The sequence below is a fragment of the Aquarana catesbeiana genome, linkage group LG09, assembly GCF_042186555.1.
Source record: "Aquarana catesbeiana isolate 2022-GZ linkage group LG09, ASM4218655v1, whole genome shotgun sequence".
NCBI classification, from domain to species: domain Eukaryota; kingdom Metazoa; phylum Chordata; class Amphibia; order Anura; family Ranidae; genus Aquarana; species Aquarana catesbeiana.
In genome coordinates, this window is record NC_133332.1 from 91,328,704 (window position 1) to 91,400,792 (window position 72,089).

General features: G+C 43.9%; 1 protein-coding gene across 1 annotated transcript; it reads left to right on the forward strand.

Annotated features, from left to right (window-relative positions):
* Positions 1 to 25,360: 25,360 nt before the first annotated feature.
* Positions 25,361 to 54,565, forward strand: LOC141107915 (uncharacterized). Its single transcript, XM_073598973.1, has 5 exons — positions 25,361 to 25,537; positions 32,645 to 32,746; positions 41,836 to 41,994; positions 47,301 to 47,408; positions 52,253 to 54,565. The coding sequence occupies exons 1-5, from the start codon at positions 25,480 to 25,482 to the stop codon at positions 52,450 to 52,452; spliced, it is 627 nt and encodes a 208-aa protein (XP_073455074.1). The 5' UTR covers positions 25,361 to 25,479; the 3' UTR covers positions 52,453 to 54,565.
* Positions 54,566 to 72,089: the final 17,524 nt, after the last annotated feature.

Here is a 72,089-nt window from a genome sequence, read left to right on the forward strand (position 1 = left end):
CCTAAGTGAAAATGTCCATTTGGGCCCAATTAGCCCCCCCCCCCTGTGTCATGTGACTCATTAGTGTTACAAGGTCTCAGGTGTGAATATGGAGCAGTTGTGTTAAATTTGGTGTTATCGCTCTCACTCTCTCATACTGGTCACTGGAAGTTCAACATGGCACCTCATGGCAAAGAACTCTCTGAGGATCTGAAAAAAAAAATGTTGCTCTACACAAAGATGGCGTATGAAACTGAGCTGCAGCATGGTGGCCAAGACCATACAACGGTTTAACAGGACAGGTTACACTCAGAACAGGCCTTGCCATGGTCGACCAAAGAAGTTGAGTGCATGTGCTTAGCCTCATATTCAGAGGTTGTTTTTGGGAAATAGACGTATGAGTGCTGCCAGCATTGCTGCATAGGTTGAAGGGGTGGGGGGTCAGCCTGTCAGTGGTTAGACCATATACCGCACACTGCATCAAATTGGTTTGCATGGCTGTTGTCCCAGAAGGAAGCCTCTTCTAAAGATCATGCATAAGAAAGCCTGCAGTTTGCTGAAGACAAGCAGACTAAGGACATGGATTACTGGAACCATGTCCTGTGGTCTGATGAGACCAAAATAAACTTATTTGGTTCAGATGGTGTCAAACATGTGTGGCCGCAACTAGGTGAGGAGTACAAAGACAAGTGTGTCTTGCCTACAGTCAAGCATGGTGGCAGGAGTGTCATAGTCTGGGGCTGCATGAGTGCTGCCAGCACTGGGGAGCTACAGTTCATTGAGGGAACAATGAATGCCAACATGGACTGTGACATACTGAAGCAGAGCATGATCCCCTCCCTTCAGAGACTGGGCCGCAGGGCAGTATTCCAACATGATAACGACCCCAAACACACCTCCAAGATGACCACTGCCTTGCTAAAGAAGCTAAGGGTAAAGGTGACGGACTGGCCAAGCATGTCTCCAGATCTAAACCATATTGAGCATCTGTGGGGCATCCTCAAATGGAAGGTGGAGGAGTGCAAGGTCTCTAACATCCACCAGCTCCATGATGTCATGGAGGAGTGGAAGAGGACTCCAGTGCCAACCTGTGAAGCTCTGGTGAATTCTATGCCCAAGAAGGTTAAAGCAGTACTGGAAAATAATGGTGGCCACACAAAATATTGACACTTTTGGCCCAATTTGGACATTTTCACTTAGGGGTGTACTCACTTTTGTTGCCAGCAGTTTAGACATTAATGTCTGTGTGCTGAGTTATTTTGAGGGGACAGCAAATTTACACTGTTATACAAGCTGTACACTCACTACTTTACATTGTAGCAAAGTGTCATTTCTTCAGTGTTGTCACATGAAAAGATATAATAAAATATTTACAAAAATGTGAGGGGTGAGGGACTGTCTGTATACACTGCCTGAAGTAGATTAGAAATAGTAGACCACAGAATGCACTGTAGAATGTAAATCTCTAGGCTACACTGACTGGATGCAGAGTATATGTGTATATATATATATATATATATATATATATATATATATATATATATACACACTAGACTGACTGTATATATACAGTGGGGACGGAAGGAAAGTATTCAAACCCCCTTAAATTTTTCACTCTTTGTTATATTGCAGCCATTTGCTAAAATCATTTAAGTTAATTTTTTCCCTCATAAATGTACACACAGCACCTCATATTGACAGAAAAACACAGGATTCTTGACATTTTTGCAGATTTATTAAGAATGAAAAACTGAAATATCACATGGTCCTAAGTATTCAGACCCTTTGCTGTGACACTCATATATGGTGCTGTCCATTTCTTCTGATCATCCTTGAGATGGTTCTACACCTTCATTTGAGCCCAGCTGTGTTTGATTATGCTGATTGGACTTGATTAGGAAAGCCACACACCTGTCTATATAAGTCCTTACAGCTCACAGTGCATGTCAGAGCAAATGAGAAGCATAAGGTCAAAGAAACTGCCTAAAAAGCTCAGAGACAGAGTTGTGGCAAGGCACAGGTCTGACCAAGGTTACAAAAAAATTTCTGCTGCACTTAGATTCCTAAGAGCACAGTGGCCTCCATAATCCTTAAATGGAAGACATTTGGGACGACCAGAACCATTCCTAGAGCTGGCCGTCCGGCCAAACCGAGCTGTCAGGGGAGAAGAGCCTTGGTGAGAGAGGTAAAGAAGAACCCAAAGATCACTGTGGCTGAGCTCCAGAGATGCAGTCGAGAGATGGGAGAAACTTGTAGAAAGTTAACCATCACTGCAACCCTCCACCAGTTGGGGCTTTATGGCAGAGTGGCCCGACGGAAGCCTCTCCTCAGTGCAAGACACATGAAAGCCCGCATGGAGTTTGCTAAAAAACACCTGAAGGACTCCAGTATGGTGAGAAATAAGATTTCTGATTGGTCTGATGAGACCAAGATAGAACTTTTTGGCCTTAATTCTAAGCGGTATGTGTGGAGAAAATCAGGCATCACCTGTCCAATATGGTCCCAACATGGTCTTAAGTATTCAGACCCTTTGTTGTGACACTCATATATGGTGCTGTCCATTTCTTCTGATCATCCTTGAGATGGTTCTACACCTTCATTTGAGCCCAGCTGTGTTTGATTATACTGATTGGACTTGATTAGGAAAGCCACACACTGTCTATATAAGACCTTACAGCTCACAGTGCATGTCAGAGCAAATGAGAATCATAAGGTCAAAGAAACTGCCTAAAAAGCTCAGAGACAGAGTTGTGGCAAGGCACAGGTCTGGCCAAGGTTACAAAAAAATTTCTGCTGCACTTAAGGTTCCTAAGAGCACAGTGGCCTCCATAATCCTTAAATGGAAGATGTTTGGGACGACCAGAACCATTCCTAGAGCTGGCCGTCCGGCCAAACCGAGCTGTCAGGGGAGAAGAGCCTTGGTGAGAGAGGTAAAGAAGAACCCAAAGATCACTGTGGCTGAGCTCCAGAGATGCAGTCGAGAGATGGGAGAAACTTGTAGAAAGTTAACCATCACTGCAACCCTCCACCAGTTGGGGCTTTATGGCAGAGTGGCCCGACGGAAGCCTCTCCTCAGTGCAAGACACATGAAAGCCCGCATGGAGATTGCTAAAAAACACCTGAAGGACTCCAGTATGGTGAGAAATAAGATTTCTGATTGGTCTGATGAGACCAAGATAGAACTTTTTGGCCTTAATTCTAAGCGGTATGTGTGGAGAAAATCAGGCATCACCTGTCCAATATGGTCCCAACAGTGAAGCATGGTGGTGGCAGCATCATGCTGTGGGGGTGTTTTTCAGTTTTCAGGGACAGGATGACTGGTTACAATCGAGGGAAAGATGAATGCGGCCAAATACAGGGATATCCTGGACAAAACCTTCTCCAGAGTGCTCAGGACCTCAGACTGGGCCGAAGGTTTACCTTCCAACAAGACAATGACCCTAAGCACACAGCTAAAATAACGAAGGAGTGGCTTCACAACAACTCCGTGACTGTTCTTGAATGGCCCAGCCAGAGCTGTGACTTAAACCCAATTGAGCATCTATAGAGAGACCTAAAAATGGCTGTCCACCAACGTTTACCATCCAACTTGACAGAACTGGAGAGGATCTGCAAGGAGGAATGGCAGAGGATCCCCAAATCCAGGTGTGAAAAACTTGTGCATCTTTCCCAAAAAGACTCATGGCTGTATTGGATCAAAAGGTTGCTTCTACTAAATAATGAGCAAAGGGTCTGAATACTTAGGACCATGTGATATTTCAGTTTTTCTTTATTAATAAATCTGCAAAAATGTCAACAATTCTGTGTTTTCTGTCAATATGGGGTGCTGTGTGTACATTAATGAGGAAAAAAAATGAATTTAAATGATTTTAGCAAATGGCTGCAATATAACAAAGAGTGAAAAATTTAAGGGGGTCTGAATACTTTCCGTCCCCGCTATATTAAATATTAAATATACTGTCTGAAGTAGATCTCTAGGCTACACTGACTGGATGCAGAGTATATATATATATATATATATATATATATATATATATATATATATATATATATAATAGGCTGACTGTATATATGTAGGAAGGCCAGTATGGTGGCCTGAATTTATGGGAGGAGCCCGGGGGGTACTTAAGCAGCCCGCTCACCTGTGGTGCTTGTCGGTTTCCTGTGCGCGATATACGTCACTAGGCCGACTATTCGATATACCAGCGTCCGCAAGTTCTTGCCTCGCAAGTTCCCGTATTCGATATTCCGTACTCAAAACCTTCGAAGTCCGCGTTTTTCGTTCGTATTTCGTACCACGCATCTGGCTTGGCTGTCGCAGGTAAGGTCCCGTCGGACTTTTCGTTTTCATATCATGTCACTAAACCGTGATTTCAAATGTTCGTTTCACTCGCATTTCACAAACTGCAATGTATATCGCTCGTACATTCGATATGTTACCATTTCGACAGCACCGCGACGCAGACGTCGCTTCATTTCCAGCATGTCGGTATTCAAAAAACGAAAAAAAAAAATATATATATGCGTCGGTAGACAGCCATAGCGAGTCGCAATTTGCAATTTATCAAGTCAGTTCGATACCAACCATTTCTCATTTCTGAAACATTTCTAAACTCATTTCTGACATTTCAAATCATTTCTCATTTCAGTCACTTACCGCGCTCCGATTCGAATCCAGTCGCACCAAAAGGTGCGCCGATTCGTTCCGGTGTGCCCCAGTTATTACGGCCTCATTTCTATACATGCTCCAGAGTTACGTTATCTTCAGTTATTTGTACCTCTGTCATGGTTATCATTTCATTTCCACGTATTCACGTTCTGACATGAATCCAGTCGCATGGAAATGCACCGATTCGTCTCGGCGTGTCCCAGGATTGGCCTCATTTCTATACATGCTCCAGAGTTACGTTATTGTCAGTCATTTGTACCTCTGTCATGGTTATCATTTCATTTCCACGTATCACGTTCCGACATGAATCCAGTCGCATGGAAATGCACCGATTCGTCTCGGCGTGCCCCAGGATTGGCCTCATTTCTATACATGCTCCAGAGTTACGTTTTATCAGTCATACGTACCTCTGTCATGGTTATCATTTCATTTCCACGTATCACGTTCCGACATGAATTCAGTCGCATGGAAATGCACCGATTCGTCTCGGCGTGCCCCAGGATTGGCCTCATTTCTATACATGCTCCAGAGTCCGGTTCATAGCTAATAGCAGACATCGGGGGATTGATCCATATCTCTGTCATGCAATTTCTACCATTTCACTCCCACAACGCATCACCGTTCCGAAACCAGTCGCATCTGACATGCACCGATTCGGCACGGAATGTCTCGCTGGTTCCGATCGCATTTCATACCTATACCAGAGCTCGGTTGGTTGCCAGTCGCATACACGGCACAACCAATTCGAGCCTCGGTCAAAATAATCATTTCTCTCATTTCATTTCATATTGCGCTCCGATTCGAATCCAGATGCATCAAACAGGCACCGATTCGTCCCGGGTGCACCAATGTTTTCAGTTGCCTCATTTCAATACATGCTCCAGAGCCCGGTTCACGGTCGAATAAATCATGACGACCAGGCCGGACCTCTGTCATGGAGTTCATTCATTTCATAATCAAGGCAAACATTTCGAATCATTTCATTGTCACAAGATTGCAAGCACCATACAAATCGTTGCTTCAAATTAGTTAGCAATCCCTTCACGAATTGTCACCTTTTCATTTTCCTCAGGTCAGTCAAAGTTCAGTAGGTCCACCCTGCACCAGGTTGGACGATATCCCCCCAGGTAAAAAAAAAAAAAAAAAAAAAAGGAATGGGAGAATAAGTCGGGTAAGTATGACTCAGCGGATCAAAAGAAAAATCTTGAAATTCATGTCACCCCAATAGGTTACAGTCAACCAGGAAATAAAGCTCGAGAGATCCTCACCAGAGCAACCATGTCCCAGGCCGGCAGCGAAGACTTCACGGCCCCTCTGTCACCCTCTCCGGTCTCAGAAAGCGGCAGCGTGCAATCCCTCAGGGGATGGACTATCCACAAACTGACGGCAGAGCTCAGACGCAGAGGTGTGCCCTTTCCCGCCACAGCGAGGAAAGGCGAGCTCTTCAAACTCCTCTTTCCCCCACCAGCAGCAGGACCCAGTACCCAACAGGCATCCCTCCAGTCCATATCATTGGCCATCTCGCAATTACACACGATGGTGTCATCTCTATCCACCTCTGTTGCAGACGTCCAAACCAGGGTTGCACTTCTGGAGGCCCGACCGGCCACGGCTGTCCCCGACCCAACTGCAACTCAAACCTTGACACCTCTTCCTGCAGGTACCTTAGGCTCGAGCGCCATTGTCTACCCCTCCCATCTGGTCCCAACCAGTATCAGGAAGGACATTTTGGACGGCAAGGACGTCAACCTGGCCTCTCTCCTTATTTCAGTGCATGATTTGGCAGAAAATAAGGCCTACTCCTGGGGCGACATATCGGTGGTCCTTAAAGCCAAAGACCCCAGGTTGAACCGCAAGCTATCAGTCCCAGAGTTTACCTTGGCCTTTGGCATGCTCAGAGATGTCCTGTGCTCAGCCACCCCTAGCAGGCGGGAAGAGCTGGACTTGTATCTCCATACTGTGGTAGACTTGGGCCACAAGTATGGAGGTTTTGCCTTTTATGATTATCATCGTTCCTTTTCAGCCAAGGCCGCCGCCAGATTCATACAATTCCAGACTACGACAGATTGGAGTCTCATGGACACAGAGCTCTTCTGCCGCCACTTTGCCGGCTTACGCTCACCTCTGTGTGCGATTTGCCAGTCTTCCACCCACACTGCCACCTGGTGCGCCAATACGGCGATCAGACAGCCCTTCGAGTTCCCCTCTACCTCAGGTACAGTACAGGGTCAGTCGATCCCTGAACCAACGCCTCAGGTGGACAAACTCGGACGCCCAGTCCGAACCGTGGGAGGGGCAGCCATCTGTGACAACTTCAACTATGGGTCCTGCAACTTCAGCCAGTGCCGTCTACTTCACATCTGCACCTTATGCCAAAGAGCACACCCTAGGAATTTGTGTGAAGTCAAGCAACACAAGAGGGCATGACTAAGCCGGATCAACCTCTTATGGTTACGACTGTATCTCACTTCACATCCCACCCCTTCCCTGGCCACCTACCTTATCCAAGGCTTCACAGCAGGCTTTCACACCGGCCTCATTTCACTACCCCACAGTACTCACGAATGTGCCAATCTTCATTCGGCAGCCATTGACGAACAAGTCATAGATCAGCTCTTACAGGCAGAGGTAGATCGAGACTACGTGATAGGCCCTTTCACTTGCCCCCCTTTCAGCACATGGAGAGTCAGCCCTATTGGGCTTGTCAAGGGCAAGTTCTCAAATAAATTGCGTTTGGTGTACGACCTGTCTGCGCCTCATTCTTCCCACATACCCAGTCTCAATTCCCTTATCCCCTCCGAAGAGTTTTCCCTGAAATATTCCTCCGTGGACATGGCAATACAAGCGATCATCAAAGCAGGCACAGGTGCCTGGCTCTCCAAAGCCGACATCTCGGATGCTTTCAAGCTCCTGCCCATCCACCCATCCCTTTGGTGCTGGCATGGCATCAAATGGAAGAAGCATATTATTTTGCTACAAAACTCACCTTCGGTTCGAAGAGTAGCCCGTGGCTCTTCGACACGTTCGCCCACTCCCTCGTTTGGATACTATTACATAAGGGTCAATGCCATGAAGTCATCCATTATCTGGATGACTTCCTACTGATAGAACCGCCCAGCAAGCCCCCAGGAGATCTCGACAAACTTAGAGTAATTTTTGGAAACCTCAATGTTCCTATCGCCGAGCACAAAGTCGATGGCCCAGCAAACATCATCACTTGGATACCTGCGCAATGCAAGCCAGTCTCCCCCCCGACAAATTAACACGCATTAGGGCAGTCCTTCACGAGTTTACACACACCAAGGGCTGTACCAAAAAACAGTTGCAGTCTCTCCTCGGTATGCTCAACTTCGCCATGCGAATTATCCCACAAGGCCGCACATTTGTATCACGCCTGCTCAGATTTCTGTCAGAAACTCAAGACCCTGATCAGATTTTGAATTTAGACTCCGCAGCTTTAGCGGACCTATCTATGTGGGAGGAATTCTTGTCCGCCTGGAATGGCATATCTCTATTTATACCTATGGTTTCGGTCCATTCACCCCAGGTGGTGACGGACGCTGCAGCCTCCACAGGTTTCGCGGCAATTTTTGGCCATCATTGGTTTTCAGGACCCTGGCCTCAACAGATACTATTGATACCCGGCTTTTCCCAAACATCTGCCCTCTTTGAGCTTTATCCCATAGTGGCAGCCGCACAACTCTGGGGCCACCACTGGACAGGACAAACCGTAGTCTTCACCACCGACAACCAGGCCACGGCAGACATCATCAACAGAGGCAGGTCCAAGTCCCTAGCAGTCATGTCCTTCCTGCGCAGGTTGGTACAACTGTCCTTACAGCAGCAGTTCAATATACACTGTGCATTTATTCCCGGCAGATACAACTCAGCAGCTGACGCACTGTCACGTTTCAATTATCCCTCCTTTTTCAAACAGGTTCCCGATGCCGATCCAATGTCAGCCCCTATCCCTGCCTGGTCACAACTGACCCTGGACTAGTTCAACATCTACACGGAGCTACGCAACTCATAAATCATTCCCTCTCCTACAACACACTTAAAGCCTACCAGACAGCTTGGAAGGCCTTCAATAAATTCCTCACGTCCTGCCGTAAAGGACCTACAGATATCAAACAGGTACTGGCCTTCACTGCACACTGCCACACGCAGCTGGCCTTATCCTACAATACCATCCGGCTATACCTAGCCGGCATTCAACATTTCATGGCGCTTGAAGACCCCACGAAATCTTCACTGTTCTCATCTCACGCTATACGAGCCGTTCTAAGGGGAATTCAGAAACAACAACCAGTCATCAGCACTAAGCGCTTGCCCATTACGGGGCCCATCTTTAGGGACATGTCAACTATTCTGGCTACTTCGCCATTCGGTCTGCTCCGCAGCACGGTCTTACAAGCAGCCATATATTTAGCTTACTATGGGTTCTTGCGGCCTGGCGAATTCACCTCTAACAAACCCACAGACCAAGTACTATGCAGACGACACTTGCTTCGATACCAAGACCACTTCATCCTGCACCTCGAGGTCTCTAAAACCCAGCAAACGGGCCCAGGAGTGAACATTCACCTCTACAAAACCAACAACAGCTGGTGTCCAGTCGCCGTACTCAACCGACTCCTGTCACTCCTGCCTGAGCAACCAGACAACAGTCCCCTTCTACCATTCCCAGTTAAACCCTTAAACGCCTCTCAGTTTGTGGAACACATAAGGATACTTCTCCGCAATCTTCACCTTAACCCTAGTCAGTATTCCGGACACTCTTTCCGCATCGGAGCCGCCTCCGCGGCGTCCCGCCACGGGGTTCCAGACCACGTCATCAAAAGACTAGGCAGGTGGAAGTCAGCCTGCTTCGCCCGGTATATCCCCAATCCACAAACAGAGATGGCACAGGCATTCTCCAAATTGGCTCAATAAATAACTGAAAACCAATAAAATTATAACCCTACCTGAATGTTTTGCCCCCTTATTTTGGCATACCGGCCATTAGACCAAGGCACACTTTCAGGTCCATTTCATATGGTAAGTCCACACTTTCAGGTCTATCTCCGATTGGTAAGTCTTATCTTTACTATAAGTGTTATCCATGTACATATCGGACATAGGGCTCCAACCATAAGTAGGAAGGCCAGTATGGTGGCCTGAATTTATGGGAGGAGCCCGGGGGGTACTTAAGCAGCCCGCTCACCTGTGGTGCTTGTCGGTTTCCTGTGCGCGATACCCACCCTCCCATCCCCATTTCACAGCATTTCTCAAACTATTCATTTCATTCATTTCTCTTACAGAATAATCATTTCTTAAACCAGGGTATGCCCCCTTATTTTGGCATACCGGCCATTAGACCAAGGCACACTTTCAGGTCCATTTCATATGGTAAGTCCACACTTTCAGGTCTATCTCCGATTGGTAAGTCTTATCTTTACTATAAGTGTTATCCATGTACATATCGGACATAGGGCTCCAACCATAAATATATATATATATATATATATATATATATATATATATATATTAAATACACTGCCTGAAGTAGATTAGAAATAGTACACCAAGGAATGCACTGTAGAATGTAGATCTAGGCTACACTGACTGGATGCAGAGTGTATATATATATATATATATATATATATATATATATATATATATATATATATATATATATATATATATATATATATTAGACTGATTGTATATACAGTATATATTAAATACACTGCCACTAACTGAATAACCTGCCTGCTTAATCTAAATGACGTTATGTCTCAACAACACTACACAGGGCCGCCGTGCAGGCAGCCTTATATAGTGTGGGGCGTGGACTTAGTCCCCCAGGGCCATGATTGGCCAAAGGCACCTTGCCTTTTGCCAGATATGGCTCTCTTAGCAGAGGGCCCTGGGATTGGCCAAAGCATGCTGGTCAGGTGCATGCTTTGGCCAATCATCTTACAGCAATGCACTGCGATCTCGCAGTGCATTATGGTGCATTCCACGGGCACTCGAATTTCCTGAGAACGCCTCATAATGCTCGATATTCGGCAAACACCCGATGTTCGAGTCAAACTCATGTTCGACCCGAACATCAAGCTTATCCTTAATCCCTTGGATATTTTTTTATATCCCTCTCCTGTTTTTTACAGTTCAATGACCTTTTCCTGCAGATCCATTGACAATTCTTTTGCTTTCCCCATGACTCAGAATCCAGAAACTTTAGTACAGCACTGGATGAAAGATGCAAGGGTCTGTCAGGAGTCCTGAAACTCAATGATCTTTTATACACATACACTAATTACAAGCAAACAGATCACAGGTGAGGATGGTTACCTTTAGACCCCTTTCACACTGGGGCGGTGGGTGTGTCGGCGGTAAAGCGCCGTTATTTTTAGCGCCGCTTTACCATCAATTTTGCGGCGCTATTCAGCCGCTAGCGGGGCGTTTTTACCCCCCGCTAGCAGCCGAAAAGGGTTAAAACCACTGCAAAGCGCTGCTGTAGCATCGATATGCTGGTGGTATAGCCGTGCTGCCCCATTGATTTCAATGGGCAGGAGCGGTGAAGGAGCGGTGTATACACCACTCCTTCACCGATCCAAAGATGCTGCTAGCATGACTTTTTTTTAGCGTCCTGCCAGCGCACCGCTCCAGTGTGAAAGCCCTTGGGGCTTTCACATTGGAGAGACAGAAGCGGCTCTTTCAGGGCGCTTTGCAGGCGCTATTTTTAGCGCTGTAGTGCTTGCAAAGCGCCCCAGTGTGAAATGGGTCTAAATAGCCATTCAAACACCTTTGTGTCAACTTGTGTGCATATTATCGGGCCAAAATCACCAGGGTGTGTAAACTTTTGATCAGGGTCATTTGGGTAGATTCTGTTGCCATTATGATTTAAAAATAGTAAACACAGTTGATCGATAATAAATGGCTTCAGCCAAACACTAACCATGAGTGAAAGAAATATTTTTGTGTTATCATTCATATTCTCTGAAAAATGGCCAAGAAATCATAAATTCTGCCAGGGTATGTAAACTTATGAGCACAACTGTATTTGCAGTCTCCTAATTTTGATTGAGATCTGATAGAAATTAGCCAGCAGCTGGACAGTTTTGCATCAGCGAGGACAGGGACAGCCACAGGGAACTACTGACCTGCTGCTCAAGCGCATCTATTACTGCTTGATGAAAAAACACGTGTAACACCTTAAGCTACCTGAAAAAGTTTTTTTTTTTCAAACTTAAATTAATCAGATTTAGATGCTGATGTTGTAGGTAAGCCAAGGTAATTGTAAAAACAAAAAAAAGATTCTCCAGCTAGTACATGTTGTTGCAGAGAGTCTGTTCAAAATAGTATTTTTAATGTTGCCCTGTTGCCCTTGAACATGGAAAATATAGATTTTTTAAAGCTTTTTTGTGTATTAGTAGTCCCCCATGCCAGTTTCCACCTTCCCATGGCTTTTTTGACAGTAGTTTGTCTAGTGGCCCTAAACATGGCCAGAATTTAGCATTAATGCCGCGTACACACAACCGGACTTTCCGGCAGAAAAGGTCCGACCATTCCGATCGTGTGTGGGCATCATCGGACCTTTTCTTTTGAAAATTTTGATGGGCCTAGAAATAGAACATGTTTCAAATCCTTCCGACAGACTCAGTTCCTATCGGGAAAACCGCTCGTCTGTATGCTAGTCCAAGAACGATGCAAGGGCAGCTATTGGCTACTGGCTATTGAACTTCCTTTTTCTTGTCAATTTCCTCTTTATTAAATTTTTAAAAAAATGTCAACAATTATACATTATGCATCATACATTAATACATACATTAATTTCTTCACTCAAACATCAATAAAGGATCTTGATTATTACCCACTTATTTCCTTATTTTATTCCTTCCTATCTTAATATTTCTACGATAATATCCTATTACCCTTACATACTTCTAATACATTCACCAACCTTTCACCTCACTATACACTCAAAACAAAAAAAAAACAAAAAAAAGAATAGTCTCTCTCATTCCTTCTGCCTCCCTACCTCCCCCCCTCCCTGTCCCCCAAACCCCCTTAAGGGCCACCTGTTTCCTTCCACTTATAGATACTCTATCATTCTTGTTGAGGACCGAAATTCATCCCATTTTTGCCATATTTCTGGCATTTGGTTTTTTATATACCCTTCTTCTCTTATCTGTTTTTCCATATATTGAATTTCGTTCATTTCACATATCCATTCCGACACTGTTGGACTATTTGTTTCTTTCCATTTTCATGCTATTAGTGTTCTAGCTGCAGTTGTCATGTGGTGAATAATATCTGTTTTAATTGCTTTTGTTGAGTCTGATGTAAGAGAAAATATTGAGATATTTATACTTGGGCTTGTTTCTACTCCCGACACCTTCTGATAGATCTCAAATATCTTATTCCAAAAGCTCCTGACCACATGACATCCATACCATATATGATCCATAGTCCCTCTTCCTACCTTACATCTCCAACAAATCTCTGTATTTCCTTTGTTAATTATGTTCAGGGCTACTGGATAATATCATCTCATTGCGATTTTATAATTTCTCTCTTGATATTTGATCACTGTAGATGTTTTACGTATTATTTCAAAAAAATTTTCCCATTCTTCATCTGATATGGGATTTCCTATTCCCTCTTCCCATTTTTTCATTCCTGTTAATTCTCTAAGAGAACTGGAAGGGAGTAATAGATCATATATCTTAGATCATTTTTTAGTCGGTTTTTGTTCCTCCGCTAATATTTTTTCAAATTTGGTTTTTGGTCTATTTATCAAAGGTATTTTTGTCTCAATTAATGCCTTTAATTAATGGTATTGTAACCATTTATTTTTATATTCGGGTCCCAAATCTTGCAGTTTTGGTAATTTACCATCCACTAGGATCTGTACCGCCCTTGCGTTCTCCAATATATTCCATTCTAAGTAATTTGTGGTTTCTAAAGCTGGCGGAAATTCTGGATTGGAGAACAAAGGTGTCATAGGTCCGATCATGGTGGAGAGTTTCCCCTTTTTTATTACAGTATCCCATATTTTTAGTGTAGCACTTACGAAAATTGTTAGATCTTTTTTTTTCTTAAATGGAGTTTTATCCAGGGCCAGAATCTAAGTTGTGGTCCTATTATTTCTTCTTCTAGATTAACTCATTGTTTAGTTTCCTTGTTACGATGCCAATCAATAATACTAGTTAATGCTGCTGCTTGTAAGTATTTTGAAAAATCTGGTAGTGCTAGACCTCCATTTTTTTAGTTCTAATTAATATTTCTCTTTTTATTCGAGGTGTTTTTTGAGCCTAAATAAAACTTACTACTGTTTTTCTTAATTCCAACATCAATTTTCTAGGAGGGACTAGGGGTACTGTTTGAAAAATGTATAATAATTTTGGCAACATATCCATTTTTATTATATTAATTCTTCCCATCCGTGAATATGTTATTATATCATATTGTTTTAATAATTTAATTACTTTTCAGATTGTCGCATTGTAATTCAAGTCCTGCAATTGATTCAAATTATTCGGGATAAAAATTCCCAGGTACTTAATTGCTTCTTGTTTCCATTTAAACGGAAAATCTTTTTGCAGAAGTGTATATGTTTTTTCTGTTAACGATACGCTCAACATCTCTGATTTCTCATAATTAACTTTAAAGTTACTTATTTCCTCAAATTGTTTAAATTCTTTTATTAATTTCGGAATTGTTATAATAGGATTAGTTATATATATTAATAAGTCGTCTGCATATACAGCTGTCTTATATATATTCTTTATCTTTAACTTTTATCCCTTTAATATCTTTATTTTTTCTTATAGCTGTGATGAGATTTTCCATTACCAATATATATAACAAAGGAGACAGGGGGCATCCCTGTCGGGTTCCATTTGATATTTTTATATATTCTGATAATATTCCATGTGTTCTTACCTTAGCTCTTGAGTTGGAGTACAATGCAACAATCCTACCAAGCATTTTAGGCCCCATTCCTATCTGGATTAATGTTTCCTCTAAGAACCGCCATCACACCCTGTCAAATGCTTTCTCCGCATCAACAGCTAGAAGACATGTCGGGATGGCGGCTCTCTGAGCATATTCCACCAGTGTGCAGGTTTTTATAATATTATCCCTAGTTTATTTTCCTTTCATGAAACCCGTCTGATCTAACTTTATATGTCTAGGTAAGATCTATCTATTAGAAATAATTTTTGAATATAATCTTATATCTATGTTAGTCAAAGAAATTGGTCGATAGTTATTACATAGTGTGTGATCTTTCTCTGGTTTTGGAATTAGTATAATATGAGCTTCTGTACTTTGTGGTACAAAGGTTTGTGTACTGGATATGGAGTTATATGTTTTTTTTTTAGAATAGGTATAATTATATCCTGGAATGTCTTGTAGAATCTGGAAATGTATCCGTCCAGCCCTGAGCTTTTTCTCAGGACCAGTTCAGAAATAGCTTGTTGAATCTCTTCTGATGAGATTTCTTTTTCCAGATCTTCAATTCTTCAGTTTCTCTAGGGAATGTAGGTAAAGCTGTTTCTTTTATATATTTACGAATCTCTTCCTCCTTCCTTTCCTTTTCTTTATTCCCTTGTTGTATGTTTATACTATACAATTTAGAATAATATGTGTGAAAAGTTTTAGATATTTCTATTGGATCGTAAGTCAAATCCCCATTTGTTTTTAAAATTTTTGCTATGGAGGTCGTGGGCTGTTGATTTTTTAGTGTTTTAGCCAATATTTTCCCAGTTTTATTTCCGTATTGCTACCATTGTGTTTTATTTGTATCCCTTAATCGAAGGGACTCCTCATCAAGCACGGCTTGTAACTCCATTTGTTTATTTTTTAGAATTATTTTATCAAATTAATTAAGGCTCTGCTTATGTTTTTTTTCAAAATTCTCAATTTATATCATCAGTTGAGATTTCTTTTGTTCTTTTCCTTTTTTTAATCTTGAACCATGCTTGATGAATAGCGAATAGCCCCCGCAGCACACATTTTAATGTTTCCCATTGCATGGGGATTGAAGTTTCATCTTTATCATGAGTTAATGAAAATTTTTTAATTGCTTGTCGAATATCACTTTCACATTCTTTGTCTTTAACTTCCTTTTTCTAGTCCCGTCGTACATCATCGCGTTCTAAACGAACGGACTTTGGTGTGATCGTGTGTAGGCATGTCCGTTTCAGCAGAACTCCGTCGGAAAGACCGTCAGAGTTCAGTCCAACGAGAAGTCCGCTCGTGTGTACGCGGCATAAGAGTCGACTTGAAGTCCCATGGATTTCAGTGTAATCCACCTCTAAGTTTGAGCTCAACAAAAAAAATCACCGAAACCTTGGGAAATAAAAAAAAATAAATAAAAATTTAAACACAAAAGTACACATTTTCCCACCACATTTTTGTCTGCAGTGTATAAAACATATGACCATACTTGTCCTTACTGACTTTCTGTTCTCTAATCTACCACATCTTACTGTCCAGTGCAATTTTTAACACACGTTAAAATCAGTATTTTTTGTTTGAAAATTACTTTGAACCACCAAACATTATATATTTTTTTGCAAGCAGAGGCCTTGGAGTATACAATGGTGGCTGTTGCAATTATTTTTTTGTTAAACAGTATCTGTACAGCTGTTTTTCAAATGCAAATTTTCAGGAAAAAATACACTAAAATTAATTTTAGTGCACACAAACACAATATAATACCCAATTTTTTTGTAAGATATAAACGATGAGGTTGCGTCGACTAAACAGATGCCAAACGTGTCAAAACTTATATGACCTGAGAAATGGTGATAAGCTACGGTACCTGCTTTAAAAGCCTTTACATGTTATCAGTAGAGCTGGGCCAAATACCCCCTGGTTTGGTTCACACCAGAACTCTTGAACATGCAAAAAGTTTGGATGCAAAAACCCTATTAAAGTGGAGTTCCGCCAATTTTTTTTTTTTTTAAAGTCAGCAGCTACAAATACTGCAGCTACTGACTTTTAAAATATGGACACTTACCTGTCCAGGGCACCCGCGATGTCGGTACCCGAAGCCGATCTGTCCCTTGGCTCTCGGGTGGAGGCGCCGCCATCTTCGGTAAGGGAATCAGGAAGTGAAGCCTTGCCGCTTCACAGCCTGGTTCCCTACTGCGCATGCGTGAGTCGCGCTGCACAATCCCACTGGTCCCTGCTGTCTTCTGGGATCCCAAAGAACTTTGTCCCCATGTTGATGGGGACAAGGGCCCCATTCCCGACAACCCTGGTCTGTGGACAGGGGGCTTATCAGAATTTGGAAGCCCCCTTTAACAAGAGGGCCCCCAGATCCCAGCCCCTTCCTCATTCACCAAAAAAGTGTCTAAAAGAAATAAAAACACACACACACAGTTTTTGACAATTCCTTTATTAAAAATAAAAAAAACAATGTCCCCCTATGTAGATCCATCATTGGTGGACAGCTGCCACTGCCGGACCAAAAAAAAGAAAAAGACTGGTGCATGCTAAGTTAGAGATGTCACATGGGGGCAGTGCCACCAGGTGACATCGCCAGGTGGCCCCACACCTTACCTATATAAGAACTGTCAAATGGCGGAGCCTGCAGTCAGAGGTTAACTTTCATCGTGGGCGAAGGCTTTTTTTTTTTCTTTTTCAGGTCTGCCAGTGGCGGCAGGGGTCATGATTGAGGATGGATCTACATCGGGGGACATTTTTAAAACATTTTAATAAAGGAATCATAGAAAACTGTCTCTGTGTTTTTGTTTTTTTTTTTTTAAACTTTTTAAAAACTTTTTTGGTGAATGGGTAGGGGTACAATTTACCCCATACTTATTCAAATAGAGGGGGGTCGGGATCTGGGGGCCCCCTTGTTAAAGGGAGCTTCCAGATTCTGATAAACCCCCTGCTCGCTGACCCCACAATCACAGCCCATGGTTGTTTGGAAGAACATCAACATGGGGACAAAGTGCTCTGGGGCAGGGGGAGGCCCTAGGTCTGGTATGGATTTTGAGGGGGACCCCACACGGTTATTTTTTAAAATTGTGGCATGGGGTCCCCCCAAAGAGCCTGGCATGGGTTGGGGGGGGCACGTGTTTTTTTTTATCATTTTTCTATTGCTGGCAATGTTTTTTCTTTATCCAGCTATCAGCGGGGAAGCCCGTTGACAGCCGATGACTCATCCGTGTTAAGGATTCCGTGTTACGGCTTCCTGGCCCGCTCCTTAACAACCAGCTATTCACTGTGCCCTGATTGTTCAGCGCACAGCGCATTGTGGGGTGCTCAGCGGGCAAACATCCCACCGAGCGCCCTGCAAATTCAGGTGTTCACCGAATGGGCGAACAGGCAATGTTCGGACCGAATTTTTGCTCAGCTTGAACTGTTCACTCAACTCTAGTAATCAGTGAAGAGTTAATAGTAAAAGATAGCCCTAGAATTAATGCTCTGACTGTGGCATTTGTGAAAATACCTCACATGTGTCCTTTAATTACTGTTTACATACGAATGAGGTATTTACTCCAGGGGGCAGGGGTGCTTTTAACTTTTCTTTTTTTTTGCTATTTGAGAAGAGCTCGCTACTGCATTGCGAGTGCCATATGCTTTCAATAAAAAAGTTAATTGTGCTGCAGTGACTCAGATTTATAAAGTTATATTATTTTACTGCAACAGAGTACTAAACATATCCTCAGAACTATTTGCTCATCTCATCTACAGCTAGTGTGATAGACTGTATTGTATAGACCAGGGGTAGGCAACCTTTTGAGCACAGTGTGCCAAAAAATGTTTTCAAAGAAATTGAGAATGCCGATTTTATAACAAAAAAATATTAACTTCACACTCAATCACGAAAAATGATTTTTTTATAAAGTAAATGCTAGCGTAAACTACTTGAGTAATAGTGACTAATTAACATCCTGCACTCTCATGCCTTAGATCAGCCCCAATTTCTGTACCTCCACACCGCAGATCAGCCCCAATCTCTGCACCTTCACACCTCAGATCACAGTACCTCCTGCAAATCTGTCCCCCCACTGTACCCCACTGCTCATCTGTTCCCTCACTGTACTACCCTGCACATCTGCCCCACCACTGTACCACCCTGCTCTTCTGTCCCACCACTATAACCCCCCTGCTCATCTGCCCCAACAATGTATCTCCCTGAAAATCTGCTTCACCGCTGTACCCCCATGCTCTTCTGTCTCACCGCTGAACCACTTTCTCACCCATCCTAACACTGTACCCATCTGCTCTTCTGTCCCACCTCTGTTCCCCCTGCTCTTCTGCCCCACCACTGTAACCCCCTGCTCATCTGTCCCACAAATGCACCTCCTTTCTCCTCTTCCCAGCCACTGTACCCCCCTGCACATCTGCCCCACCTCTGTACCCCCTGCACATCTGCCCCACCTCTGTACCCCCTGCTCTTCTGCCCCACCTCTGTACCCCCTGCTCTTCTGCCCCACCACTGTACCCCCTGCTCATCTGTCCCACTAATGCACCTCCCTTTCACATCTGCCCAAATACTGAACCCCCCTGCTTATCTTTTCCACCACTGTAACCTCCTTCTCATCTGGCACAACACTGAACCCACCCCCGCTCATCTGTCCCACCACTGTAACCCCCTGCTCATCTTCACTATTACTGTACTGTACTGTGCTCTTCTGTCTCACCACTGAACCCCTTCTCATCTCTCCCACCACTGTACCTCCTGCTCTCCAGCCAAACCACTGCACCCCCCTGAACATCTGCCCCACCGCTGCACCCAGTTCTTCTGTCCCACCACTGAACCCCCTTGTCATCGCTCCCACCACTGTAACCCCTTTCTCATGTGCTCCACCACTGTACCTCCTGCACATCTGTCTGACCTCTGTACCCCCCTGCTCTTCTGCCCCACCACTGTAACCCCCTGCTCATCTGTACCACCACTATAACCCCCTTCTCATCTGGCCCATCACTGAACTCCCCCGCTTCTCTATCCTACCACTGTAACCCCCTTCTCATCTGGCACAACACTTAACCCCCCCTGCTCATCTGCCCCATCACTGTAACCCACTTGCTCTTCTGTCCCACCGCTGAACCCTGTTCTCATCTCTTCCACCTCTGTACCACCTGCACATCTGCCCCATCATTGTACCCTCCTGTTCTTTAGTCCCACCACTAAACCCCCCCTGCTCATCTGCCCCACTGCTGTAACTCTCCTACTCATCTGCTCCACCGCTGTACCCTCTTCTCATCTATGGTATATGTGCGTAGTGTATACAGCGACTAGGCACAGATTCTGTGTATTGTCCCCCTTTAAGCCCCTCCCGTAATTAGGCGAAAGCTATCATCTGCGTAACTTTCTACTGATCCCTGAAGTCTGCCTCACCTACTACTGACGTTTGAACTCTGCCTCACCACTTAATACTGACCCCTGTCCTCTGCCCTACTGACCCCTGTACATTGCCCTTCAAACTAATGGCCTCTATACACTGTCCTACAAACTGCTGACCCTGTTCTCTGCCTGCTGACCAACTGTATACTGCAAAAAAAGGAAGGTTTTGCCTGGATCAACCACCAGTAAATAATACTTAAATTATAGATAGGATCAGATATTCATCCACACGAAGTTATTGGATGCAGTTTGGGTTGCCTTATAGAGCATACAAAACAACTAGGAGAAGAAAGTTCCCCCAAAGAAGGCAAATCACCCAAACACAATCTGCAAGAATAATACATTTATTGAACTACAAAACACCACACAAAAAATACAAATATTTGGGCAAAAATAGGGAATATATCATAGACCAAGTTAAAATAGATAACGTTATCATTAAAAACAACGGAGCCGCGGCCAAACATACCCCATACACACACCAATCACCACAGCAGATTCCTACTATATTGGGCAATATCGTGTGGAATAAGTCCTTAGCCAATCCAGATACTGGTAGTAAGGCGGTATGAGGGTAGGGGTGGATGATTGAATGGTTATAACTTAGGAGCTGATTAAACACATCATGAAAATAATGGCAGTCCAGGAACCAGACCCATATCACAGGTGTAGCAGCAACAGTGACCGGCAGTAATTGCTGAAGGTAGTTATGGACACAGGACATACAAGTAAAGCAGCTAAATTGGAGAAAGCAGCAGGGGGAGCAATAGCAGCACAGGCTATACAATGGGTGTAAACTGAAGTAATACTTCTCTCACCAAGTCGATGGCTCAGCAACTCCTGAGATCGTAGGCTCTACCCCCAGATGATAGCTGTAGGTGTCAGTCCAACAAACACTTGCCGTCAGGTAAAGGATGTCCCGCTGTGTCAGCGCCTTCAGTTAAATGTTGTAGACCGGCCGTCAGCTGTTGGTTCCTGGTCAAGTATTCAAACACCCAAAGCGCGCGGCTCCGAAGTGACGTGCTGGCGTCACGTGCTGACGCGTTTCACCAGCCAATCACCGCTGGTTTCCTCAGAGCCCTAACTGTATACTGCCCTAAAAACTGCTGACCCCATCTTCTGCCCTGCTGCCCCCCTGTATACTGCCCTGCTAAACTCCCATCCTCTGCCTCCCTAAAAATGTTTACTGCACCCCCACATCAGACAGGCTGGATCCTGCCCTGATTTGTGCTTGGGGGGTTGTGCTAGAAGGGAGGAGGATTTGTGCTAGAAGGGAGGGGGTGGGGCTAGTGGGGGGCATTTGAGATAAAAGAGGGGGTAATATTTGTACTGGGAGGAATAATGGGGGGAGAATTTCTGCAAGAAAGGGAAGAGGATTAGCACTGGGGGGTGGGGATTTTGCTGGAAGGAGGGTTTTGGGGAGGATTTGTGATGGGAGGGGGTGATGAAGGGGAAGATTTGTACTAGGTGGTGAATTTGGGGGGATAAAATTCCTGCTGGGAATAGGGATTTTAGTGAGGGGGGGATTTGTGTTAGAAGGGGGAGAGGATTCCTGTTGGGAGGGGAGATTGAGGTGAACCTGTAGAATAGTGCTCAGGGGCGGCGCATCCATTAAGGGCACACGGGCGCCACCCCCCCTATTCATCACAGCCTCTCTTATGAAAGGGGCCGGACGCATGGATTCCAATGTTTTTTTGAAGCACTGATTAGAGCCAAGGGCTCAAATAGGCTTCAATATAAGGTGGGTTTGGGTCACAGAGAGTGTGCTCCGATCCCACCCAGGTGTGTTACAACAGCGAATGAATATTCGCTGTTGTAACACTGATCCTCCTCCCAGCAATTGCGAAGCAGGTTTTGACACTGGTCATCCAATTGGCTGAACCTCCTAGGCGATCCTATTGGACGCCTAGGAGGAGGAGGGGAGGAGCTGAAAGCTGCCATGGAGGAGAGGACCGGAGCTCGCTGCACCACGCTGCCTGCCACCCGCCACCCGCCACCCGCTGCCACCAATGGGGTAAGTGCCAGACCGACCGGCAAACAGCAGGGGGGGTGGTTGGATTGCCGCTCAGAGGGGTTTGTTTGCAGCCCCCCCCCAAGAAAAAACAGCCGCCACTGGTAGTGCTGGCTTTTTTTTTTGGAGGGAGGAGTGGTGATTTTTGCTGAAAGGGTGAAGTGGGGGAGAGCATTGCTTGCAGAAGAAATTTGCAGACCCCTACACTGTGTATTACCCACCCCTGACTCTTACACTCTTTTCGTTTTGTACCCCTGATCCCTACTATGCAATACACCTCCTGTGTGGAAATTTGTGCTAGGAGGGGGGGATAATATTTGTTTTGGAAGAATGATTGGGGGGCAAAGAGGATTTGTGCAGAAAAGGGAAGTGGATTTGCGCTTGGGGGCAGGGGTGTACAGGGAGAAGGGGCTGAAGAGGAGGAGAATTTGGGTGGGATAGGATTTGTGCTGGGAAGGAGGACTAGGGGAGATTTATGCTGGGAGGGGGATTTGTTCTAGAAGGGAGAGAGGATTTCTATTGGGAGGGGGGGTTGAGGGGAGCCTGCAGATTAGTGCTGGATTTTTGTTTAGGGAGGAGTAGTGATTTTTGCTGTAAAGTGGGTGAGATTATTGCTTGTGGGGGAATTTTGCACACTCCAGACCCCTACACTGTGTGTCACACACCCCTTACTCCTACACTCTTTGTGTGTTGAACTCCTGACCCCTGCATTCTGTGCATTATGTATTCCTGACCCCTACTCAATGTATGTTTTGTACTCCTAAATCCAGAACTGACTGCAGCATTAGTGCATTACATACAACTAAACCTTTGAACCTCACACATTGCACACCCCAGTTCCCTACACTCTGCATTATGCAATCCTAAATCTGGCACCGACTCAGCACTATATACTCCTGACCCCTGATATTTGCCTTACAGATTCATGCACTATGTACACGATATTGTACATGACATAAATCTGACTAAAGTGTCTTTCTCAAGCGTCCCTCAAGTTCTAAAATTCAGAGGTTTGCAAAAGCTCTTTGACGCAGGTCTTTTTTTTACTGACCGAAGCGTTCACACTCTCTGCACCCCTCCCTCTCCGCTTCATCTCTTACACATTTCTGTTCATTTATTTTTGATAAGAGTTGAACTGTGGGCAGCCTTTAAAAAAAAAAAACCTTTTGTGTGCCCATGCTTTAAATGCTTACTTAGTCTGGAGGGTTGGGGGGTTTAAAGCGGAAGGGCACTTAAAGCCAAACTCCAGCTCCTGAGGTACCAATCAAATTGCTCAGTGGGTGGCCCTACTGATCCCCTCCAGCCCAACATCCTTTCATTGAAAAATCAAAGGAGCTGGGTGGAAAATTGTCAGCTGAACAGCAGCTGCAGCCAATCAGATGCAGCCACTGTTTGGGGATTTTGACAGCCAAAGGAGCCAGCTGTTAAAATACATTAGCTGTGGCTATATATTCTTCTTTTTGCACTATATAGTATAGATGGAAGAATTAGCTAGTTTTCATTTGTTCAGCCTGCAAGGTGAGTGATAAACCCAGTCTATGGCCACAGGACTTCACCCCCATTATAACAGGTAGTAAACCTATTTATAAGCTATTATCTGATACCAAAAGCTCAACTTACAAAGCATTAACAAAAGGTTAAGTTTAATTTTTTTTTTTAGCCATGTGACTGTAACTTTTAAATAACATTAAACTCAACTGAAACTCACTTTTTAAAAATCAATGTACAAATAAGTGTACTTACCTTTGCTATGTTAGCTTTGTAAACTGATTGTAAGATACTCAACAGAAAAAATCAAGGACCAACTGAGATGTAATATCTCTGTCGTTTACAAGAAGTCTGTACCTGGCTATAGACAGTTCAGTAAAGACCAGCCGCGATTAAATCCATCTATGTGCAGGCTGAATGTACCCAAGTCGATTCATCAAACGACTTGGGTACAACCAGCATGCCGGATTTTTACATGCGATTATTGTCAACAGCTAGAGCCACTAGCAATAATCACTGTGTTCTCCCAGGAGGGAGGGCTTCCTGCGCTGACTGTGTTGATGGGGGAGTCAAGCAATATGCATCATATATGGCCGGCTTTAGACAGGATTTCTGAGAATGTTGATGCCTTTTCTCACTAGTTGTCTCAGTTCTTATTCCAGAAGTCTGCACAGAGCCTGGCATCTCCTTCAAAGGGAGTTTAAGGGAGAAATCCAGCCTAAGCTTGTTTGGCTGGGCTTCTCCTATGGGTCACAGGAGTGCAAATTATTTTGCACTCCTGTGACCCATTTTCAGTAGAGAGCGCACTGAACTCAGCTCTCTGCTGACATCACAGGAATCAGTCCAGGCACTGCGTCATCCCGACAATGGGAGTCTGGATCTGTCAGGTGTCTGGACTGATGCCCGTCTCAGGCTCTCAGCAGCTCGCCCCTCCACAGCTCAGCGCTCCAGTGAGCATGGAGGAGCAGAGCGGAGAGTGATGCTGATTGACAGTCAGCAGCTCTCTGCTCGGAGAGCTGAGAGAACCAAGCCATTGGCGACGTTCGATTGCTCGGTTTTCAGTGTAGAGGCACCGGGACCAGATGCAGCATCCACCTAGGTAAGTATGATGGTAGCGAAAAACCCCAAACCCATACTTCTCTTTTAATGTTTGCAGATTCTTGTATGTCTAAGGTAGCAAGGACTGCAGGTTTTCTTATTAGAACTTTTGGGTTGATTTACTAAAACTGGAGAGTGCAAAATCTGGTGCAGGTGTGCATGGTAACCAATTAGCTTCTAACTTCAGCTTGTTCAATTGAGCTTTGACAAAAAAACTGGAAGCTGATTGGTTTCTATGCAGAGCTGCATCAGTTTTTGCACTCTCTAGTTTTTTTAAATCAACCCCTGTGTGTTGATGGGCTTTTGCTTGCTTCAAGCAAGTTCTGCATTCCCATATAAGTCTATAGTGGTGCAAAACTAGCTTGAAGCAGGTCAAATGCAGGTCAGGAGGTCAACTCAAGTTGCATCTGTTGAATTCTGAATGATTTCTGAAGCGTCTTAAACTCATGTCAAGTTGATGCATCAGCCTGAAACTCTTCAAAAGGCCCTAAGTTTGATTATGTAATTATAGTCCAGACAGACCCTTCCACTTAGCGGTTACTTTCATAAAGTGCTTTTAAGGTCAACATCACCAGACTTAGTAAAGAAAGCGAGGCTCTGCAGTTAAAATCACTATGCATACATTTCTATCTTCAGACTGTTTGCCATTGTGGGAATTCCAATTTACACATCTCACACATTGCAAGAGCATCCAAAATTAAAATCTATGCAGGCACACCCATTCATCACCCTCAGTGTATTTAAGGTGAGGTTGGGTAGCACCTCCCATCTATCTGTTGCAATATAGCTGGGAAAATATATTGGAAAGTGGGAAGCAAAAGAGAGACAACATTTGGACCGAGGAAGAACACAAGGCACAAGCTGATCTCCGAAATGAGGAAAGAAAACCTAATCCTGTTTTTCCTTGTCGCCTTACTACAATGCTATATTGGTAAGGATATCTGTAGGGTAAGAGGATGACTGGTACTGCTGCTATCTGTGGTGTGTCTCTGTTCTATAAAATGTAACATAGGGCTGAATTGAACACATGTCTAGGACAGAAAATCTTGGGGGATCATTATGTTGGTTTACTGTGGCTGTAATAAATGTTTTTTTTTCTGTTTATTGGCATTACTATAGCAAAGCGGAGAGTGTTCTGTACAATCTGAACCCACAATTCTTTCCAATGCATTGCCACCTTTGATGGCTATATAAGACTATGTGGTAAAAACAGGTCATCCATACTCCCACCAGTGACTACTGGAGAAAATTTGGATTGCAATACGACATATACCTTTTCAGCAGACACTCATCTTCAAAATAAATCTCTAATGAATTGTCAGTAGACTGGTTACCTGTGGTTTAAAGTGAAATCAGAACTCCTGATCTGCATACCTGTGTCAGGTCAGTGAATCAGAAACCATTGAAGCCAATGGATCAGCATGATAGTAACAGCTCAACAGTGGCAATCTTTGCAGTTTTCTCAGTACAGGTTTCCTTAAATCAGACCTTGCACCCAAATTAAAGGCCTGCTTATTCAATATTGCTCCTTTCCCCAATGTAATATTACAGCATTAGAAAAAAAATGGCGGAGAAAAGTAAAAATAAAAAAATTGTACTTTACACTTACTTCTGCAGAGGAGAGCGCAACATCACAATCCTGGTAATGCTAAGTATCCTAAATCTCATGAGAAGATACTTCTAAGCTGTGCAAAATTTGGGATATTCAGCATTCCTAATACCCAATTGTATTGTAATAATTGTATGTTGTTCAAGTGTTTATCCAGCCGAAAACTCTTTTCTTAGTTTTGGATAGGGTGCAGAATTATTAGAACACGTCAGGTTTTTACTGCTTTCTGCTCAAGTCCCGTCCTGCTGAGAATGTTTTTCTAGATAGGAAGTGAGAGGAACTCTCCAACAGCAACACAGAAAGAATAAAAAACGTTTATTTTTTTTTAGTTTATTAGTAGAGTTGGAGAAAGTTAGAACTCCTGTCAGATTTGTAATTCTTTCAGTGTCCTGGTTGCAGAGTTCCCCTTAATTCTTGTCCAGTGAACTCATTGTCAGCAGAATAGGAGGTGAGGGCAAAACTCACTAATGGAGCCCCAAATATCAATTCAAACCCAAATGGGGTTCTGATCCTTCCCTGCTCTATCCAAATCCGAAGAAAGGTTTAGACTTGATACACACTTTAATTAGTGCATGTGATGATAGTATTCCATATATGAAGATTCCAATCGTGTGAACATCTGTTGTGTTATGCACTAGCATGATGTTAGTTTGAGATTGTTGACTACTGAACTGAGCTGTTGAAATACTAATTTGAACTTGCATTTCACGTGGACCTCAACCACTTGTCACATAAACTGTTAATGTTTTCTTATGTTACATCGTATTTATAGAGACCCTGTCAGGTCTCCAAACAAATGTTTCCGGTAAGATAAATAGTAATACATTCACCTCTCCATTTCTTCTACCTCCACTCCATTCTAGGGCTGCAGCCCCTGTCATTCTTTACCTTTTTACCCCAGGGGAACCATTAAAATAATTTTCAGGTATCGGGGGAACCCCTGATAAAACCCATTCATTGGGGGTCACTGGGAACAATGCCCCTTACTTTGGTGGTCAGTGAGAAGAATGCCCTTTTTTACAGTGGTGGTAAGAATGGCCCCCTTACAGAGAGCTATAAAGATTATTGGTGTCATACCACTGGCTCCTCCAAGTGACATTGGCTCAGAACTATGTAGGCACCATCAAACAGGAGGTAAATCAATCACAGCTCCACAGCTCAGGGAATCCCTAGCCACCTCTGGAGGAACCCTGGTTGAGAATGGCTGCTCTAGGCATTCAACACATCTGGTAGTATCAGAGGCCTGTGTCTCTACTACATACTGAGGGAACCACAGCAAGTGGTGGGGGAAACGGGCATCCGACACTCCCAAAAGTGTAAAATGCCATTGAGGCTTGGGGCTTGTTCAAACATGCAAAAAAAACTTGAATGTTGATTAATACACCCATTGGTTTAATATACGTTTTTGTTGCGTTTATAATGCATTAAAAAAAAAAAAAAAGTTTTTTCAGACACCTCCTCTTAATTGGTTTTCTGTTTTATGGATTTTTGTCATCTTACCGTGTTTCCCCCGAAAATAAGATTAGGTCTTATGTTAATCTTGGCTACATAAAATGCTTTAGGGCTTATTTTCAGGGGATGTCATATTTTGTCCCCTGTCTTCTCTCCCCCCTCTCCCTCCCTGTCAGCTCAGAAGTTAGCATCTCTGTAATCCCCAAAATAAACCCTAGTTAAAGTCCTTGTACAATATATAATCCATTTACAGAGCGGATTAAATGAATGTCTAGTGTGTGTCTTTATGTAACATTATTGTAGAAAATACCTTATTTACAGTCCCGCTGGGCACTCACATGACCCACCGGAGCTCTTCTTCCCACTGCAGAGGGAGGGGCCGCTGACGTCAGCTGGGAGGAGAGCTCCGGTGGGTCACATGAGCACCCAGCGGCACTGTAAATAAGGTATTTTCTACAATAATGTTACATAAAGACATACACTGGACATTATATAATCCTTTTACAGCATGGATTACATGATTTTACAAGGACTTTAACTAGGGCTTATTCTCGGGGTAGGGTTTATATTGCAGCCATCCGAGAAAAATCGAGATGGGTCTTATTTTCGGTTAGGTCTTATTTTCGGGGAAACAGGGTAACTAGCAATGCTTTCTAAATTCATCTCAAACATGCTATAAACACCATAGAAGCATTTATGGCATGTTTGCAGAGCATTCATATTGACATCACTGGAAGTGTTTGGAGAATGGTAAAGCCTACCAAACAGCACATCGGGGCAATTTCTGCAATTTTGGCATGCCACAATGCAAACTCATTTGTGTGCACAGCACTGGCCTCCGTATGCAGAATTTTGACAGGTGTTTGTGGGGCTTTAAAAGCGCTCATAAAAATGTCTGCTTTTGAAGCTAGTATAAACTTATCCTTATAGAGATTGCAAAACTGGAATAGGGGGGAGAACCGGGCTGAGAAGTGAGTATAATAACTTCCTCTAACATTTTCATTTGTTTAGACACCTGACTGGGTCTTTTCAAATGTAACAAACTGTCATGATAATATTCCATTGCCAAAGGCAAATAGCCAGAGAAAGCAATTGGAACCTCTATTTACCTCTGTGGGAGTGCCTCTCAGTGTTGCCAACCGTCAGTATTTTTACTGGCAGCCAGTAAAAAACTGGCAAGTTCCTCCTGCCAGTAAATGTCAGTAAAAGTAAAAGGTTGCCAGTAAAAAATATGGCTGTGATGCTCGGCTTGGTCTGGAGCCGGCTGTGACCATCCGAGTGCTTGCTACAGTGTGATCAAGTGGCTCTGGCAGAGGTGGTGCCTGAGCATGTCGTGTGACGTCATAGTGCAATGGACCAAAGCAGACTGGCCAGAGCCTCGTGTGCGGGTCTGCGGTATTGGAGCAAGGCAGGCTGGGACCAGGACCATCAGTGCTGTTCAGACTGGAGTGGACTGGAGGGACCGCTTGGCTTGGACAGAGACTGTCACTGTGACTCAGGAGGGGACGTGTTGTGTCAGTGAGGTCTCATCATCATCTGTGCTACTGCACACTGCTGTCAGTGTCACTGTGAGAGTCAGTTTTATGTGTGTGTGTGTACGCCCATTCTAATTTCTTGCCCTCCTGAGTCCTGTCCCTGAGCTACTAACTTACTATATCAAAAATAAAATAAGAAATATGTTTTTTGCCTTATTATCTACCTTAAATCATATTGCTAATTGCATATTGTATTTGTTTGTAGCCTAAATACTCTAATTTGCACTTAAAAGTGTTGTTTTGTAACTTTTGTAAATGCCAGTGAAAACTTGGCTGTGCCGGTAAATTTTGGGTGTTGTGTCAGTAAATTTCAATCTGGTAGGTTGGCAACACTGGCGTCTCTGTGTACGGTTCATATAGGGTACACTATGTGGAGTTTGTGTCCATCAACGTACTTTATGTGGCTGTCACAATAACTGTTAGCATAAATTATGGTTGTCCCAATAAGTGTTAATATGGGCTGTGGTTGGCTGTCACAATAAAGGCCCATACACACGATAGGACTTTTTGACAATAAACATGCAAATGAGCTGTTTTAAGGCAACATCCTACCATGTGTATGCTCCATCGGACAAACTTTTTCGATTTTCATCAGACAAATGTTGGCTGTGCAAACAGACAAACTTTCCAGCAACAAAAGTCTTTTGGTTCAAAATCCTTTCGTGTGTACACAAGTCCATAGGGCTTTAGTCCAAAGTACAAACACGCATGCTCAGAACCAATGCAAAAGATCAGACAACAATACAGAAGTTGACCAAAGGGTGGCGGTAAAGAGCTGAAAAACCACGTGATTTGGTGAAAGCTGGCTGAAAAAGTCCTGTCGTGTGTATGCTGAATTAGTTTACGGCCGACGCCCTTTGTACAAAAATCCACGGGAAAGTTTGTACAAAGTCCTATCGTGTGTATGGGCCCTAACTGTTAGCATGGTTGTTGCAATAACTGTTAATATGGGCTGTGCTTGGGCTAAATTTGAAGTGGAGCATAGTATAAGGCCCCTTTCACATGGATGGACCGTTCAGGTCCGCTTGTCAGTTTTTTAGGCGGACCTTAACGGACACTCCATAGAGGTCTATAGAGGGACGGATGTCAGTGGTGACATATCCGATGACATCCGACCCGCTCCGATCTGAAAAAGTGTGACGGAGGAAAAACCTACTTTTCCATCCGTCTGCGGATCGGATCGGGTGACGACAGACTTTACGGTCCGTCTTCATCCGATTCCCCATAGGGGAAAGCAGCACTCTGACAGGTTGGTCCCTGCACAGTGTGCAGAGAACGACCTGTCATCTGCCTGCTAGGCGGGGATCGACAGAGCGATCCCCCACTGAGCAGAGTGGGCTCCATACTTGGACACGTCCGTGTGAAGGAGCCCTAATTGATTTAAAAAAAAGACATGTCCATCAAGTTCAACTAAATGAGCATAACCGTGCAGAATCATACCCAGGGATTCTGCTTTTTGGGAATGGGCCTCAGCTGTGACCGATAACAGCTACCCTCATAGGTTCCATCTAAGCTGAATTCGCTGTACGCGGTGCGCGCTAACCCCGCCAATTAAAGGGGACATACAGGTACGCCCATTTGCCACCGCTGCCATAGTGTCCTGACGTATATCGGCGTGCAGTGGTAAGCAAGTGGTTAAAGTGATCACTCACTAAAGTGATCACTCATGACTATCAGCAATGTTTTAAGACTGGATATAATAATTGCACCTAATTTGAAAAGGCATAATGGAGGAATGTATACCATTTACAAGGTGGATGATTATCATTACAGGTATATACAACACTCTCAATTTATGCAGAACTTTACATATATATTATACATTCAGGTCCATAAATATTGGGACATCGACAATTCTAATCTTTTTGGCTCTATGCACCACCACAATGGATTTGAAATGAAAAAAACAAGATGTGATTTAACTGCAGACATTCAGCTTTAATTTGAGGGTATTTACATCCAAATCAGGTGAAGGGTGTAAGAATTACAACAGTTTGTATATGTGCCTCCCACTTTTTAAGGGTCCAAAAGTAATGGGACAGATTAACAATCATCCATCAAACTTTCACTTTTTAATACTTGGTTGCAAATTCTTTGCAGTCAATTACAGCCTGAAGTCTGGAATGCATAGACATCACCAGACGCTGGGTTTCATCCCTGGTGATGCTCTGCCAGGCCTCTACTGCAACTGTCTTCAGTTCCTGCTTGTTTTTGGGGCATTTTCCCTTCAGTTTTGTCTTCAGCAAGTGAAATGCATGCTCAATCGGATTCAGGTCAGGGGATTGACTTGGCTTTTTTAGATGTTGTTTGGCAAACTCTAATCTGGCCTTCCTGTTTTTGAGGCTCACCAATGGTTTACATCTTGTGGTGAACCCTCTGTATTAACTCTGTTGAAGTCTTCTCTTGATTGTTGACTTTGACACACATACACCTACCTCCTGGAGAGTGTTCTTGATCTGGCCAACTGTTGTGAAGGGTGTTTTCTTCACCAGGGAAAGAATTCTTCGGTCATCCACCACAGTTGTTTTCCGTGGTCTTCCAGGTCTTTTGGTGTTGCTGAGCTCACCAGTGCATTCTTTCTTTTTAAGGATGTTCCAAACAGTTGATTTGGCCACACCTAATGTTTTTGCTATCTCTCTGATGGGTTTGTTTTGTTTTTTCAGCCTAATGATGGCTTGCTTCACTGATAGTGACAGCTCTTTGGATCTCATATTGAGAGTTGACAGCAACAGATTCCAAATGCAAATAGCACACTTGAAATGAACTCTGGACCTTTGATCTGCTCCTTGTAAATGGGATAATGAGGGAATAACACACACCTGGCCACGGAACAGCTGAGCAGCCAATTGTCCCATTACTTTTGGTCCCTTAAAAAGTGGGAGGCACATATACAAACTGTTGTAATTCCTACACCGTTCACCTGATTTGGATGTAAATACCCTCAAATTAAAGCTGAAAGTCTGCAGTTAAAGCACATCTTGTTTGTTTCATTTCAAATCCATTGTGGTGGTGTATAGAGACAAAAAGATTAGAATTGTGTCAATGTCCCAATATTTATGGACCTGACTGTACATTCACGTCAGTCCCTGCCCCTCAAGGAGCTTACAATCTGTGGTCACTAACTGACATATAAACACATAGTAGGGCCAATTCAGACAGGCACCATTTAAACTACCAGCATGTTTTTGGAGTGTGGGAGGAAACCAGAGTACCTAGAGGAAACCCACGCAGGCACAGAGAGAACATGCAAACTGCAGGCAGGTAGTGCCATGGTTGAGATTCAAATCTGTGACCTAAGTGCTGCTATGCAGAAGTGCTAACTACTTAGCCACTGTGCTGCAAGGTTTGCAGTAAATCTACATATCAGACAGTACTGTATAATTTCTCCATTTCAGCTATAAAAAGGACCTGTTGTAAATGCTACTGTTGTTTTATTTTGCAGGTAATGCGATCAAGTGTTATTCCTGCAGTGGAAGTTGCATAGAACCTTCCACAATTGAATGTGGTGCTGATCAGCAGTGCATGACAGTGGAACAGCGCGTTGGTAAGTTTTCCTGATTTTAAAGTTCTTTGGGCCATTCAGACCATCTTCACCTGGGTCAGACAGGCACTGTAAATCCAGGCAAAATACAATACTAAATAGGTTAAGTGAAAACATGGGCAACAGCTTTTTTACCAGGGCAATTTGTACAAATTTTCACACACATGTTATAATCTGCATTTTTGCTAGAAATTACTGTAAACCCCTCAACAATGATATATTTTCTGAAGGCAGAGAGGCCCTGGAGAATAAAATGGTGGCAGTTGGAATTTTTCTATGCTGTACAATGTTTGTGCACCTATTTTCAGGAAAACAACACTAAAATGAATTTTGGTGCCAACAAAAAACAATAGGTGAGGTTGCATCGGGTAAATAGTTACTAAACATGTGAAGCCTTAAAATTATGCTTCTCTGTTAAAAATGCAAAAAATGATGGTACCCAAAATTCTCCATAGGTGAAGCTTTAAAAAGCATTTACAGGCCTCAGGGTATATAGCTCAGCATTACAGATCAGGGTATATAGCTCAACATTGCAGATCAGGGTATATATCTCAGCCTCACAGATCAGGGTATATAGCTCAGCATTACAGATCAGGGTATATATCTCAGCCTCACAAATCTGGGTATATAGCTCAGCTCCACAGATCATGGTATATAGCTCAGCTCCACAGATCATGGTATATAGCTCAGCTCCACAGATCATGGTATATAGCTCAGCTCCACAGATCATGGTATATAACTCAGCCTCACAGATCATGGTATACAGCTCAGCCTATAGAACTTTCAAACACAAAGTCAAGAGTCTGAACTAAATAAAGGTAGTCACAAATGTCTAAATAAGCAGTCATGTTCCAGCAGTGGCTGCTATAAAATGAATACTTTTCCAATTGCAGTCCTACTGGAAAGAGAAGCAAGTGATAGTGGGAAAAAGAAGAGTTAAGAACAAGGCAGAGCAGGGTGAAAAGACACACTGATATACAATATACATATATCAAGCAGAGAAAATGTCAGGGGAGATGTGGACAGCATAGCACAATAGGCAGAGAAACACCAAATGAACCAGAGAAAGCAAAATCAGATCCATGCCTAGCCCCCTGTCTAACAGTGGCAGCTGACAATCCCCCCACCCCGCGGCCGATGACTGACAACCCCCCCTCCTGCGGCGGGTGACTGACAACCCCCCCACCCAGCCCGCTGTGCAGGACAGAGAAAGCCCCCCCCCCCCCGTGCCCATTGGGCAGCCAGAAGTAAGGCACCTACCCAATCTAGGGCTGGGGCTGTGGTCTCCTATCATCTTTGGGTGCGGGCATCGGCTCCGGTTTCTGCTCCTCCCGCGTCTCCTCTCTGTACTCCATAGCACTAGGCATCCAATAGGATCGCCTGACGTTTTGACCAATCTGGAAACAGGTCTCACAGACCTGCCCCCTGATTGGCGGGGAGGAACGTTAGTGTGAAAATAGCGAAAATTAATTCGCTATCGTCACACAACAGGGTGGGATCGGGACGCAGTGCTCTGTGCCCCGAGTCCACCCTATTTTGAAGCCCATTAGAGCCTCGGGCTCTAATTATGTGCTTCAAAATACATGCCTATCCCCGCCATAATAATTCATGCGCCCGGCGTCCTGAAAGTGGCCAGGCGCATGGATAGGGAGGGCGGGCGCCCGTACGCCCACAATGCAAGGGCCGCCACTGTTTGATGTATTTTTTTTTGCACTCAGAATACCTGAAGTAAAATACAGATCATTTCCCAAGCCGAGAGTAACTCTGGCTAAAGATGGGTCGAAATTTGTTGGGTTCAGTGGGGACCGGCTGAATTGTGATCCATGTGTGGCTGTACACAAACAGACAAACACCCCAATGCTTAGAGGACTCTCACCAAAGCAAATAGCTATGTGGATTCTATACTCTTCTAATGGAATGCTTCAACAATGCAGGGGAATCCAAGACAGAACTCTAAAAAGCACACAGGTTTGCACAAACGCCTATTGCATTATCCAAGATTTTATGATACAAAAAGCCAAATGAATACTCACAAAGGAAAGACGCTACAAGCATTATAACACATCTTAGCATTAACCAGTATGGCATCAAGTGACCCAACTGGTACGCCGCAGTGTCGGCGAGCTGACACATTTCGGGGGGTGCACCCAATTCGTCAGAGTTGTAGCGGACAAGTGTTTCCCTCCTTATATGCACAAAGGCACCTTACAGCTCCACCCCCCACTCAGGAGGGGTGTTGCAGCATCAGACAGGGTCAAACGTCATCATTCCACCATATGTGCCTGTTCAACAGAAGTCAATCATTACATTGACTTCTGTTAAATGGGCTTGTTGGAAAAATGTTCTCAGGTATCAGTTTATTGTGACAGCAGAAGAGTCTTGCTTTTTAGAATACAATTTCCCAGCGGGAAGGATTCCTCTTCACCTCATATGTATGGATGGAGGAATCTGTTTGTCTTTCTTCATTCAGCCCACTGGCCAGCTTAACAGTCATTACAATTATTTTTATTATACAGGATTTATATAGCGCCAACAGTTTGCACAGCGCTTAACAAAATGAAAGCAGACATTACAGTTACATTACAATTTGGAACAAGAGGAATCAGAGGCCCTGCTCATTAGAGCTTACAATCTAAAAGGGAGGGTCAATTGTATCAAAGGGTAATAGCTGTGGGGGATGAGCTGATGGAGGAAGTAAAACAGTGTATTAGTTAGAAGCAGGATAGGCTTCTTTAAAGAGAAGGGTTTTCAGGGATTGTCTAAAGATGGATAGATTAGGGGACAGTCGGACAGCTTGGGATAGGGAGTTCCAAAGGATGGGAGAAGCTCTGGAGAAATCCTGGAGGCGAGCATGGGAGGAGGTGACAAGAAAGCTAGAGAGCTTGAGGTCTTGGGAGGACCAAAGAGAGCAGCTTGGTTGGTATTTTGAGGTTACAATGACATAGCCCTTTTGTTGACTACAATATAACAAAAAAACCTTTAATGAGAAAGATGCTGTAGTTGCTTCACATTACTCATTAGTCATGTATTTATATAAAAATAAGTATGAATCACGTCTACTTAGCATTAATATGTAAAGTTAAACAGTTGACTGGGTGTACACGTGATGATTATCTACCCACATGATGATGGTTATCTATTTTCCTATTATGAAGTATCACTTGATATCTTAACATTCTCACTAAAAAAGTCCCAAAAGATTTTGCTGCACCTTTCACTACTGTGAGTCTGTTTTCCATTGCCTATTGTCTACTGTGATTCTTCAACTTATTAAAGAGGCTCTGTCATGAAATACAGCACTACCAACAGTGAAAACTCACAAGAACTCCTTTTGCTTGCAAGTGCCATATGCTGCAAAGTAGATGTAAATCCTAACTGAATGTAGTTTGTTAAAGCCTTGGGCATCACAAAGAAACATCATGTTTCATTGCACTGGAGCAGCTTCCTGATAGTGAAAATGGTGGCCCACACCTGGACAATGTAACTTGGCTTGACTACTTGAGGTCTCAGCTAAGGGTGCATTTAACATGGTGATGATGCAGGACCTCAATTGGGAGACACCATAGGGAGGTGTGCCAGGTATGCTTGGGCACACCCTAATCACCATGCATGGTGCTGATTCACCTTCTTGCTCAGGCTTCCCCCATGTTGCCCCCCAACCCCACAGTGCTTCTGGCTTCCTTCCTCTCCTCTCCCCCCCAGCTGCTGCGGGAGATTTTTCAGGGTAGGGAATGGGGGAAGGGGCTAGTAAATATGTAATTTACCAGCACCTTCCTTTTCTAAATGAACACAGTGAACACACTCACTGACTGTGTTCATTCATAACTGAAGCTTAGTAAATCGTGTTTACTATGCTTCAGTTTGTGAATGAACAGGAAGCTGTTCACCACAGAGCACTTCCCAATTATTTGCTGTCCAGTGCAGCTTTGGCTGCATAGAAAGGCATGTGTGTTTGAGCTTTGGGGTGCACACCCTAATACAATAGGCTGCACACACCTATGGGAGACACTTGTCACCATATAATAGGAAGTGCCTAAACAAGGGTCTTTACTGGAGAATCACCAGGTATTATTTGAATAAAACATGGTGGTCACATGGGTTAGGGTTATCAATGGGGTTAGTGACAGAGTTGCTGTGTTTCTCAATTATGCTCCCAGCTAATGAGAAGTCATATAAAGGCAAGGATTAGGTCCAATAATGTTGAATGAAGCTTCCCTATTAAAGCTAAAGTTTAGGTATGGCAGTTTTTACATACCGGTAGTTACATTGGTCTTGCTTTTGGCCATTCTAAGTATGCATGTTCCATACCTGTGGGATCCCTGTGGAAGCTGGAAATCCCTCAAATAGGTAAAGCTACTGCAGAGATCTCCATTAGCTTCCAGGTCCTGTGCCAAACAGCTGCCCTGCTGCATTGTGGGCACCGGAGGTCACTTGCTTGGTATGGGCTTCATTCAGGTTATGTGCAAAGTACCATGCCTGGAACTCAAATTTATATGTACCATTAAGAAACCGCCTTCATTTTTCCTTCACTGTTGATTCTATTTAATTTTGCAACAATAGTGAGATTTCACCAAAATGTCCCAATTGTTTGCTAAAATTTTATGAATCAAACCAATTATTAAAATGATTGAAAACTCACAGTTTCAATCATTACTAAAAAAAAAAAAAATATTCTGGGTTACAAATATTTCAAGGAATCCTTTTTGTCAAAATCCCACTCATATTTTTTTTCAGGGTCTGGAAATAACCTGCAACATTCTGCTTCATGACATTATTTTGATTGCCCCAAGCAACTTTCTAAAGTGTTGTGAAATCAGTTTATAAAACAGTGTTAATTAATATCTAGAAGTAGAATACATATTGCAGATTGATTCATCACAACACAACTGATCCTGCCCTGCAATTATTCATTATTTATGTCTGCTCTGCCTTCATTTTCCTGTTCTGTATTATTGGACAACTGCCATTTTCCTTTTGAAAAGACGCCTTTATCCCTATGGTATCCTCACCTGGGTACTTCTTCCATTTGCCTTGTCCTGGCCAAAGAAGACTCAAAGTAGCCATCATTTCTGCTCTCTTTTTTCTGTGATTTTCCTCTCGATCCATTCCAGTATAATAGTACTTTATACATTATATTACCAAAAGTATTGGGACACCTGCCTTTACACACACATGAACTTTAATAGTATCCTAGTCTTGGTCCGTAGGGTTCAATATTGAGTTGGCCCACCCTTTGTAGTTATAACAGCTTCAACTCTTCTGGGAAGGCTGTCCACAAGGTTTAGGAGTGTGTCTATAGGAATGTTTAGCCATTCTTCCAGAATTGCATTTGTGAGGTCAGGCACTGATGTTGGATGTGAAGGCCTGGCTCGCAGTCTCTGCTCTAATTCATCCCAAAGCTGTTCTATCGGGTTGAAGTCAGGATTCTGTGCAGGCCAGTCAAGTTCCTCCACCCCAAACTTGCTCATCCATGTCTTTATGGACCTTGCACTGGTGCGCAGTCATGTTGGAACCGGAATGGGTCATCCCCAAACTGTTCCCACAAAGTTGGGAGCATGAAATTGTCCAAAATATCTTGGTATGCTGGAGCCTTAAAAGTTCCCTTCACTGGAACTATAGGGCCAAGCCCAACCTCTAAAAAACAACCCCACACCATAATCCCCCCTCTACCAAATGATTTGGACCAGTGCACAAAGCAAGGTCCATAAAGACATGGATGAGGGAGTTTGGGTTGGAGGAAATTGACTGGCCTGCACAGAGTCCTGACCTCAACCTGATAGAACAACTTTGGGATGAATTAGAGTGGAGACTACGAGCCAGGCCTTCTCGTCTGAAATCAGTGCCTGACCTCACAAATACGCTTCTGGAAGAATGGTCAAACATTCCCATAGACACACTCCTAAACCTTGTGGACAGCCTTCCCAGAAGAGTTGAAGCTGTTATAGCTGCAAAGGGTGGGCCAACTCACTATTGAACCCTACAGACTAATGCCCTGTACACACGGTCGGACATTGATCGGACATTCCGACAACAAAATCCTAGGATTTTTTCCGACGGATGTTGGCTCAAACTTGTCTTGCATACACACGGTCACACAAAGTTGTCGGAAAATCCGATCATTCTGAACGCGGTGACGTAAAACACGTACGTCGGGACTATAAACGGGGCAGTAGCCAATAGCTTTCATCTCTCTATTTATTCTGAGCATGCGTGGCACTTTGTCCGTCGGATTTGTGTACACACGATCGGAATTTCCGACAACGGATTTTGTTGTCGGAAAATTTTATATCCTGCTCTCAAACTTTGTGTGTCGGAAAATTTGATGGAAAATGAGTGATGGAGCCCACACACGGTCGGAATTTCCGACAACAAGGTCCTATCACACATTTTCCGTCGGAAGATCCGACCGTGTGTACAGAGCATAAGACTGGTATGCCATTTAAGTTCATGTGCGTGTAAAGTCAGGCCCAATACTTTTGGTAGTATAGTGTATCACCCAGCTATTTCCTAAAAGTAGTCCTCCAGCCAAACAGTCCAATTAAAATACATATATGTAAACCATTTTACCTGCTTAAATATTTGTAATTCCATTAGTCATTTTGTCTATGATCACACTATCAGTGGATTGCCACTATTTATAACCTGGAGGTAGTGAGATTTCATTTTCACTTGCACTCTACACTATTCACTGTGATACTCCCCATGTGCCCTCATCTTCCTCAGATTTAATCTGAGCAACTCCCTCACTGGCCCCCAGTGCCTAAAATATGTTAGAATGCCAGCATTCTTCAATGCAATAGAACCAGATCGATGCAAAGTGCTGGCACTCTCATGCCGCGTGCACACGAGCGGACTTTCGACGGACTTTTGACGGACTTCCGACAGACTTTTTAACAAACGGACTTTCCTACACACGATCATACCAAAGTCCGACAGATTCGTACGTGATTATGTACACCAGACTAAAATAAGGAAGTTGATAGCCAGTAGCCAATAGCTGCCCTGGCGTCGGTTTTTGTCCGTCGGACTAGCATACAGACGAGCGGATTTCTGGGTCAGGCGGAGTTCCGACGTAAAGATTTGAAGCATGTTCCAAATCTAAAGTCCATCAGATTTTCGACTGGAAAAGTCCGCTGAAGCCCACACACGATCAGATTGTACGCCGGACTCGGTCCGTCGGACCAGTCCGGTCCAAAAGTCTGCTCGTGTGTGCGCTGCATCCCTGTCTGTGGTGCAGAAACTGTGACAAGCCAATGGTGGGGGCTTATCTGGTATACATAATTACTTCTTCACCTGGCCCTAACATCCTTACTAAACCTAGCAAATATTCGTCTTTCCCTTAAATAGTCATGTATTTACTTACAATTAATTACACATTAATTACACATATTTTTACATAGCTAGGATACCCAAAGCTCTCTGAGATCAGCCTCACATAATTTACAGCTCAGCAGCACTCAGACTGGAAGAGGGATGGGCAGAATGTGGAGCCAATCAGACACTGCTGCATGCACATGGGAACACACTGACAGGAGGAGAGAGCACTGTATTCCTTAATTGTCCTTTCACACAGGGGGTGTGCCCGGTGGACTCCGCTTTGCTAAGCGGGGGGATCGATTCGCTGCTCCCTCCTGAGCAGGCGGATGACAGGTCTGTCTCTCCTCACTGGGCGGAGGCAGACCTGTTAGAGTCCTGCTCTCCTCTATGGGGAGATCAGATGAAAACGGACCGCCTGTCCATTGTCCTCCAATCCCATCCAATTGGATCCTCCAGACGGATGGAAAATAGGGTCACCAAAAATCTGGATTTCACGGACAGGATCAGATCAGATAGTGGTGGGTGTCAGCAGACATGTCACCGCTGACATCTGCTGCCCCATAGGGGTGAATGGAGTGTCCGATCCGCCTGAAAAACTGACAGGCGGACCGATCGGAAAGCTCGTGTGAAAGGGGCCTTAGAGAGCGGGGCTCTGACAAGTCCGTTTCTGCACAGTGAGTGGAGACGGACCTATCATCTGCCTGCTCAGCGGGGGTCAGCAGATCGAAATGGAGTCTACCGGGTGGACCGCCCGTGTGAGAGGACCCTAACGGAAAAAGTGGCTTCACCTTTCCAGCTGTGCTGTCTAATAATGGTGTATCATACAATTAGCTGCACAGAGTTACATACAATTGGCAGATAACATAGTTCTAATATATGTATATTCAATGTGTGTTTAGCTATTTGTGAACTTCCCTATAACTCCTATTTATCTTAGTTAATAAAACCATAGCCTTTCTCTTCTTATTGTTTTCATCTGCCTCAACCCTTGCCTACTTCCTACCTCCTCCCTGAGCTTAGCCTGGCACTTCTTAACAGGGGGAAGGTGGGAATAATACTAGTGGTAGGAACAGACTGTCTTGCTTGCTTCATCCATGGTTCCCCTGGAGGGTGGTCACCCTGTAATTGTACACTGGGCTCATACTCATGACACTATCATCCCATGCTTGGCAGATTCAAGACACCTATAGACACTTATTTTGGATGTTTTAGTCCAGAACAGGAGACAATCTAATGCATACCTCCCAACATTTTGAGATGGGATTGAGGGACACCTACTAGCAAATGTATGGAGGCATAGGACACGACACCGGTCACATCCCATTAAAGGATAATTAACCAAAAAAAGAGGTTCTGTAAATACACAAGTGCTTTTTTTTTTAACCACTACTATTCCTTTATATTGGCTTTTAAAATTTACAAATGCAGCAATTTAGAAATTGGATGAAAGGTTTAGCACTGGGAAACACTTTTTGAGAGATAAAAAGTGCAATTTATATCCAACTATATAGATCAGACCAAAATGAGGGACAAATGAGGAGGAATGAGGGACAGAGGGACATTTCTCCAAATCAGGGACAGTCCCTCCAAATCAGGGACAGTCCCTCCAAATCAGGGACAGTCCCTCCAAATCAGGGACAGTTGGGAGCTATGTCTAATGTCTGTTGAACACCACAAAATGTTATTAAACCCGGAGCTAGGCTTAAATAGTAATTTGAAATAATGGATGCAGCCAGTCAGATCTCACACCATTTACTATTGACTTTCTTTGACAGATGGAAAGGTTCAGAGGCAACAAAAAGGTTGTGCGACATCACAGCAGTGCAATTCACCCTCATCTGATTCATCACTTGTCCAATATTGCTGCAATTCGGATCTCTGTAATGGCGGAAACATTTCCAACAGTACAGCTGGTACATCCGGTACATCCAGCAGTAAGTAAAATTTCTGTTTTTCTATGAATGGTAGTTTTTAGGTCAGAAATGTACAACTAATGTTCCAAATGTCAGGTAAAATGGTCAGCCAAAGTTAATTTAATTTTAATTTCAGTGGGTGCTGTCTTAATCAATGTGGCTCAAGTTGCAGCGACAAAAAAAGGGGCCTGCACTAGTTTTCTGTGAATTTGGTGCAACTTGAGTACCATAAACTACAATGTTAAATCACAAAAGTTGCACGCAAAATGCAAGGAAGTCACATGCAAGTCGTATGACTTTGGGGTCGAAGCAGTGTAAACCACACTTGAGAAGTCCTAAGTGTTGATGAGTGGATCTCAAAATATTCATGGAAATCCGCTAAAGCTGTTAATGGCAAAGCACTGGGAACTTTGACCTGGGAGGAAATCACAACCAACTAGCCTTTTAAGGGTAGGGACACATTTCTCTGAACTTAACAATGTGTACCATTCAAAGTGTTCCATGGTCTTGCATAGTGGAAGGTGGGTGTTTCCATAAGAAATAGGGATTGATTTACTAAAACTGGAGAGTGCAAAATCTGGTGCAGCTTTGCATAGCAACCAAGCAGCTTCTAACTTCAGCTTGCTCAATAAAGCTTTGACAAAACAAACCTGGAAGCTGATTTCTATGCAAATTTGCACCAGATTTTGCACTCTCCAGTTTTAGTAAATCAACCCCAGTGTTTATTTTGGTGTACCTTTTCACATTTTCCAGTATCAGCTTCCTTGACACCTCAGAGCTCCATATGGTTTCTACACCTATTAATGTCTAAATAGTGACCTAACTCCACTCTAAGCCACCACCCAACATAAGTTATTAGCGACTGCTCAGGGAGCTAATGGCCTCCCTGCCTGTAATTAGAGTGGGTTATTTCCAAATCCATTTATTTACTGGAAGTGTACCAAACAGTGGATTCTATTTCCAAGGTATATTTGCATGCTTCACATCACCTTTATACTGTGTAATATGAATGCCCACATTTGGACTAATACATAATTCCACCGAGCAAGTCCAAAGGAGTAATAAATCAATATATGAGTATGCACATCAACTGAGCTTAAACGATGGACATTAAATCATTTACATATTTCAAACCAGCAGTGGAAGGACATCAAAACAAGCCATCCCTGATCCCTCTAACTACTTTTAATGTGAAGTTATCTATTCTCAAAAATCCTTGAAGACCTCATGGCTCTATGGTTGAGCTTCAAGTGTTTTTAAATCTTCAATTTTTTTTTTAAATTAAAAATAACAAACATGCCTATACTTACCTGCTCTGTGCAATGGTTTTGCACAGATCAGCTCTGATCCTCCTCTTCTAGAGTCCCCTGCCTCCTCTTCATCGGGTGCCCTCATGGAAAGCAGCTTTCTATATGGGCACCCATGCAGGCTTGCTCCCAAGTCCCGCTGCTGCGTCCATTGAAACAGACAACGGAACTCGGCCCCGCCCTGCGCTCCCGTGTCACAGCTTTTGATTGATAGCAGCGGGAGCCAATATTAATGTGTCTAGTGAGGGGAGCCACAGCGGCTGGAGCACATCACTGCGTCGGATCGGGCTCAGGTAAGCAAAAAAAAAGGGGGGGGGGAGCTGCAGCACAGAAGGTTTTTTACCTTAATGCATAGAATGCATTAAGGTGAAAAACCTTAAGGTTTTACAACCACTTTCAGTCAGTTTCTAACAGCTTAAAAACAACTGCTGTTAATTAATATTATAGGCCAACAGCATGCCAAAAAAAAAAGCTAAGACTTCACTGCCTGTGTAGTGAAGGTTTAAAATGTATTGCTCCAAAATGCTTATAGATACAGAGATAAATGAAGTGCTTTTACTGCAGTGTTAATTTAGGCCTCATGTACACTGCTGCTGCTAAATGGACATTTAGGAGCAGTTGGGCATTTTTTTCAACTGCTCCTGAACTCTCCTCTATGTTATCTTATCAGTACATGTACACAGGGTCATTTACAGTAGTTTCTAGGCAGTTGAGTTTAGAGGCTTTTTTTGCAACGCAAAAAATTGGGTTCAAAAGCTGAGTTTAGAGCAGGTGTCTCAAACTAGCGGCCCTCCAGCTGTTGCGAAACTACAAGTCCCATCATACCTCTGCCTGTGGTAGTCATGCTTGTAACTCAGCCTTGCAATGCCTCATGGGACTTGTAGTTTTGCAACAGCTAGAGGGCCGCTAGTTTGAGAGGCATTTCAAGCGCCAAACGCTGCTAAACGTGGCTAAACTTATCTTACGTGGCTAAAATTATCTTTTTTTTTTTTTTAAATGCTTCTGAACGCAAACACAGCAAAACGCGGCAAAACACGGCTTATAAGCACATCAAAACTGATATTTTAAACGTGGGTTACTATCTGTCAAGTTAAATCGTTCAGAAGAGGTTGTAAAAACGTCCCGTGTACATGAAGCCTTAATCGACTAAAAATATTTTCAACAACTAAAGTAATACTATTTTAGTTGACTAAAACAAATGAGATGACTAACATACGACTAAAACCAAAATGTAATTTTAGCCAAAAGACTATGACTAAAGCTAAATTGAAATTTGACATAAAAATAACACTGCACTGCCGCATAAGAATGTGTAGGGGGCATCTACTAACCTGCCAAAAGAAAAAAAAGATAAATAAGAAAAAGGCTATATTCAGGTAATATGTGCAATGGCATTACAGACAACAGAGTTTACAGTTTTGTTGTACTTCTGCTTGTCAAAAAGCAATAATTTTGCTTGTTTATGAAACTTGCTTTTATTTATAAAGACTTTTATAATGCAATGGCTAAATCTGTGTTTGTAGTGCTTGTTCAATCCTTTAAAAGAAGTTCCGCCAGGGGAAAAAAAAAAATTAAAAGTCAGCAGCTACAAATACTGTAGCTGCTGACTTTTAATATATGGACACTTAGTGCCGGTTCTCACAGGGGCGGCACGACTTGCAGGTCGCCTCACCGAGGCGACCTGCACATGACTTCAGCGGCGACTTGTAAAACGACTTCTGTATAGAAGTCAATGCAAGTCGCCTGAAGTCGCCCCAGAAATACTACAGGAACCTTTTTCAAAGTCGGAGTGACTTGCGTCGCTCCTATTAGAACGGTTCTGTAGTACAGAATGGGACACGACTTGTCAGGCGGCTAGGTCGCCTGACAAGTCGCCCCTGTGTGAACCGGCACTTACCTGTCCAGGGAGCCCCTGATGTCGGCACCCCAGGCAATTTTTGTATCAGCTGTCGGGTGCTGCCGCTGCCATCTCCACTAAGGGAAACCGTCAGTGAAGACTTTCGGCTTTACAGCTGGTTCCCTACTGCACATGTGCGAAGTGCGCTGCACTTTCTATCTGGCGCGGAGGAGGGGGGCTGAACTTCTGAGGGACGGCCCACAATGCCATCTCCCAGAAGTGGGGAAGGGTACCTGTCAAAAACAGGTACCCGTTCCCCCCTCCCCCCCGAAAGGTGCCAAATGTGGCACCGGAGGGGGGGAGCACTTTTGGGTGGAACTCCGCTTTAATACCATAAATAATAACGTTATTAGATTTTTACTTTTGGTGTATCCCGGCTAAAACTAAAATGGCATTTTAGTCGAAAGACTAAAATACGACTAAAACTAAAATGGCATTTTAGTCAAAAGACTATAACTAAAACTAAATTGAAATTTGACGTCAAAATTAACACTGATGTTCAGAATATGTAAATACTTTAGTGTGCATAAACTTGACACAGGTTCACTTTAAAATTATTCTGTAGATTTACAGTGCAGGAAGAAAGTAATCAGTTACTTCTCACATGCCGCCAGACGCGACTCCAATAAAGAGACATTATCTGCTGAAGTCTCTTCAGAAGTGAACACTTCCGGGACTGTTGATCTCCTGGTCCCTCACTTTTCCATGTGATTTCCCCTGCCGACCCCTATGCCATTACTGTGCTACATAGTGATGCAGGGGCCGGTGGCAAGAACCACTGAGCGCTGTGGGAGACCAGGAGATCAGCACTCCAGGAAGTATGCGTTTTTGAAGAGACTTCAGAGAGACTTCATCTCTTTTCATTGGAGCAGCATTCAGCAGCATAGGCAGTGGGAGAAATAACGATTTACTTTTCTTTGCAGACAGAGCTTTAATTCTTGGAGTTTTGCAATTGATGCTTTAAAGCAGAAATACAGAATATTACGGCAAGACACATCATAATAAGTTTTTACTGCAACAGATGCCCCCTTTGGAAGATTTCCATTCACTTCCTGTTTATATGACAACTGTAAAATACACAGTAAACTCAGTGGCGGCCTGCTCATTAGGGGCGCCGCCCCCCCCCCTCAATCCATGCGCCCGGACCCTAATCTCTATGCAGGGCATCGAACGGATGGATTTCAATGTGTGGATTTTTTTAAGCACATGATTAAAGCCCAAGGCTCTAATTGGCTTCAAAAAAAGGTGGGCTCAGGGCGCAAAGCACTGTGCCCCGAGCCCATCCACTTGTGACATTAGCGAATTGATATTCACTAATGTCTTCCTGCTTCTCCTCCCAGCCAATAAGGAAGCAGGTCCTGAGACCCGATTGGCCAGAGGGTCTTAGGACTCCCGGCCAATTGGGTCGCAGGACCCACTTCCTGTTCGGCTGGGAGGAGAAGCAACGGCCCTGGCACTTCTCTCCACAAGCTGCGGGCCATGTGCAGCGAGAAGCAGCAGGTGGAGGGGCAGCAACAGCCTCTCCCAAGAGCCCTACCCCAGATTCAGCAGTGCACCAACACCATCACCTCGTCATCTTCCTCCTCCTCGCGCCTCTACCGCAGCATAAGGTAAGGCCATGGATCTCCACCTTCTCGATCGTTCAAGTGATCGTCGAGGGTTAGTGCAAGTGGATCACCACCTTCCCGATCGATCCAGCGACGGAGGGGGGGAGTAAACTGCAATTAATTACTACTAAAGGACCTGTATAATGTTTGTCGTAGGTAGCGAAACACCCTAGTGCAATGTGCCTAGTATGTTGGAGGTGAAGTACAATGGTTTTGGCTATACATACAGTTATGGCTGTGTATTTGGCCCCACAAGGTTGTTTATGGTGTGCAAACATGTTTTCCTAAGTTCAAAGGATCCCCTTACTAGCTCAGTTAGTAGTGTGGATCGGTGAGTTGTAGCTAACTTCCAGATCTCCTGAAACTGTGAGAAATATTAGTTTAGGTGAGTCAATCTACTCATCATTGGTCCCAAGCTCCCAGTTCTGCTCACAGCCATTACGAAGAAATCTCACTCTTGCAGCTGGATGTTCATTATTAGACTATATTTACCTGTTGTTGATGATGTTCTTCCAGGTTCTTCTCTGCAATGTAACTCCTGTGACTTCTATGCATGCCCATTCAAAATAAATACAGTTACCTGTAACCGTGGTGAGCTCTGTGTGACCAAAACTGCAAAAATTGGTGAGTGAATATTTTTATGAATTATAATTCATATGGAATAATCATCTATGTATCTATCTATCTATGTATCTATCTATCTATCTATCTATCTATCTATCTATCTATCTATCTATCTATCTATCTATCTATCTATCTATCTATCTATCTATCTATCATTTATCAGTTTATCTATCATTTATCAGTTTATCTATCATTCATATACTTTTCTATCAATTAACTATTAGTCTATCATTCATATACAGTACCTATCCATAAAGGAACAATTTACCAGTCTATATGTTTATGTACAGTAACTATAATTTTGCTCTTTAGTCAAGCTTTCTCAAGGTTAAATGGACCAGCCTTGATAAATGGGTGCATTTTCCAGGGCAATGCTGAATGATTGTGTACTCTTGTACAAGCTCTGCCTCTTTCGTCATGTGATCATTTTTTTTTTTAACACAAAAAGAATGCTAGAATGTGTTGATAAAAGCAGAGGATTATTTTATATGCAGGCCTACAGTCAGTTTCATGTTCCTTGAACCTTAAAGAGTCATTTGACTCCTCTCAATTACCACTTTTCCCCTGCAGCTCTTGCTAAATGTAGCCACACGTGTCTAGAGGTGACCAGAAGAGAGAAACCCAATAAGGAAATATAATTTGTAAATGTTGAGGCTGCCCCGCTATACCTGTCCTAGGCACTGTCCCATAAGAGCTCTTGCTATCTCACTGCCTCTTTCGTCATGTGATCATTTTTTTTTTTAACACAAAAAGAATGCTAGAATGTGTTGATAAAAGCAGAGGATTATTTTATATGCAGGCCTACAGTCAGTTTCATGTTCCTTGAACCTTAAAGAGTCATTTGACTCCTCTCAATTACCACTTTTCCCCTGCAGCTCTTGCTAAATGTAGCCACACGTGTCTAGAGGTGACCAGAAGAGAGAAACCCAATAAGGAAATATAATTTGTAAATGTTGAGGCTGCCCCGCTATACCTGTCCTAGGCACTGTCCCATAAGAGCTCTTGCTATCTCACTAACGACCATCACCTACCCCTGAGACACGCAGAAACATGTTAGTGCACCCAGCTCTAACTGTTTGTAGAAAGTCCTTTCATCGGCTAGGGCATACATCCAAGGCCAGCCCTATATAAGCAGCTCAAAGCCCAGAAGTATTACACCGTTTATCTCTTGATAGACTTTTATCCTTGTATTTTCATGATGTGTGACAGATTTTACTGTGATACTGTTTTAAAATATAATTTCTATAATTGAAAAAGCTTCTTTCTGCCCTCACACCGCAGTGGTCTATACTGGCAGAGCTTATTAATAGAGTTGGGTCAAACACCACCTGGTTTGCACCAGAACTCTCAAACATCATAAAAGTTCAGACCGGAACCCCGAAACCCATTAATGTCTATGGGACCCGAACTACAAAAATCAAAAGTCCCAATTTTTAAGTGCAAGTTATTGGCCATAAAAAGGGTATGTGGGCCCGGGTATTGCCCTGGGGGGCATGTATCAATGCAATTTTTTTTTTTTAAAAGATTGTTTTTACAGGTGCAGTGATTTTAATGATGTGTAAGTGAAACAATAAAAATGGAAAATTCCTTTAACCACTTTAAGACCGCACACCGCACATACACTGCGGCAGGATGGCTCTATTGCGCGAAACGACATACTTGTACGCAATAGATACTGTGGGCACGCGCGCGGGTCCAGCAGACTTCATGTCCGCCGGCCACCTGCGATTGCTGCACAGAGAGGCAGAATGGGGATCTGCCTAGGCAAACAAGGCAGATCCCCGTTCTGACAGGGGACAACGTGGCGATCTGCTGTTCCTAGTGATCAGGAACAGCGATCTCTGTGTTGTCTCAGTAAGCCCATCCCCCACACAGTTAGAACACCCCCAGGGAACACAGTTAACCCTTTGATCGCCCCATAGTTTTAACCCCTTCCTTGCCAGTGTCATTTATACATTGATCAGTGCATTTTATTTAGCACTGATCACTGTAATAATGTCACTGGTCCTCAAAAAGTGTCACTTGGGGTCAGATTTGTCTGCCGCAATGTCGCAGTCCCACTAAAAATTGCAGATCGCCGCCATTACCAGTAAAAATATATTTAAAAAAATAAAAGTCCATAAATATATCCCCTATTTTGTAGACGCTATAACTTTTGCGCAAACCAATCAATATATTATTGAGATTTTTTTTTAACCAAAAATATGTAGCAGAATACATATTGGCCTAAACTGATGAATACATTTTTTTAAATATTTTTATTGAATACATATTATAGCAGGAAGCAAAAAATATAGTTTTTTTTTCAAAAGTGTCACTCTTTTTGTTTATAGTGCAAAAAAAAACAAAAAACGCAGAGGTGATCAAATGCCACCAAAAGAAAGCTCTATTTGTGGGAAAAAAAGGAACATCAATTTTGTTTGGGTACAACGTTGCAGGACCACGCAATTGTCAGTTAAAGCGACGCAGTACTGTATCTCAAAAAATGGCCTGGTCATTAGGGGGTAAATCCTTACAGGGCTGAAGTGATTAAATATAGTGCCGGGGGGGGTCCCCTTGATCTGCCTGTAAAGTGGCGCATCTGTACCATCATGTATAGAACCTGCTGCAGCAAAACTGACATATATAAAAGAAAAAAAAATGACATTTAAATTTTTTATCGTGACTACGACATTATGGAGGACACATCGGACACTTTTGACACTATTTTGGGACCATTGTCATTTATACAGCGATCGTGCTATAAAAATGCATTGATTACTGTGTAAATGAGACTGGCAGGGAAGGGGTTAACCACTAGGGGCGATGAAGGGGTTAAGTGTGTCTGAGGGAGTGATTTTAACTGTGGGGGGATGGGCTTCAACACACATGACAGCGATCACTGCTCCCGATGACATAGAGCAGTGATCTCTGTCATGACACTAGGAAGAATGGGGAAATGCTTTGTTTACAAAGGCATCTCCCCGTTTTACCTCTCCGTGACACGATCGCGGGCACCTGGTGAACATCGAGTGCGCGCGCCCGTAGTGCCGCTTCTTAAAGGGGACTTACCTGTACGCCCTTTTGCCCACCCGTGCCATTCTGCCGACGTATATCGTCGTGCAGCGGTCGGGAAGCGGTTAACAACCAGCTATTCACTGTGCCCTGTCTGGGGAAAGCTTTTCCCAATCAGGGCTTAGAATGCACTGTGCAGCATGCAGTGCATTGTGGGGAGCTCGGTGGGCGAACATCCTGCCGAGCGCCGCACAAATCCGGGTGTTCGCTGAACAGGCGATGTTCGGGCCCAACTGTTTGCCCAACTGTTGCAGAGGAAGAGGGGGCTTACTCTCTGACCTGTAGGACTGCAAACAGTCGTGCTTAGACATCAGGCATCTGCTTTAACAGGATAGTAGAGATACAACAATGAAAATGAAGGTTGTTAGTACAATATTTACCAGACTAAATATTGATTTCAGTGATCTCAGCTGGATTTAAATTGGAACGAATCTCCTGAAAATACTCACCTCCACCCTCCAGTAATGGGGCAGTTACCTCCTTCACTAGCCACTATCATCTTCTTCTCAGCTACTCCTAGGTGTCAGGTTTTCAGCCTCTTGATTGTCGGGTGGTGGGGTGACATCATCCTGCGCATGCGTACAGGAAGCAGTCATTCCAGGCACATGGGATTGTAGGTCGGACATTTTTCTTATATTCAGAAAAGAAAAACAATACAACAAATTGGTGTTTAAAATGGCCCCTTTATTGGTATTGAAGTAACTCAAATAACTTTATTCAACATTAAACAGTGAATTCATAAATAAATTATATTTCAAAATTAAAAAAAAAAATTCTAAAGTCGCTCAGTCATAGGACTTGAGCTATAAATAAATCAATTTATAAAAACAAAGTCCCCCCTTGATCCAAGGGTGACAAAACCACATAATGGTGCCAGCGACAAGGGTGGGAGGGAAGGGGAGCTCAAGCCTAAGCCACCTCAGGGCAAATGTGAGCGGTTTGTCACAAAGGCAGCTTTTATAACCTCCTGCACCTATGGAAAAATGGAAAACACGTTTTTCCCGCTTGCTGCCTCGTGACAAGCCTGCTCTCTTTTTTTTTTTTTTATACATGATAATTTTTTTTTTTTTTTAACAAAACTTTAATCCGTTGGCAGCCACAATCCCATGTTGTGGGCTCCTTATTGTGCCCACTGTTCAGTTGGTGTGCACTGAGAATACAAGCACTATTGTACATTCACTAGAAGACTGCGAGCAGGCAAGTAAAGGCCCGTACACACCATACGAAAATCGGAAGTAAAATTTAATCTGACGTGCTGTCTGCCGATTTTCGGATCGTTAGTACGGTGCTTTTTCGACAGCCGATTGCGATTTTTCATCTGACAAAAGCTGGATGTGCAGACTAAAATTTTTGTTGTACGTGAACTCAACGTCCGATTTTCGTTTAATTAGTACGGTTTTCGTCCGAAAAAAATCGCAAGAGCAAGATTACACATGTTTAGAAACTAAAAAAATATATACAAAACTATTCAACACATTACGTCACTTCTGACGTCGTATTCTGTCGTATGAGAATTTTTGGATGGTGAGTAACCTTTTCACTTTCATCATGAGACTAGCGTGCAACAAAAAAACGAACAGTTGTCAGAAAATCTGATCGTGTGTACGAGGCTTTAGTGTGTGTTATTGCAGAGGAGACATAGCGTGTCTCTTATGCAACAAATAGCTGCCTGCTTGCGATTTTTTTTTACTTTATGATCCTTTGTTATATCTGAGTGTTATACTCCAGTTTTAGCGGCCACCCTTGCTCCCTTGCTCCTCAATAATCCTCTGCTGTTTCTCTCTTCACAGGGGTACCCGTCATAAAACTTGGTTGTGCAAATGCCACAATCTGCTCAATGGACACCACAGAAAACATTGCATCGACCCGGGTATCTGTCAGCAACAAGTGCTGCAATCAAGACAACTGCAATTTTGCTGTCAACGTGAAACTTTCTTCCATCGCTGCCATCGGAGCTGTGTTACTTCTGTGGATCACCAAGCTGTCCTGAACAGAAATAGATGACATCTACCATTTACATGCAATTGGACACCGTGGAAGCCTAAAGAAAACCAATTGCTGATCATTGACAAATCATTGAGCTTATACAGGAATTTACACAATCTTAAATTATAACTGTTTAGGCTACTAATACAAGATACGGTATATATTTACCTGCTTACTTAAAAGATAAGTTCACCTTTAGAACATGTTACATGTTGTACCCATAATTAGCGTGTAAAGTGTAATATGTTCTAGCATTTCAACCCCCACTCCGTGAGATTTCCCCTATGTGACAGTGGGCGGGGGTTCTTCAAACTGCTCCGCCCACACTGACATGTCATTCATTTAAAGGGATCTGAAAATTAGTAAACTATAAGTCCTGTCTGCCACTGCAGCAGACGGAATTGTATTTCTCAATAAACTAAGAGGGTGCTGATCAGTGCCATCGTAGTCCACTGACACTCCCTTCAGCTTTCTAACTGAAAGACTGTATAGAGATACAAGCTGAAAGCTGAAGGACGTGTCTGCAGGAGCCTGACATTGCACCCATGATCCACTGATCACTAGTGCAATGCTTTGCAGACTCCTGTGTGAAAAATAATAAATGCACATTTTTCCTGCAAAATATGTGCATTCGTTATTTTTTCCCTAAAGATGAACTTAACCTTTAACTTCTCATATCTCAGCTATACGTTCAAGGGTATAAGGTTTTCTGAAGTTACATAGTTACATACCATAGTTAGTCAGGTTGAAAAAGACACAAAAAAAGTCCATCTAGTTCAACCATAAAAAAATAAATAAAATAAAATAAAAAATATCATACAATCCCATATACCCAATCCTATACCCACAGTTGATCCTGAGGGAAGTCTGATGCTTGTTGTCCTATCAACTGCCTGCAGTAATCTTCCAGCCTCTGAGTGTGCATAACTATGTCAAACAGCAGAGCATCATAGTTGTATATATTTCCTTAAGCTTCTGCGTATTTATGGGGTATCGCTGTAGTTGCTTTTTCATTGACTACTGTACATGGCTTTTGTTAATGCTGGCCATACACTATACGAAAAAATCAGCCGAACCCATTTTCTAAAAACGAACATTCGGCTGTGAGAGCAAACGATAGTGCCATCATGTAATGACCGATAAATCGTTCAGTGGACATAAATGAATACATTTATTGTTCGTTTTTTTATATATACCTAGTGCAGACAGTTCGGACGGGAAACACATTAATTTAATTTATCATTGGTTCAGCAGAAAATTTCCAAACTTGTCCTTCGTTTTTTCAGCTCAAAAATGTCCCAACGATTATTGACTTTGTGCCCATTAACTGGCCGAACGAAGAGCGAACTGGCCAAATGACCGAATTTCAGACGATTTTTCGTATAGTGTATGGCAAGCGTAAAGCTCGTACACCCTCTAAGAAAATCGGGCAAACATTTTCGTGTAGTGTGTACACAACTTTCAACAGCCGATTCTGAATTTTCACATGAAAATTCCCGAAGGGACAAACTCCAAAATTTTTCTCGTACGGGAACAGAACGAATGATTTTCGTTTAATGTGTACCGTACGATTTTCATACAAGAAAAATCAGAAAAGACTGATCAGAAACAAAAAACAGACAAAAAAAGCCTTTTCGTACGAATTTTCTTTCATCGGTTCCGATTTGCTGTGAAACATCAAGAAAAATCAGGCGAACATTCGCCCGATTTCCCCTACTTTACTTGACTCTATGTATAAAAACTTTGCTGTGAAAATGTCTTCAGCATTTGCACAGGCAGAACAAATTGTTACTGCATTGTTTGTAATATGATCATCTCCTATGATCGTCAGCTACATCCAGTGGCCATAATGCGGTAATCTATTCTTTGACTGAGGTCTTTCAGAAAATAGCACATTATGGACACTAGATGGTGCTGGTGATTATAGGACATAATCATATTACAAGCAATATGGTCATAATTTGTTGTGCTTGTGCAGATGAGGAAGACATCTGCACGGCAACATTTTTTATTTTGTGCCATGTCAAAAAAGATGCAGCTACATTTTTTTTTTGTCTGTTCTAGTGTGTTGGCAGCCCATTTAAATGAATGGGCTGCCATGATACAATGCACATTAACACATGACTTGTCATGCTTATCCTTGTTTTACTAGTTAGTTGCTGAACAAGTATACAGACAACAGCTGACCACACACAAAGATTTCTTCTGTTCAGCCTGCGGTCTGAATGAAAAAATCCAGCAGATTCCTCCATCCACGCTATAAAGAGCAGATGGAAAAATCTCTTGCTGTGGCCCTGCCGGCTTTCAAAATATCTAATAGGATGCAGCTGCTGTTTGGCTGTTAATTTTTTGTTCAGCTTCTTTAATTTTTTCAGTCGAACAACATGAGGGAATGAGGGCGTCTATAGGGCCACCCACAAAGTGAATTTGGGCTGATTCATTATGATTTCATAGTGTATGGCCAGCTTAAAGCGGAGTTCCAATTAAAAAAAAAAAAAAAAAGAAAAGTCAGCAGCTACAAATACTGCGGCTGCTGACTTTCCTGTCCCAGGGTCCAGCGATGCGGGGGAACGAAGCCCCGCTCGTCTCCCCCTCCTCTCTGTGGTGCCGGCATTGGCACTGTGGGCGCCCGGCTGTGGCTTCACAGCTGGGCACGCACTGCGCATGCTCGAGCCGTGCTGCGCGCTGTGACTGGCCGGGCAATCATCTGGGACCTATGACATGTCCCAGATGATTGCCGAGAGGGATGGGGAGAGGTGATCTCCCTTTTGGCGCCGCGGAGCCCTGGGAGGAAGTGGGAGCTGGAACCCTCTAAAAAGAGGGTCCCCCCCCCCCCAAAAAAAATGACATGCCAAATGTGGCATGTTAGGGGGTCACCTTCCCTTAAAGCGGAAGTTCCATTCTTGGGAACTCCGCTTTAAAGTGAGATTAAAGGTTTAATTAAAAAACAAAAAACAAACGTGTCATACTCGACTGCTCTGTGCAGTAGTTTTTGCACAGAGCAGCCCCGATCCTCCTCTTTTTGGATCCCCCACCGGCGCTCATGGCTCCTCCTCTTCAGCGAGTGCCTCCAATAGTAAGCCGCTTGCTCTGGGGCACTAGTGCTCCTCACTGGCTGTGATTGACAGTAGCAGGAGCCAATGAGGAATGAGAGACCCGGGAGAAGCTCAGCTCTCATGCATATCGTTGGATTGAGAGGGCGCTCAGGTGAGTTTTAGGGGGAGCTGGGGGGGGGGGGGCGCTGCAAACAGAAGATCTTTTACCTTCATGCATAGAATGCATGAAGGCAAAAAACTTTGAGCCTTTAAAACCACTTTGAGAGTTTCACGTTCAGTGTAAAAGCTTTCTTGCATTTTTGCAACCAGTGATTTAAACTTTCATTGCCCTCAGCAGAATCTAGTTCTCATGACTTTTTCTTGGCTGTTTTTTCTATAGATTGCTCTATACTTAATTATTCAACTAGTTCTAATTAATACAGTTGTATAGCTCGGTTCATGATGGAACAGGAGTTGGGTGTTACCAGCCCGGCCCTGTTGCTGATATGCCCATTTGTACAATAAACAATTTCAGAAACTAGACTTGGGAAAGCTATTTTTTTTCGGGCAAACTTTAAAGCTCAACTCTGGGCACAGAAACTTTAATCAAAATATATTCCTCAATAGATATAAAGGATACTAATCCACTTTGTGTTCACCAAATAACTGTTTTGTATTGTAATAGCCATAGCTCCCAACTGTCCCTGATTTCCAGGGACTGTCCCTGATTTGGAGCAATGTCCCTCTGTCCCTCATTACTCCCCATTTCTCCCTCATTTTGGTCTGATCTATATAGATGTATATAAAATGCACTTTTTATCTATCAAAAAGTGTTTTCCAGTGCTAAACCTTTCATCTGATTTCTGAATTGCTGCATTTGTAAATTCCAAAAGCCAATATAAAGGAATAGTAGTGGTAAAAAAAAGCACTTGTGGGTTTAACCAATCTTGTTTTTTTGTACAATTCTCCTTTAAAGGGACGTGGCAAGGAGTGTGTCTTATGCCTGCATCTTATGCATCTGTGTCTTATGCCTGCATACTTTTGCATACTCATTCCCATCTCAAAAAGTTGGGAGGTATGTAATAGCTGCAGTGACATCAGCACTGTGCTTTACATGGGTTGTGCAGATAGCAGGGCTGTGGGAGGGGCCCAGCAGTCCCCATGGGCTACAGGCTTCCTGCAGAAAACTACAGCGGAGGCGGAGACAAGACCAGTCATCCTGCACAAGGAGAGAAAGCAGCAGTGAGTGGTCTTTATTACAGGAAGCAAAGTGTCACACTGGATTACTGCACAGTTCTGAAAGAAATACACAAATTATGCCAAGATTCCAATAAGAAAACACATGACAAATGTATTTAGATAATATTTGTGTTTAGCTTTAAGAGCAATTCTACTATAAAGCAAAAACAGGTTCTAATGCGGTTCAGGTCACATTCAACTGTTTTCCTTTGGGAGGACTTTCAAGATGCATTTGAGCAGGACTGCAACCTTTTACCAGTCATTCTAAGCTGTTTAGTATGCTTCTGTAAGGTCTTGTGCACACAAATGTAAATACAGGTGTATGGCCGTACAGCATAAAATACTCCTGTATTTACAGCACCTGGGAGCCCCAGCTGCCCATGTTACTGTATTACAAAATAAGCTGTGCCCTGTAATCTCATGTAAATTCTGGTGCTTGTGATTACACAGGCATAGACATATTTTCCAAAACACAAGCTTCTTTCCCCATGTCCAGAAGAGATGCTGAGTACAGCCGCCTATAGACATGAATGGCTGTATGTGGGTATGCGCCAATACTCACATAAACCTGCGTATAGCTTACTGACTTATTCCCCAAATGCATGAAGTCTGGTTTGAGAATCTATTCATGCGCTATATGCAGGCGTATGAGAGTACCGGAATATACCTGCATGCAGCCGCGTACAGCAATTCTTGTCTATGGGCAGCTGTACTCAACACCTAGGCTTTCTGGGGATGGAAAAAAACTAGAAATTTACATTGTAATAATCATAGTTGTATGCAGCCTATTGCATTAGGGTGTGCACCATTAAGCTCAAACACACGTGCTTGTGCGGGTGTCTACATATATATGACCCTGGCACATTGATCTCCTTGCCGGCACAGTGAAAGAGAAGAGCATAAACACTTCTCTTATGGCAGAATCAGTAAGAGGGAGATCTTTCCCCTATTTCTGCTGCTACACAGAGCGATAACACTAATGTGCACGGGTTGATTAGGGTGTGCCTGGGCACACCCGGCACACCCTGTGCGCACGCCTATGGTAATAATGCACATGGGCCTAATGTGCCCATGTGCATGGTGCCTTAAAGGAGACCTGTACTGAAAGGAATAAAGGTACTGCCATTGTTTACCTTCTTGTAAATTATTGAAGCCATTGGATTACAAAAGTACGGTTCATTAAGCAGCTAAGTGAAAATTAAAACGTAAAGTATATGTAAACCTTCACTTTGTAAAACAACCCAATCAGTTAAAAATAGAAATGAAAGGCAAAATATTTGTGTATAGATATAAAAAAAAAAAACATTATAAATACCCCCCCTTTTTTTTTATAAGTGATCACATAGCCTCTATTCTCAGCAGCAAAGAGAGGCGAGGAGGGAGAAACAGCAGCACACTGATCTTCCCACTGATAGGCTATGCAGGGGGGGCATGTGAGCAGAAGTCTGATCATTGTAGGAGAGCACACTGAGTTCCCAGCATAGCTAGAAAACAGACCACGTTTTGTTGTGATGCCTAGTGTGGTCTGTTTTTAATAGCAAAGCAGAGGGACTGGCAGGAACACCAGGGATTTCATATAAAGGAAGAATTACAGGATATTTTTTCATACAAGTAGATGGTACAGGCACATATCAGGTATGTGAAATGTTGGGTTTACATATTCTTTAAAGTGGCACTCTCACCACAGGGTCATTTACAGAAAAAGAAGAAATCCAGTAAAAGAAGGCACTATACGTACTTTTCTGGCAGCCCATGTCTAGAAATGCCGCTGCTTAACTGCTTTTTTAAAACCAACTCTAAAACAGAAAAAACTTGTACTTGTTCAGGTACTACTTATGGAGTGACAACTGTCTCCCAAATGTTCTCATGTGTTGTCACCCTGCCACATATACACCTGGGCAAGCTTACCAGCAGCCATATCAACATACATAAAGCAGGCACTTTCCACTGTTGTCACTATTAGTAAGACGGTCCTAAGGAGTAATGTGAAGGTGACACTAGAGCGTGTTCATGTAGAGAAGTGGCTGAAGACAACTGGAGAAGATCAGCAGCTCTGAAATTAGAAAAGAATGAAATAAAAGGTGAAAAAATGGCAATTGTTTATGATACACAGGGCTTTAGCAAACTGAATACCATCAACGTAAGATTTACATCTACTTTTGGGTGACTTAACCCCTATTAGAGACTGGCCAGTGACAAACCACTGCACCACTCTTGTTCCTAAGGATGTAGCTAGAGATAAAGGGACACTCAATCCACAACTGCAAATTTGTTCTCATTCAGAATGTTAAAGCGATGCAAAACCTAATAAAAAATATATAAAATATAAAATTCTCTGCCATAGTTCTAAGTAATCTATGTTTTTTCAAACAGCATAGTCCAAAAGCACTTGCATAAACGTACATTTATAAAGGGTGGCTACATTTGTTGTCCATGGTTCCACTGTATGTGGGAATGTAGGCACCTTAGTTTGCTCGCTTCAAACAGTAACCCTTATTGCTAGTCCTCAGTGACACTTCTGGGAGGTATCAGTTTGATTACATTCTGACACATGCAAGCACAATGCATGATGGGAGATGTAGCTTGAGTAGAATGGTACACGTAACCAGTACAGGGACAGGTTTGTCTAGCGCCCAGGGCAAGGATGCGGAACTGCATCCCCTCCCCCATTGTTAATGCATGCCACAGAATAGGTTTACTGCCCTGTGCCCATTCTGTGTCCCCTTGCTACGCTGTGCCAAGGGCAGCTGCCCCTCTGCCCATCCCTTGTCCTGTCCCTGCATGTGACAGCAACATATACATGCACCACTCATACTTAATAACGGGAAGTAACGCAGAAAAGGCTGCAATTGGGAGTGGTCAGGACATAGAAATCAGAAGTTTCGAAAAAGATATAGAACCAAATTTGAACTGTATTCAATGCTTGAGGCTCAGGACATTATGAAGGACTGGCCCTTTTTTTTTTTTTGCATAGATCATTTAGTGTCAATGTAAGGGCTCATTCACACAGGCGGGCGGTAAAAACAGGCAGTTTTACCCTCCCCCCACCACCACCACCGCCAACCTAAAAACAGCAATGCAGTTGCTCAGGGCTCAGCAAAAATGAAATAGCATGTCACATTCGACAGGTGGTATTGCTGCTGAACGTGACACATTCAAGTGAATAGGGCCACATTGCAACCACCCTGCAACCCCAAGCAATGCCATGGCCGGGTCAGCATTTTGAGGGTTAAGGCAGGCAATGAGGAGGTGAGATGACTGTACACATCTCCGGATGTGAAGCGATCTACCACAAATCACATCTCAAAGGGGTGGCAGTATGGCCGTACATACTGTATAAACAAATCAAAGTCATCATTCCTGTAAGTATTGTTCTGCTGCTTCGTCCAGGACTTGCAGCCACTAAACATCTTTTAAAATACCATTATTACCGAGTCTCTGAAGGACAAAAGGAAAACAAACAAGACAGGTCCCAAAAAATAGTGCACAGGCACCTACCTATTTGCCACCTGCTTAGAATATATTAAATACTCACCTCTCCTCCTGCAATACTGAAGACAAACCACTTGCAGAATTAAATACTTTCGGAAGTGCCCATTTCCTGGTCCCCCATTGCTTTCTGTGATTTCTTCCTGCAACCCCTATATCATTATAGGACACCATAATGACAGAGTGGCTGGCAGATTGAATCACCGATCACAGTGAGGAACCAGGAATCCAACACTCCCAGATTGTGGTTTCCCAAGTTTGTCTTCCCCAATCCCCAACAGATGGGTTGGCAGGGGGCAGGCCCCCTCAAATATTCAGGGTCAGCCCAGCTGGGCAGGAGAGTTCGGGTGGAAGTTGGAGATGGAGTGCTAGGAGGCTGTCAGTGGACCCTTGAGGATAACCCCCTAGTCTGGGGGGTAACCTCGGGTCTTAGAGCTTGGATGCAGGAGGGATCCTCTACAGCCCAGGAGGAATCCTGTTGTCAGAGAGCTCCCTTGGGCAGACGCGCTGTTGGTGGGCATCGGCGTGCACGCGCGTCCGGTGTTTGGAGCCAACCTGCCTATTTAGGCCGTCTGCACAGGGGGCTCGGTGCTGTCCGATCTTCAGCTCCCTGTGTCCCTGCACCTGCTTCCTGTTTCCTGTTGAACCTGATCTCCTGACCATCGGCCTGTCTTTGATTCCTCCTTGCTTGCTGCCTGCCACTGATCCCGGACTGTCCTGACTACGAATCTGCCTGCTCCTTTGTACTACGCTGCCTGCCTGTTGCCGACCTCTGCCTGTGACCCGACCTGCCTGCTCCACTCCTGCTCTGCATCTGCTGCCTGTGCTTCAGTTACTGGAGATCTCCATAACCACCTTTACCGGGATCCTTCTGCAGCTAACCGCCAGGCTCTCATACCATTCTGTGCTCCCGTGCCTCCTGTCCATACTACCAGGGGTCGGGAACCAGATATGTAGCCTTCCCCTGCTACATCGGGCTCGCCTGTCTGCTACGTGGAAGTCTGACAGTATCGGACAGCCATGTCCGAGCCCGAGCAGGAGACCTCCCCCATGGAGGAACTGTGTAGACACCTGGCGGGTCTTACACAAGCCGTGAAGAGCCTCCAGGAAGGCTACACAAGGTTGGAAGAACAAGTCCAAGTCCTGTCGGCTCCAACCCGTCCGCAAGCCTCCTCATCGGCCGGAGCAACATCCGCACCCTCAGTAGTTATGCTACCCCCGGAGCCTAGGGTACCCATACCCGAGAGGTTTACCGGTGACCGCAGTAAATTCCGGGCCTTTCGTAATGCCTGCGAACTATACTTTGCCCTGCAACCCCGGACCTTCTCCCTGGAGGCAACCAAGGTGGGCTTCGTAATCTCCCTCTTATCAGGTGAACCACAGACCTGGGCTCATCGCCTCCTGGAGCAGAAATCTGGAGCTCTGGACAACCTTGATGCTTTCTTTACCATCATGTCCCAGTTGTATGAGGATGCCCAGGTGACAGCGACTGCTGAAGCCGCCTTGCACGCCCTTCAACAAGGGCGTAGAGCCGCAGAGGACTATGTGGTGGAATTTAGGCGGTGGAGCTCCGACACAGGTTGGAATGATGCGGCCTTACGTTACCAATTCCGCATGGGATTGTCTGATCCTCTGAAGGATGAGTTAGCACGGGTCAGTGTACCCCAAACCCTGGATGAACTCATCAACCTGTCTATCCAGATCGACCGACGCCTCAGGGAGCATCGCTCCGAGAGGTCTTCCAGCCAATTCCGCCCTACCTGGATGTTACCCAAGGTTCCAAGCTCTCCCAGCCAGTCCTTCCCGGCACCGGCCGCACCGGTTCTTGATACCTCTGAGCCAATGCAACTCGGTCTGTTCCGTCCCTCTCTCAATCCAGAAGAACGCCAATGCCAAAGAGTTAACAACCTCTGCATGTACTGCGGGGAGCCTGGACACTATGTGAGGTCTTGTCCAAACAAGACACGTAAGTCACCTAAGTCGCTGCCAATATCTTCAATTTGTGCTTCTGCTCTCTCTAAACCTGCTAATCATCTTGCTCTCTCTATCACCCTACAGCTCCCAGGAAAGACTATGCCAGCTACAGTCATAATTGATTCAGGAGCCTGCAGCTGTTTCATTGACCTAACCTTCGCTGCCAACCATCACATCCCTCTCCAGTCTAAAGTTCGGGGACTTTCTGTACACCTCGCTGATGGCTCCTCTCTTCGTTCCGGTCCCGTCACGCAGGAAACCATCCCTTTGTTAGCCACCATGGGCTCTAACCATCAAGAACTCCTGCGCCTGGATGCCATCTCCTCTCCTCTTTTCCCCATCATACTTGGGATGCCATGGTTACAGGCCCATAACCCCAGCATTGACTGGTCTAGTGGAGAAGTCAAGTTCCTTTCTGACTACTGCCGGCAACACTGTCTTCATACCAGTCCTGCTGAGACTACCCGACTACTCTGTTTGGACGCTGAGTCCGAGTTACAACAGTTGGTCCCTGCACCCTACTGGGACTTTCTGGACGTTTTCAGTAAGAAAGGAGCAGAGACTCTACCTCCCCACAGGCCTTACGATTGCCCAATCGAGCTATTACCTGGAGCAGAAGTTTCCTTTGGGAGGATTTTCCCACTAACAGAGCAGGAGTTGGACACCTTAAAAATATATATCGATGAGAACCTGAAGAAGGGATTTATCCGTCCATCTACCTCTCCGGCCGGGGCTGGTATATTCTTCGTGGAGAAAAAGGACCATTCCTTACGTCCTTGTATTGATTATCGGGAGCTGAACAAAGTAACAATCAAGAATCGTTACCCTTTGCCTTTAGTGCCTGAACTTTTCCAGAGACTGGGATCCGCAGTGATCTTTTCCAAGTTAGATCTCCGTGGTGCCTACAACTTGATCCGTATTCGTGAAGGAGATGAGTGGAAGACAGCTTTTCGCACCAGATTTGGACATTACGAATACCTTGTTATGCCCTTCGGCCTGTGCAACGCACCTGCTACGTTCCAACACTTTGTTAATGACATTTTTCGTGACTTCTTGGATCTATATGTTATTGTCTACTTAGACGATATTTTGATCTTCTCCTCCTCAGTCTCAGATCATCGCAGGCACGTCAGAAATGTGTTGGCTCGTCTCAGGCAGCATGGACTTTACGCTAAACCAGAAAAATGCCAGTTTGAACTTCAAAGCATCCAGTTTTTAGGCCTAATCATTTCCGTTGAAGGTATAAAAATGGATCCGCAGAAGGTATCAGCCATTCTGGAGTGGCCCACTCCCTCCGATAAGAAAGGGGTTCAAAGGTTCATTGGCTTCTCGAACTTTTACAGGAAGTTCATTAGGGGCTTTTCTGCTAATTGCCCCCATCACTGAAATAACCAAACAAGGGAACCGATTCTAGTGGTCCCCTTAAGGCACAATCCGCCTTTGAAAAACTCAAGGAGCTGTTCACTTCTGCTTCAATCTTGAAACACCCAGATCCTGCCCTACCATTCGTCCTGGAAGTGGACGCTTCAGAGGTTGCAGTCGGAGCTGTTCTGTCCCAACGGCAAGGCCCAAAGACCCTTCTCTACCCAGTGGCCTTTTTCTCCCGCAAGCTCTCTTCTGCGGAGAGAAATTACGATGTGGGTGATCGGGAGCTTCTGGCCATCAAATCCGCCTTGGAGGAGTGGCGTTATTTACTGGAGGGTGCAGCATATCCTATCCTGGTCTATACGGACCATAAAAATCTGGAGTATCTCCGAACAGCCAAGAGACTGAAACCTCGGCAAGCGAGGTGGGCCCTATTTTTCTCCAGATTTCAGTTCCATATAACATACAGACCTGGTTCCAAAAATACCAAGCCGGATGCTCTGTCCCGTATGTTCCCTGATTCCGGCAGACCTGTGCATCCGGACACCATCCTTCCATCCGGAAATTTTCTGTTACTCCAAAAAGATCTACTATCCCGCATAAAACAAGCCTCTGCAAATTGGACCCCAAGTTCCGGAGAGGAAGTGAGGACCCAGGATGGTCTTTTTTGGCACAAGGGTAAAATCGTGGTCCCTGAAGATTTGAGGGTGGCAGTGCTAGAGCTCTGCCATGATCACAAGATGGCTGGACATTTCGGTGTGCTAAAGACAACCGAATTAGTGCAGTGCACTTTTTGGTGGCCTCTGTTGGCAAACGATTACAAGAACTATGTCGAATCTTGTACTACCTGTGCTCGAAGCAAAAATAGCCGAACTAGAGCCTGGGGTCTGCTAAAACCGTTACCCGTCCCGGAAAGACCGTGGAAGATGATATCAATGGATTTTATTGTAGAGCTTCCTCAGGCAGAAGGCTTCTCTACCATTTTTGTCGTTGTAGACAGGTTAACCAAGATGGCTCACTTTCTGCCTATGAAGGGCACGTCTTCGGCCATGGAGACAGCAAGGGTCTTCATTAAAGAAATCGTCAGGTTACACGGAGTCCCAGCAAATATTATATCGGATCGTGGTGTTCAGTTCACCTCTCGGTTCTGGAAGGCTCTCTGTGATTCCCTGGAAATCGAGCTGGCACTCTCCTCTGCTTACCATCCCCAGACTAATGGGCAGACGGAGAGGACTAATCAAACTCTGGAGCAATACCTCCGCTGTTTTTCATCTTTCTCACAGGACGACTGGGTCTCTCTTCTGCCAATTACAGAGTTCTCTTATAACAACTCTCTACATTCGGCCATTAAGCAAACACCCTTTTTTGCCAACTACGGCTTCCACCCGTCCTTCCTGCCCAGGTCTTTACCCGAATGTACGATCCCTGCAGTTTCTGACACTATGGACTTTTTTCTTTCTAACAACAAACTCTTGCAGGAAACCATGGCCAAGACCCAAGAGTATAATAAGAGGATGTTTGACAGGAAGAGGCGGGGAGAGCTCATCCTGGAACCTGGCAACCAGGTTTGGTTGTCCACGACCAATGTAAGAATGGCCTGTCCTTCAAGGAAATTAGGTCCCAAATTCATGGGCCCGTTCTTAGTCAAGAAGAGAATTAACAATGTGGCCTATGAACTCAACTTACCCAGTACTCCACTTCCACATCTCATTGTTGAAGCCTGTTATACCCAACACCTTTGCTGGCCGAAGTACTGACCCACCGGAGCCCATAATTGTTGATAACAAAGAAGAATTTGAAGTGGAGGCTATATTGGATTGTAGGAGGAGACGCAACCAGTTGCAGTATCTGATCAAATGGAGGGGGTACGGACCGGAGGATAACTCCTGGGAGCCAGAGGGCAACTTACATGCCGAAGAGCTTCTGAGGACTTTCAGGAGTACTCATGCCGCCAGATTGGCACAGTTGGACATCCGGAGGCTGCCCTTGGGGGGGGGCACTGTCAGAGAGCTTCCTTGGGCAGACGTGCTGTTGGTGGGCATCGCGGTGCGTTGGCGCGCGTCGGCGTGCACGCGCGTCCGGTGTTTGGTGCCAACCTGCCTATTTAGGCCGTCTGCACAGGGGGCTCGGTGCTGTCCGATCTTCAGCTCCCTGTGTCCCTGCACCTGCTTCCTGTTTCCTGTTTCCTGTTGAACCTGATCTCCTGACCATCGGCCTGTCTTTGATTCCTCCTTGCTTGCTGCCTGCCACTGATCCCGGACTGTCCTGACTACGAATCTGCTTGCTCCTTTGTACTACGCTGCCTGCCTGTTGCCGACCTCTGCCTGTGACCCGACCTGCCTGCTCCACTCCTGCTCTGCATCTGCTGCCTGTGCTTCAGTTACTGGAGATCTCCATAACCACCTTTACCGGGATCCTTCTGCAGCTAACCGCCAGGCTCTCATACCATTCTGTGCTCCCGTGCCTCCTGTCCATACTACCAGGGGCCGGGAACCAGATACGTAAGGGAGGCCTTCCCCTGCTACATCGGGCTCGCCTGTCTGCTACGTGGAAGTCTGACACCTGTCCAGTGGCATGGGAGCAGGTGTGAGGACAGCAGAAGCCAGAGAGCGAATCTCCAATGGAGAAGACAGCCAGGTGGGCTGGTAAGTGCTACAGTCAGAGAGGACTGAGAGGCAGCCTGAGAGGACTGGGTGAGTGGGAGATGGATACAGAGTCAGTCTGGAAGGACTGTGGAAATTTATCCAAGAGAGCTGGAGAAAGGAGCAGCTGCAGCCAGGTGGGCTGGCAGTGCCTGAAGGGGTGGTGCCAGGTGGTGATCAGTAGCCACAGAAGGACAGCTAAGCACTAAGACTTTGCTACAGTACCAAAGGGCCCGCAGTCCCTGTCTGTAAAGGACATTTGTTACTATTCTGACTGAGCCCAATGGTCAGATCACTTAACTTTGTGCCAGCTGATCCTGGGAGTTGTAGTTCTTCAAGCAAGTGTTGTTCTGGAGGAAGCTAAGGAGTGTAAATAGTCTGTACAGAAGACGTTGTCCCTGGAAAGTTCTGCTAAATTCAAGTGGGCATCCCATGATCCCATAATACCCAAGGAACAAGGGTGTAGGGCGCTCTGAATAAAAAGGACTGGCCAGAGGTATTGTCCGCAATGTCGAATAGATACAGTTCAGGCAAGGTGATGTCTCAGAACACTTGGAAACACAAGGGAAGGGGAGGCGCCTCTAAGTGCAGTATTAAAAGGTTTATTAAAAGGTCACTGTGCAAACAACTCACATTTTATAAGATAAATTACGGCATGTAGTAAAATCCATGGAGGAAGTCCATCATGTCGGTCACAGGAGTCCCTGCTGTCTGCTGGGCTTGATGAAAGAGCGCAGCTACTGTGTCATCGTAGCCCGTACGCTCATGAAACGCGTCGCATTCCAGTGACGTCACAGCTCCGCGCCTGCCTTCCACCAGCGTCCCAGGCCTCGTTTTGGAACCTAACATCACCGCGGCCGGCTCGAGCGGTATTCCAACACAAGCCGAACGCACAGCAGACAGCAGGGACTCCTGTGACCGACATGATGGACTTCCTCCATGGATTTTACTACATGCCGTAATTTATCTTATAAAATGTGAGTTGTTTGCACAGTGACCTTTTAATAAACCTTTTAATACTGCACTTAGAGGCGCCTCCCCTTCCCTTGTGTTTCTTTCTGCAGATCCAAGAGCCTGGTTTCAGCTCCCCCTGGAAGGCAGCCCTCTGTGTGGACTTTTTTCATACACCATATTGCCTGTGTTTAACATAGACTCTGTGGACTATACCAATTTTTATTTATTATTTTCTTTATTTTTATCATTTTCTCTTTTTTGTCACTTACACAATGGTATCATGAGGTTTCCGTTTTTTGCGCCTTTACTTGCATAGTACTCAGAACACTTGGGCAGCACTTCATGAGGGAAGCAATCTCTAGTGAAGACAAACAAAATAGAAAAAAGGCATGAAAGGGTTAAAAACACTTACTAGACATAAGGTTAAAAGGGCTCATCATGGTGAGTGATTTGGATGGTGGTCCAGCGTCCAACATCAGGGTGGTACTGATAGGGTAGTCCTGGAGGAGGTCCGGTGTTCAGCAGGGATTCCAGCCTACCAGCAGAGGGAAGCTGCAGTGCACGGAAACGCCAGAAAGATCAGTCGTGCTGCCGGGATCAGCGTGGAATACAGGACCCGGAGAGGACCTCAGCAGAATGGGACCAGAACCAGCGTGGAATGCATGGACCGGAAGTGACGTAAAAGGGACGGGGCACGTTTCGGAACATCTATTGGTTCCTTCTATGAATGAGGAGAGAAAATGAAATTGTATTTGTTTACAATTTGAGTTGTCAATTAAAAAAATACTTCTTACATACAGCATTGGCATTCTTAGAATTACACCTCAAAACACATTCTGCTACTCTTCCCTAGTAAGGAGATACCACATGTGAGACTTTGTCATAGCCTAACCTTATACAGAGGGTCAAAATTCAAAGAGCACCTTCAGGCTTTTTTAGGGGCATAAATTAAGCATCTAATTTCCTGACTAACTATTACATTTTTGGAAGCCCTGGAGCACCAGGACAATAGAAACACTCACAAAATTACCACATTTTTGAGAATAAACACTTCAAGTTTTTTTTTGGGAGACATGGTGGTCTTTTTAGGACTTTATTTTTTGCCACGTGTTTTTGGAAAATACGGAAAGAAAAATACATTTTATTTATTTACACATAGTTGTCAATTTAATAAGATATTTTTCACACACAGTATGGGCATAATTAGAATTACACCCCAAAACACATTCTGCTACTCCTCCCGAGTATGGGGATACCTCATGTATGAGACTTTTTCAATGTTAGGACTGATTGAGTCCCAGATATTGTATCTCAGAAATCAACCAACTGTATCAAAAGCAGTGTACTGTAATGGTCGTCTCTGTACAAGTTATAAGGTGATATAGCTTAGTGTAGCATCTCCTCTAGCAGTATGTACTGGTACGTTTCTGCCCTCAGGTATGCCATGATCACTGACTAGGAGGTACAGGAGGATTAACAAAAGAGTACCTGTGGTTGCAGGAGTGCAGCTGTCCTCAGGGGATGGCTGGGACTGGTGTCTCACAGGAACGTAGCTATTGAGACATTCCGATGGGCCAGTTCAGGCAGCAGGCATAGGCATGGTCAGCAACCATGCACAGGATAGGTCCAGACAGCAGGCAGAAATGTGGTCAATAAATAGGTCAGCACAGGCAGCAGGTAGAGGCAGCACTGCACTGGTTTGGCAATGATCAGGAGCACTGTTGCTGGCTGCACTGGCTCTGGTGACACTGTACTGATGTGGCAGAAATCAGGGAAACTGTTGATGGCTGCACTGGTTCTGGTGACAGTGTAATTGGTGTGACATGATCAAGAACACTGTTGATGACTTACACTGGTCTGGTGACACTGAGACTGGTGTGATCAGGAACACCGTTGGCAGCTGAACTAGTCTGGTAACACTGGCACTGGTATGGTTGTGATCAGGAACACTGTTGCTGGGTGACACTGGTCTGGTGACACTGGGACTTGTGTGGCTAGTGATTAAGAACACTGTTGCTGACTTAGACTGGACTGGTAATACCGGGACTAGTGTGGCAGCGATCAGGAACACTGTTGCTAGCTTACACTGGTCTAGTGACACTGGGAATGGGGGAGCGGTGATCAGAGACACTGTTGCTGGCTTACACTGGTCTGGTGTGACTCGGTTAAATTGATGATAGGCAACTCCTATCCTCATATTGATTAGTGGTTCCAAATTAATATCTACTGCAGTAGGGAACAGACACAAAAGATACACTCAGCATCTTTCCAAATAACTGTTCTGCTTTATTATGACGCAATTGAAGGTTTTTATGCACATGATTACGTAGGTATCACATTAATATTACAATTGTACGTTCATGGTAACAAGGGGCGTTACATAGGCAGGCTAATTCTAATCAGGACTCAAAAGAATGTAAACATTTACTGAAAACATTATTAGTGCTGTGTGCACAGTGAGGACAGAGTGCAATACATACAAAATACAATACAATTATATACAGAATGTACACATTTCCATTACAGTCTCCCCTCTTTTGATCGATATTTTGATCACTAACCATACCTGCTATCACCTTTAACCTGGAACCTCCACACGCTTAGGTGGAGGTAGTCCTGACCAAAGAGGCAAAAAAAACTCCATTGTGGAGAAAATAATAGCTGAGCAACTTTTTTGATTACAAAATGACTTTTCATTGTGAAAAACAAATGATTGATAAGACATATTTACAGAGTACTATCTGTACACTCCTGTGACCAGAATGGCCTTCTAGCTGAATTGTGGGCATGCTAACTTATCAGCATATGTAAACACAGACAATTCTAAATAAAAAGACGTACAAAAGACAAATATGACTTCAACATGGCTAAACTACTTCTCAAATATATATATATATATCCCTTACAATTAAAGTAATTGAATCAAAAAGTACCCTAGATTGTGATCACAAGAGGGAAGCAAATCAAACACAGAGATCTCTTTAATTTAGTCATTTTTGCAGTGTTTGGTGTGGATCCAGGTGACGTTTCCTTCAAGTTTTGCAAAAACTGTACATGAAATAGATGCTGTATTGAGTCTCCAAACATTTCCTTATATATAAATGTCTCTTAACAATCCACAAGTCACCTGGCTTTAGTTTTAGATCCTTCCAAACTTTTAGGATCTGGAATTGGGGAGAAAACACATAAATGAGTTTCTCAAAAACCTTAAAAGATCAGCAACATTCTCTGTGAGATCCGAATGGAGGACTTCAGCTGCTGAGACAAAATAAGAGCAAGTGAGTAACACACTCCCAAACCAAATCCCATAGGGAGAGAGTCCAACATCCCCCTTAGAGGCTTCATAAAATATAAGAAAACATTCAGGCAAAAGTTTTCTAGTTTCTTACTCTACTTTTTCCGCTACATTGTAGACAGTAGGGGATGTAAAAATAAAACCTCAAAACTTCTAGTAAGGACTCTCCTATAAAAATGATTTCCTCTGTTACTCTCTGTACTTTCTGGCACTCTGTACTTACAAACTATTTCTGATAACACTTTTTACTGTGGCCTTTGCAGTAGCATTTGCCACTGGACATCCATAAAACATGTCCATACAGACAAAATGCATACTTGTAAGATCCTGACTTGGGCAACTGGATATATCTTTTTTGTGATCTCTGGAAGGGATGTTCAGCTTTTGGTAACACCTTTGGTAACAGGTAAAACAAGAAGTGGTATGTTATAAAAACAACTGTGGTGAACCCTGGCTCTATCCCACGCTCATTTACTAAGGCAGTCATAACTGCTTGTGACTGATGACATGGTCCATGTGTCAAGCTGGAGGGAAAAGAGTGGCTGGCAGACATAAATGATCACCTTTTCCATAAGAAGTTGTTTCATAAGAAGTTGCCCCCTGTGGACCACTTGTTCTTCTCGTTCTGGGGTCCTTAAAGTTGAATTATTAATCCCAGCTATACTGGGCCAGAACTAGGGTGGAATCTGTGAGTTGCACAGACCCATCAAGTGTCCAGGGCTGTAAATGCAGCATCCTTAGTCACCTAGTCTGCTTCCATGTGTTCAAGTTAATATGGCTACCTCAGTAAGAACCTGGAAGGCTGAAAACAGCCAATCAAATTAACTTGGCATGCTTGGTTGGTTTACCTGCCGAAGTAAAAACAAACTTCTGGCCCTTCAAATGGAACTAAAAGCTCTCTATATCTCGACTATCTATATAAATATACACTCTTTTTATAGCTCACAGGCTTTGCTAAAACATGGAGCTCTGCTTCTTGAGCTGGGCAAAAAGGATCCAATGACTTTGAATACAGAGTATCCTTCTGGGTGATAAACTGCATACTCAAATCTACAAAAAATTTAATATCTGGGTCTTCAGGGAGTGTGTCCTGCACTGGGCTCACAGCAGCTGATTCCTACACCATCAATTTAACACATGCGTATTTTCCTTTCTTTTGAATAAATGTACGCATTTTTCATTGTTAGATTTGTACATAAACAAACTCATATTTTAAACCTTTCATTAGACAAACATTTAGTTAGCTGTATATTTGCTGCACAGAATGTCGGACCATTAAAAATTAAATGTTTGACCAAAACAATATCTAACTTTGTCTAATAGCACCTTTGCATAAAAGCTGCAGCTCTGATATATTGGGATGAACCCTTCATTACTGGGTCCAGCTTGCATAAATATATTACAATGGCTTGTTTTCTATCACACTGTTTGTGTAAGAACTCCAGTTTCATGTTTCAAAAGACAACTTTTTCCTGGCAATAATATAATAAATGATAACAATACCCTGCGGTCATGGAGAGATGCCCATAAATCCAAAATATTCTTACTTTTATACCACGGTACTTACATGGAAAAGGGGCACATCATTTCACAATCCACACATTCTGCTTTGGATTTCAAAAATAAAAACAAAAGGATCAACAATCTG

Bases quoted from the DNA above. Each gene is read 5' to 3' on its own strand.
- LOC141107915 (XM_073598973.1), top strand. From the start codon at position 25,480: ATGAGGAAAGAAAACCTAATCCTGTTTTTCCTTGTCGCCTTACTACAA. The intron at 32,747-41,835 runs GTAAGTTTTCCT...TTTCTTTGACAG, and splicing joins GACAGTGGAACAGCGCGTTG to ATGGAAAGGTTCAGAGGCAA. The intron at 41,995-47,300 runs GTAAGTAAAATT...ATGTTCTTCCAG, and splicing joins TACATCCGGTACATCCAGCA to GTTCTTCTCTGCAATGTAAC.